The sequence below is a fragment of the Scyliorhinus canicula genome, chromosome 20, assembly GCF_902713615.1.
Source record: "Scyliorhinus canicula chromosome 20, sScyCan1.1, whole genome shotgun sequence".
Taxonomy (NCBI): Eukaryota; Metazoa; Chordata; class Chondrichthyes; order Carcharhiniformes; family Scyliorhinidae; genus Scyliorhinus; species Scyliorhinus canicula.
The window spans coordinates 1-72089 of record NC_052165.1 but is presented as its reverse complement, the minus strand read 5'-3'; the positions used below and the strand labels follow the sequence as shown (position 1 = coordinate 72089).

Genomic DNA, 72089 nt, shown 5'->3' with positions numbered 1-72089 from the left:
GACTTTTTCATTTTATGTTCTCTGTTTTTTCCCGGTGACTCATCCTCCCTCCATCTCCCTCCTTCCACCCATCGTTCTCCTGCTTTGAAATTACTACCTGCTGCAAAGCACAGACCAGCTGTATTTTGCCTCATTCTTCAACAACGTTACTTTCAACCCTTTCATGACCATTTTAAGAATTCATCCTCTGCCTTATGCTGCAGCATAATGTTTGCTGCTGCAGAATTCATTGTTGTTCCACCTTCTTCAATGGTCAATGTATATCCCCTCAGATTTGTTTATTTCCACTGTCACTAAATACTTCAGCCTCCCATCCATTTACTGGTTCCACATCAGCCTGTATTTAAAAACAATGTTTATCTGAATCACTTTCTGATCTAAGCACATTGTGTTGGAACCAACAATTCTACGGACACGCGCTTGTAGTATTAGAATAGCGGTTTTAATGTACTTACAACAGAGCCAGCCTGTTAGCCGTTGAACTTTCGGTGAACTGGCTGGTTGACCCTGTGGCACGGATCTTTATACAGCAGCTCCAGGGGGAGGAGTACTGGGTGGAGCCAAGGGAGGAGCCCAGTACAAACTCTCGTGTACTCCCAGAGCTACTACCCCTGGTGGTCAACTGCACTTACAATATTGATACATATATACAGATTATAATACCGTGTGAATCTTATTCACCACACATTGCAAAAATGCAACTTCTTTCCTGTCACCAGTTCATGTAACCCAACTTCAAATTTTTACTCTCAGAATAATACTCCCAATATTTAGCACCACATTTTACATTCTAATTTTGTTAATTAATATTACCTATTGCTCTGAACTATTATTGCCACAATTTCACACAATTCACAGACTGACCATTGTGAGTCTATCTGCAGACTGAAATGCCCAGGGATCGTCATTGGCCACTTAACCCAACCGCAATTTTCACATCTCGCCCATCCAGCTCCCCGTGGGGAGTCAATGGTGTCAGGACCGGAAGATCCTGCCGGCAGACTGGAAGATCCCATCCCTGAATCAGAAGGCTGTTCATTCAAAGAACATTACAAAATTCAGCATAAACTAAGTTGACCTTTTAGTACAGAGTTGAGAGAACATTTCAGAAGAAATGTATTGACGTGGATAGAGAACCGGTTGGCAGACAGGAAGTGAGAATAAACGGGTCCTTTTCAGAGTGGCAGGCAGTGACTAGTGGGGTATAGCACGGTTCAGTGCTGGGACCCCAGCTGTTCACAATATACATTAATAATTTGGACGAGGGAATTGCATGCGATATCCCTAAATTTGCAGGTGACACTAAGCTGGGTAGCAGTGTGTGCTGTGAGGAGGATGCAGAGAGGCTGCAGGGTAACTTGGACAGGCTGGCTGAGTGGGCAAACACTTGGCAAATGCAATATAGTGTGGGTAAATGTGCAGCTGGTTCCTTTACTTCCTGGTGGGTCGTATCTAAAATAACGACAAATCAGACTACCGGAGTGAGATAAATCACTTGGTTGCATGGTGCATCGAAAACAATCTCTCTCTAATTGTTAGAAAGACCAAGGAACTGACCATTGACTTCAGGAAGCATGGCATGACCCCCCCCCCCCCCCCCCACCCCCCCACCCCCCCACCCCCGCCCCGCCCATCTGCATCAATGGCTCCGAAGTGCAGATGGTCAATAGCTTTAAGTTCCTGGGGGGTCACCATCACCAACAGTCTGTCCTGGTCCACTCACTTTGATGCAACAGTCAAGAAAGCCCAACAACGTCTCTACTTCCTACGGAAGCTAAAGAAATTTGGCATGTCTGCATCGACTCTCATAAATGTCTTATAAATGTCTACAGATGGCAGAGAAGCCATCGTCAAAAATCAAAAAGGGCGACAGTACAAGGTACAGTGACTGAGGGGAGCTCAGTGAATAGGCCCAGTAATACAAAGGAATAAAACGGGAAGTAAAAAAATAAATGGTAAGCGACGCGGCAGGTTGTTCCATGAAGATATGGGTTCAACGACAAGGAAAATTAGGAGAAAAGTTAAGAGGAAATATAACTTAGGAGAGGTTACTGATCAAGGTGTTAAGATTCAAAACAGAGGTATAAAAGCCAACATAAGTGTACTTTACCTGAATGCTCGTAGTATTCGGAATAAAGTAAGTGAGTTGATGGCGCAAATCATCGTGAATGACTATGATTTAGTGGCCATTACTGAAAAAGGTTAAAGGATGGTCACGATTAAGAGTTAAATATCTGAGGGTATCAAACTATTCGGAAGGACAGAGTGGATGGTAAGGGAGGTGGTGTAGCTCTGTTATTTAAGGATGACATCCGGGCAATAGTAAGGGATGACATCGGTGCTATGGAGGATAAGGTTGAATCCATTTAGGTGGAAATCAGGAATAGTAAGGCGAAAAAAACATTGATAGGAGTAGTCTATAGGTCACCAAATAGTAACATTACGGTGGGGCAGGCAATAAACAAAGAAATAACTGATGCATGTAGAAATGGTACAGCAGTTATGATGGGGGATTTTAATCTACATGTCGATTGGTTTAACCAGGTCGGTCAAGGATTGATTAATGATTTCATAGTTAGGGAGCCTCTCGGAAGGAGTGATCACAATGGTGGAATTTAAAATACAGATGGAGGGTGAGAAAGTAAAATCAAACTAGTGTTTTGTGTTTAAACAAAGGAGATTACAATGGGATGAGAGAAGAACTAGCTAAGGTAGACTGGGAACAAAAATTTTATGGTGAAAAAGTTGAGGAACAGTGGAGAACCTTCCAAGCGATTTTTCACAGTGCTCAGCAAAGGTTTATACCAACAAAAAGGAAGGACGGTAGAAAGAAGGAAAATCGACTATGGATATCTAAGGAAATAAGGGAGAGTATCAAATTGAAGGAAAAAGCATACAAAATGGCAAAAGGGGCAGCACGGTAGCATGGTGGTTAGCATAAATGCTTCACAGCTCCAGGGTCCCAGGTTCGATTCCCGGCTGGGTCACTGTCTGTGCGGAGTCTGCACGTCCTCCCCGTGTGTGCGTGGGTTTCCTCCGGGTGCTCCGGTTTCCTCCCACAGTCCAAAGATGTGCGGGTTAGGTGGATTGACCACTCTATCAACCTGCGTTGCCACCTTCAGGGTACAATGGACCTGAACTCCAGATCTCTCTGTACATTAATTTTCCCCAGGATCCTTCCATTGACCATATAGTCTGCTCTTGAATTTGATCTTCCAAAATGCATCACCTCGCATTTGCCTGGATTGAACTCCATCTGCCATTTCTCTGCCCAACTCTCCAATCTATCTATATTTTGTTGCATTCTCTGACAGTCCTCCTCGCTATCTGCAACTCCACCAATCTTAGTATCATCTGCAAACTTGCTAATCAGACCACTTATACCTTCCTCCAGGTCATTTATGTAGATCACAAACAACAGTGGTCTGAGCACGGATCCCTGTGGAACACCACTAGTCACCCTTCTCCATTTAGAGACACTCCCTTCCACCACTACTCTCTGTCTCCTGCTGCCCAGCCAGTTCTTTATCCATCTAGCTAGTACACCCTGAACCCCATACGACTTCACTTTTGCCATCAACTTGCCATGGGAAACCTTATCAAATGCCTTACTAAAGTCCATGTATATGACATCTACAGCCCTTCCGTCATCAATTAACTTTGTCACTTCCTCAAAGAATTCTATTAGGTTTGTAAGGCATGATCTTCCTTGCACAAAACCATGCTGCCTATCACTGATAAGTCTATTTTCTTCCAAAGGTAGACATGTCTCCTGGCCCTGATGGAATGCATCCCAGAGTGCTAAAGAGATGGCTAGGGAAATTGCAAATGCACTGGTGATAATTTACCAAAATTCACTAGACCCTGGGGTGGTCCCGGCGGATTGGAAATTAGCAAACGTGACACCACAGTTTTAAAAAGGAGGTAGGCAGAAAGCGGGTAATTATAGGCCTGTGAGCTTAACTTCAGTAGTAGGGAAGATGCTGGAATCTATCATCAAGGAAGAAATAGTGAGGCATCTGGATGGAAATTGTCCCATTGGGCAGACGTAGCATGGGTTCATAAAGGGCAGGTCATGCCTAACTAATTTAGTGGAATTCTTTGAGGTCATTACCAGTGCGGTAGATAACGGGGAGCCAATGGATGTGGTATATCTGGATTTCCAGAAAGCCTTTGACAAGGTGCCACACAAAAGGTTGCTGCATAAGATAAAGATGCATGGCATTAAGGGTAAAGTAGTAGCATGGATAGAGGATTGATTAATTAATAGAAAGCAAAGAGTGGGGATTAATGGGTGTTTCTCTGGTTGGCAATCAGTAGCTAGTGGTGTCCCTCAGGGATCAGTGTTGGGCCCACAATTGTTCACAATTTACATAGATGATTTGGAGTTGGGGACCAAGGGCAATGTGTCCAAGTTTGCAGATGACACTAAGATGAGTGGTAAAGCGAAAAGTGCAGAGGATACTGGAAGTCTGCAGAGGGATTTGGATAGGTTAAGTGAATGGGCTAGGATCTGGCAGATGGAATACAATGTTGACAAATGTGAGGTTATCCATTTTGGAGGGAATAACAGCAAATGGGATTATTATTTAAACGATAAAATATTAAAGCATGCCGCTGTGCAGAGAGACTTGGGTGTGCTAGTACGAGTCGCAGAAAGTTGGCTTACAGGTGCAACAGGTGATTAAGAAGGCAAATGGAATTTTGTCCTTCATTGCTAGAGGGATGGAGTTTAAGACTAGGGAAGTTATGCTGAATTGTGTGAGGTGTTAGTGAGGCCACACCTGGAGTATTATGTTCAGGTCTTCTTACTTGAGAAAGGACGTACTGGTGCTGGAGGGTGTGCAGAGGAGATTCACTAGGTTAATCCCAGAGTTGAAGGGGTTGGATTATGAGGAGAGGTTGAGTAGACTGGGACTGTACTCGTTGGAATTTAGAACGATAAGGGGGGATCTTATAGAAACATTTAAAATTATGAAGGGAATAGATAGGATAGATGCGGGCAGGTTGTTTCCACTGGCAGGTGAAAGCAGAACTAGGGGACATAGCCTCAAAATAAGGGGAAGTAGATTTAGGACTGAGTTTAGGAGTAACGTCTTCACCCAAAGGGTTGTGAATCTATGGAATTCTTTGCCCAGTGAAGCAGTTGAGGCTCCTTCATTACATGTTTTTAAGGTAAAGATAGATTTGTTTTGAAGAACAAAGGGATTAAAGGTTATGGTGTTCAAGCCGAAAAGTGGAGCTGAGTCCACAAAAGATCAGCCATGATCTAATTGAATGGCGGAGCAGGCTCGTGGGGCCAGATGGCCTACTCCTGCTCCTAGTTCTTATGTTCTTAAGGACCCTCAACAGCGTGCAGTCCATCTCCCGCGCCACTACTCTTGCCCCCTCCCCTCCCTCCCAGAACAAGGATCAAGTCCCCCTCGTTCTCATATTTCACCCACCAGCATCCCTATGCAAAGCATAATCCTCCGCCTTTTGTGCCAACTCCAGCGTGATGCCACCACCAAACACATCTTCCCTTCACTCCCTCTGTCAGCATTCCACTGAGACCGTTCCCCCCAAGATAACCTAGTCCACTCCTCCACTATACCCAACACCTCTCCCATCATCCATGGCACCTTTAATTAGGAAAATTTTACTTTAAAAAATACAACTAAATTTAGAGTGCCCAGTTATTTTTTTAAAATTATGGGTCAATTTAGCGTGGCCAATCCACCTACCCTGCACATCTTTGGCTTGTGGAGGGTGAGACCCACGCAGACACGGGGAGAATGTGCAAACTCCACACAGAGTGTGACCAGGGGCCGGGATCGAACCTGGGACCTCGGCGGCGTGACGCAGCAGTGCTAACCACTGCGCCACCATACCGCTCCATCTGGCAATGACACAATGAGCCAATGATTTACTTCCATGCCATAAGTTTCCTACCTTTCTATGTACCCGAATATCTCCTCTTTGAACATTTCCCATTGTGCATTTATTGTTTTGCCTGCCAATCTTTGAACCCAATCCACCTGGGCCCACCTGGGCTAGATCCCTTGTTAACTCACTGAAATCATCTGTTACTTACATATCTGATTTTCATTTGATAGCAGATCGATAAGAAAGTGGAGGGAGGCAAGGATAGATCTCTGGTGGGGGTTGTAGTTTCAAGAAATGCAGGAGTGGAAGAAAAGCCTATTGATACAATGTCTGCATTTTGATAGCCAGGAATGGAATCAAGCAAGCACAGTACCATCCAGCTACACAATGGAGGAGAGGTGTTGGAGGAGAATGGCATGGTCAGCCATATCAAACATTGCAAAAAGATGGACAATTTGCAATAGTCACAACCAGAGAGAACGTCATTCCTGACATTGGCTAAGGCAATTTCATTATTGTGAAAAAGGTAGAACTGGAATTAATGGATTAATGCTTAATAACATTAATTCATGTTTTCTATATTCATCACTGCAAATTTGTACTTCTCATATTTGTAGCTCTTACTGTCACTAAGACACACTACCTGTTTTTATTTCCTACCGTCACAAATTCACACTACCCACATTTGGCTTCCTCAGACAGATGGTTTGAAAGCTCACATTAATACCCTTATTTTCCGAATTCTGGTGGCAGCCACATTAACTACTTCAGATTAGTTTAATTTTGAACCAAACTGATAAAATTTATGATCTCAAGTACTCTCCACCAAGCCAATACATTACCAAATAGCATTTATTCACCTTCCTCAGTTTCTAAACCTGGTAACCTATCTTGCAAGTTGTATTGCCATGACAACACCACACCTCTCAGCATCTACAGACGACAGATTTGTAAAGCCAACGACTTTAACACTAAATTATTCAAAGCCATGATGCTTCAACAATATGCAGTGTGACTGACTCACCATTCAAATGCAAGTCTCACTATTGCCATCAAGTAGCTTGAGACTCATAAAGGGCAAAGCAATGGTCATAAACTGTTTGCCGATTGTGTCCCTGCAACATCCATACTCAGCCTTGTTAATCTCGTGCTCTACTCACCGCACTGCAAACTCAGTGAGGTTTTCACTTGGTTATACATTCATGTAATGTTATTTTTTTATACAGACAACTAATAAAATCTCAATCACTCTACTGTTTAATATTGTACATCTCCGAGCTAATTTGGAATTTCTGTCTCTTTTCACTGCACTATGAGTTTGCAGATTCTTAGTGACAGAATTTCACAATCACGTACTGATATCAATAACTCCACTAGTTTCTAAACTAAAATAGTTTAACCCTCAAAGTCCTTCAGTTAGAATCCATGGAATCCCTACAGTGCAAGAGACCATTCGGCCTATCGAGTCTGCACTGACCCTCTGAAAGTGCACCCTACCTAGGCCTACTCCCCCACCATATCCATGTAACCCTATAACTCCACCTAACATACAGTGCAGAAGGTGGTCATTCGGCCCATCAAATCTGCATCAAACTGAAGCCCTCACTTCCACCCCATCCCCGTAACCCAATAACCGCTCCTAACTTTTTTGGTTACTGAGGGCAATTTTATCATGGCCAATCCACCTAACCTACATGTCTATGGACTGTGGGAGGAAACCGCAGCACCCGGAGGAAACCCATGCAGACACAGGGAGAACGTGCAGACTCTGCGCAGACAGTGACCCGAGGCGGGAATCAAACTTTTCAAACTTTTTTGCCTGGGGTCCATTTTTACCAACCGACCATCCTTCGGGAGCCACACCGGCTGACCTTCCGACCAACGCTGACCAACCTTCATGACCCATGCCAGCCGACCGTCATGACACACGTGGCCCAAACTTCGCAACCCACCATTCTCACTTCTCTTTAATGTGACAGGTGAGTCTGCTTGGTCCTCATGATGCCATGTGCTTTGATAATCAATGTTACATTTCTGACAATGATTTCAGCTGATGAGTTAAGATCTCACTACATCCTGTTATGGGCCAGGGTTTAGAGAACCCCAAAGTGTATCATGGAGTTCACCAGACCCTCAACTTTTAATAGATTGTGGTTTTGGGGAGCACACGGGCCTACTTTACACGTGCGGTGCAACAGAGAGTTACAGTATTTTAAAATTAAAACAATGGGGGCAATTCTCCAAGCCCTGCACAGGGACGAAGAATCGGCGCCACGACGCCCCGACGCCGGAGCACGATTCTCTGAGGTGCGGAGAATCGGCGCAATTTGAGCCGGCACGTTTGGCGCGGCGTTGGTCGTGGGCCGCTGGAATCGGCGGGACCGCCAATTCACCGGCCTGGATGGGCCGAGCAGCCGCGCCGATACGACAAAGTCCCGCCGGCGCCGTTCACCCTTGGTCGCTGCCGGCGGAAACTCTGCGGGAACGGTCGGGGGGGGGGCGGCCTGTAGGAGGAGGGCGGCTCCTTCACGGGGGGGGGGTTATGGGGTCTAGCCTGCGATCGGGGTCCACCGATCAGCAGGATGGCCTCTCCCCCCCTCCCCCCGGGCCTTCTTGCTGGTGCGCCAGCCCCTGAACACCGACTCCATGTTGAGTTTTGGCTGGCGCGCTAAAGAAGTTCCCCGCGCTTGCACAGGTTGGCACAGCCCAATTGCGCATGCGCGGGTTGGTGCGTGAACCGCTCCAGGACCGTGCTGGCCCCATATGGGGGCCAGAATCGGTCGTACCAGGGCCCGGTTCGCACCGTCGTGAAACACGATGGCGTTCACGATGGCGCGAATACTTGGGCTCCATATCGGAGAATTGCCTCCAGTGTTTATTTATGAAACCAGTTAACACTTTATAAACCCACAATAAACATTTTAACAACTATCAACAACAATAATCCCCACAGATATAATATTCTATAAGTAACCCTTAATCTTTCCTTGCAACATCCATAAGACAAATGCTCTCTTTAACACAGAGATCAGATTTAAATTCTCTACTGAGAGCAGTCAGCACTTTGTAATCCTCAAATGATCTGGAGACAGTCTTTAGATTGCAGAGAGAGATCCTTATCCAACTGCTTGCTTTAACTGCAGCTATACAACTCTCAAAACAAAACTAAAGCAACCTGCAACAGATAGTCCAAAGCGAAAGTAAAAGCAGACACAGTCCAGCTCCACCCACTCTCTGACATCACTACAGCCATTCAATAAACAGCCATTTCTTAAAGGTACATTCACTACAGCTATTTAATAAACACCCAGTTCTTAAAGGTACTCTCACATGACAATCTATTGAAAACAATCAAGAGGTTTATCCTTGAACTCACCATGTTTAGTCTTCAAATATCTTTGAAGTTTTGAGAGTTTTAAACTTTCAATCCTGAACTTTGAACCCTGATTTGCAGTGGCACAATTAATAACCCACACCTCAAGTAATTATCTTTATGCTGCTTTGTTCCTGTTTTCATTCTTCTTCATACGTTTTTCACCAGAGGCCCTGGTGTTCAGACCAGCAGTGCTGACAACTACAAAATGGAGGAATCTCTCTCGCGCCCAGAACACGTGACGTCAGTGTACGGGCACATGACCTGCTCTCTGCCGCCGCTCCAGGTAGGAAGACTCCAGCGATTGAAAAAAATCATCGGCTCCTGGGTCAGCGTGCTGACATCTGGAGGAGGCGGTCTGCATCTCTGTTGAATAGGCACACAGCCAGAGAACGGCCAGGGAGGGCAGGGAAGGAAGGACAGGGGCAAAGAATAAAAGAGGTGAGCCAGAGGGGAGGAAAACGAGGAAACACAAACTGGAAGGAGAGCATGGGAAGTGACAACGACCATAACAAACAGAGCAGGGCAACAGAGAGTGAGAAAGTACAGGAGGAGAGAAACATAGACGGCCGAGGCAGAGGCAAACCAAACTGCAGAGGCAAGAAACCCCACCCAGTTTTGTTTTGTTTTGCTTGTGCTGTATGTATTTTCTTTATTTAAAAAAAAACAGAAGGGGGGGCCCCCGCAACAAGACATGTATAATGTAATTATCTCTCCGATGTATATAAACTTCCCCGGTTTTTACTCTCCCACTCCTTGGTTTTTTATAATTTACTTGTTTTTTATTTATGTCGTGTTTTTGTTATCTCTTTTTGGTTTCTCTTTGTGTACAAATGTAAATATAACATATGCAAAAAAAACAATAAAAAACACCAGGACAGGTCCATCCACCATCTTCAAAGCACAAGTCAGACGTGGCCTTGCCTGGATGAGTGCAGCTCCAACACGGTGCAGCATAGTAGCACAAGTGGATAGCGCTGTGGCTTCACAGCACCAGGGTCCCACGTTCGATTCCCCCCTGGGTCACTGTCTGTGCGGAGCCTGCAGGTTCTCTCCATGTGGTCCCTTTGTTCAAGAAGGGGAGTAGAGATAACCCCGGTAACTATAGGCCGGTGAGCCTAACGTCTGTGGTGGGTAAGGTCTTGGAGAGGAATAATATGATTAGGGATAGTCAGCATGGTTTTGTGAAGGGTAGGTCATGCCTCACAAGCCTGATCGAGTTCTTTGAGAAGGTGATTGAACAGGTAGACGAGGGTAGAGCAGTTGATGTGGTGTATATGGATTTCAGTAAAGCGTTTGATAAGGTTCCCCACGGTCGGCTATTGCAGAAAATACGGAGGCTGGGGATTGAGGGTGATTTAGAGATGTGGATCAGAAATTGGCTAGTTGAAAGAAGACAGAGAGTGGTAGTTGATGGGAAATGTTCAGAATGGAGTTCAGTTACGAGTGGCGTACCACAAGGATCTGTTCTGGGGCCGTTGCTGTTTGTCATTTTTATAAATGACCTAGAGGGCGCAGAAGGATGGGTGAGTAATTTTGCAGACGACACTAAAGTCGGTGGAGTTGTAGACAGTGCGGAAGGATGTTGCAGGTTACAGAGGGACATAGATAAGCTGCAGAGCTGGGCTGAGAGGTGGCAAATGGAGTTTAATGTGGAGAAGTGTGAGGTGATTCACTTTGGAAAGAATAACAGGAATACGGAATATTTGGCTAATGGTAAAATTCTTGGTAGTGTGGATGAGCAGAGGGATCTCGGTGTCCATGTACATAGATCCCTGAAAGTTGCCACCCAGGTTGATAGGGTTGTGAAGAAGGCCTATGGTGTGTTGGCCTTTATTGGTAGAGGGATTGAGTTCCAGAGCCATGAGGTCATGTTGCAGTTGTACAAAACTCTAGTACGGCCGCATTTGGAGTATTGCGTACAGTTCTGGTCGCCTCATTATAGGAAGGACGTGGAAGCTTTGGAACGGGTGCAGAGGAGATTTACCAGGATGTTGCCTGGTATGGAGGGAAAATCTTATGAGGAAAGGCTGATGGACTTGAGGTTGTTTTCGTTAGAGAGAAGAAGGTTAAGAGGTGACTTAATAGAGGCATACAAAATGATCAGAGGGTTAGATAGGGTGGACAGCGAGAGCCTTCTCCCGCGGATGGGGGTGGCTAGCACGAGGGGACATAGCCTTAAATTGAGGGGTAATAGATATAGGACAGAGGTCAGAGGTGGGTTTTTTACGCAAAGAGTGGTGAGGCCGTGGAATGCCCTACCTGCAACATTAGTGAACTCGCCAACATTGAGGGCATTTAAAAGTTTATTGGATAAGCATATGGATGATAAGGGCATAGTGTAGATTAGATGGCCTTTAGTTTTTCTTTAGTTTTTTTTTTCCATGTCGGTGCAACATCGAGGGCCGAAGGGCCTGTACTGCGCTGTATCGTTCTATGTTCTATGTTCTATGTATACCTGAACAGGCGCCGGAATGTGGCGACTAGGGGTTTTTCCACAGTAACTTCATTGCAGTGTTAATGTAAGCCAACTTGCTACAATAATAATGATTATTATTAAAACATAAGCAATTGTTTATTTAACATTCTTGAAACTCATGCTCGTCAAACAATTGGCTATCAAGACTTAACCCTTAAGTCTTAACCCTTAACCCGAGCTAGTCAGAGTAGGAATGTCAGGATAGATAGGATGAATGCGTGGCTCGAGAGATGGTGCAAGGGGGAGGGATTCAAATTCCTGGGGCATTGGGACCGGTTCTGGGGGAGGTGGGACCAGTACAAACCGGACGGTCTGCACTTGGGCAGGACTGGAACCGATGTCCTAGGGGGGGTGTTTTCTAGAGCTGTTGGGGAGGGTTTAAACTAATGTGGCAGGGGGATGGGAACCAATGCTGGAAGTTGGAAGGTAGTAAAACAGGGACAGAAACAAAAGGAAATAAGGGGAAAAGTGCAAGGCAGAGAAGACATAGTCAGAAATCCATAAGGGCGACAGTACAAGGTACAGTGACTGAGGGGAGCACAGTGAATAGGCCCAGTAATAACAAAAGGAATAAAACTGGAGATGTTAAGATTCAAAACAGAGGTAAAAAAACCAACATAAGTGGACTTTACCTGAATGCTCGTAGTATTCGGAATAAAGTAAATGAGTTGGTGGCACAAATCATCGTGAAGGACTATGATTTAGTGGCCATTACTGAAACATGGTTAAAGGATGGTCACGACTGGGAGTTAAATATCCGAGGGTATCAAACTATTCGGAAGGACAGAGTGGATGGTAAGGGAGGTGGTGTTGCTCTGTTATTTAAGGATGACATCCGGGCAATAGTAAGGGATGACATCGGTGCTATGGAGGATAAGGTTGAATCCATTTGGGTGGAAATCAGGAATAGTAAGGCGCAAAAGTCACTGATAGGAGTAGTCTATCGGCCACCAAATAGTAACGAGATGGTGGGGCAGGCAATAAACAAAGAAATAACTGATGCATGTAGAAATGGTACAGCAGTTATCATGGGGGATTTCAATCTACATGTCGATTGGTTTAACCAGGTCAGTCAAGGCAACCGTGAGGAGGAGTTTATAGAATGTATCCGCGATAGTTTCCTAGAACAGTATGTAATGGAACCTACGAGGGAACAAGCGGTCCTAGATCTTGTCCTGTGTAATGAGACAGGATTGATTCATGATCTCATAGTTAGGGATCCTCTCGGAAGCAGCGATCACAATATGGTGGAATTTAAAATACAGATGGAGGGTGAGAAAGTAAAATCAAATACTAGTGTTTTGTGTTTAAACAAAGGAGATTACAAGGGGATGAGAGAAGAACTAGCTAAGGTAGACTGGGAGCTAAGACTTTATGGTGGAACAGTTGAGGAACAGTGGAGAACCTTCCAAGCGATTTTTCACAGTGCTCAGTAAAGGTTTATACCAACAAAAAGGAAGGACGGGAGAAAGAGGGAAAATCAACCGTGGATATCTAAGGAAATAAGGGAGAGTATCAAATTGAAGGAAAAAGCATATAAAGTGGCAAAGATTGCTGGGAGATTAGAGGACTGGGAAATCTTTAGGGGGCAACAGAAAGCTACTAAAAAAGCTATAAAGAAGAGTAAGATAGAGTATGAGAGTAAACTTGCTCAGAATATAAAAACAGACAGTAAAAGTTTTTACAAATATATAAGACAAAAAAGAGTGGCTATGGTAAATATTGGTCCTTTAGAGGATGAGAAGGGAGTTTTAATAATGGGAAATGAGGAAATGGCTGAAGAACTGAACAGGTTTTTTGGGTCGGTCTTCACAGTGGAAGACACAAATAACATGCCAGTGACTGATAGAAATGAGGCTATGACAGGTGAGGACCTTGAGACGATTGTTATCACTAAGGAGGTAGTGATGGGCAACCTAATGGGACTAAAGGTAGACAAGTCTCCTGGCCCTGATGGAATGCATCCCAGAGTGCTAAAAGAGATGGCTAGGGAAATTGCAGATGCACTAGTGATAATTTAATTGTAACATAATTTTTGAGCTTTTATATTCGATACCCCTTCCTATGAAGGCAAGCATGCCATATGATTTCTTTACCACCATTTCCAACTGTGCTGCCACTTTTAAGGATCTGTGGACCTTCATGCCCAGATCTCTGTCTCTATGCTCCGGGTTAAATTCCATCTGCAGTTTCTCTGCCCAATTTTGCGGCATATCTATATCCTATATCCGTATAATCTGACAATCTTCATCACTATCTGCAACTCCTGCAATCTTAGTATCATCCGCAAACTTGCTAATCAGATCCGCTACGTTTTCTTCCAAGTCATTTATATATATTACAAAGAGCAGAGGTCCCAGTACTGATCCCTGCGGAACTCCATTAGTTACAGACCTCCCTATGGAAGAACACCCTTCCATTGCTACCCTCTGTCTTCTATGGCCAAGCCAGTTCTGAATCCGTCCAGCTAGTTCACCCCTGACCCCATGTGATTTAATCTTTTAACACCAGCCTGCCATGAGGGACCTTATCAAATGCTTTACTAAAGTCCATGTAGACAACATTCGCAGCCCTTCCCTCATCAATCATTTTTGTCACCTCAAAAAATTCAATCAAATTAGTGAGACATGACCTCCCTCGTACAAAACCATGCTGACTGTCACTAATAAGACCATTCACTTCCAAATGTGCAGATCCTATCTCTGAGAATCTTTTCCAACAATTTCACTATCCCTGACGTCAAGCTCACTGGCCTATAATTAACTGGATTATCCTTGCAACACTTCTTAAATAACGGTAGTGTTGGATATCCTCCAATCCTTTGGGATCCCATCTTTGGCCAATGAGGCCATCTGACCCTGGGGATTTGTCTACCTTAATTATTAACTGTTTTGACTTTGCACAGTCAGTTGTTGGAGATGCTTTATACAGTGCCTTAATTTGTAATGGTAGCCAAGTTATATGTCGGACACAAAATGATGATGAGGAGAAATTAACGTGCTAAATCAGAGTGCCCCCTCCCCCAGTGCTACTCTAACCCTAACTCTTCCCCCACCCAATGTGTGCCCTCTCCCTGGGGTGCCCATTCCGGTGCCCAGCTCCCTTCCTCTCTCTGTGACTCTGGCCCCTCCCGCGCCGCTATTTTTTTTAATGGTTGCAGCTTTTTGTTTAACAAGTTTGGTGGGGGGGTTTATTCATTTTATTCATTTATTTTATTCATTTAATTTTTATTATTTTCATTTATTTTATTCATTTTATTTTTATTTTTTTCTTACAAGTCCGGGGGTGGGGGGGTTTTATTTGATAACATGTTACAGGAAAATAATGCAGAACTTTGGACAGTTGGAGACGCCATACTTTCCGACACCGGAAGGCTTCACCTTCATCCAACAGGTTCCATTGGAGGAGCGTGTACGAGGGCCAAAGGGACCCAAAACCATTTCCTCCATTTTTATCATCAGCAAACAAGGTAAGAGAAAATGGTGGGTCGCGCAGGTCGGCCGGCGTGGATCGAGAAGGTCGGCCGGCGTGGGTTGCGAAGGTCAGTCGGGTTGGGTCCCGAAGGTTGGTCAGTTGGTAAAAATGGGTGCCCGGAAAAAAAGTTTGAAGAACACTGGACTAGAGGACTGGGAAATCTTTAGGGGGCAAACACAAAGCTACGAAAAAAATCTACAAAGAAGAGTAAGATAGATTGAGAGAGTAAACTTGCTCAAAATATAAAAACAGTAAAGGTTTCTACAAATATACAAAACAAACAAGAGTGGCTAAGGTAAATATTGGTTCTTTAGAGGATGGGATGAAGGTTTAATAATGGGAGATGAGGAAATGGCTGAGGATGGATGAGGGGCTGGTTTAGCTCACTCGGCTCAATCGCTGGCTTTTAAAGCAGGCCAACAGCACGGTTCGATTCCTGTACCAGCCTCCCCGGACAGGTGCCGGAATGTGGCAACTAGGGGCTTTTCACAGTAACTTCATTGAAGCCTGCTCATGACAATAAGCGATTTTCATTTCAGGAACTGAACAGGTGTTTAGGGTCGGTCTTCACAGTGGAAGACACAAATAACATGCCAGTGACTGATGGAAATTATGCTATGACAGGTGAGGACCTTGAGACGATAGTTATCACTAAGGAGGTAGTGATGGGCAACCTAATGGGACTAAAGGTAGACTAATTTCCTGGCCCTGATGGAATGCATCCCAGAGTGCTAAAAGAGATGGCTAGGGAAATTGCAGATACATTAGTGATAATTTACCGAAATTCACTAGACTCTGGGGTGGTCCCGGTGGATTGGAAATTAGCAAACGTGACGCCACTGTTTAAAAAAGGAGATAGGCAGAAAGCAGGAAATTATAGGCCAGTGAGTTTAACTTCGGTAATAGGGAAGATGCTGGAATCTATCATCAAGGAAGAAATTGAGAGGCATCTGGATAGAAATTGTCCCATTGGGCAGACGCAGCATGGGTTCGTAAAAGGCAGGTCGTGCCTAACTAATTTAGTGAAATTTTTTGAGGACATTACCAGTGCAGTAGATAACGGGGAGCCGATGGATGTGGTATATCTGGATTTCCAGAAAGCCTTTGACAAGGTGCCACACAAAAGGTTGCTGCATAAGATAAAGATGCATGGCATTAAGGGTAAAGTAGTAGCATGGATAGAGGATTGGTTAATTAATAGAAAGCAAAGAGTTGGGATAAATGGGTGTTTCTCTGGTTGGCAATCAGTAGCTAGTGGTGTCCCTCAGGGATCCGTGTTGGGCCCACAATTGTTCACAATTTACATTGATGATTTGGAGTTGGGGACCAAGGGCAATGTGTCCAAGTTTGCAGATGACACTAAGATGAGTGGTAAAGCGAAAAGTGCAGAGGATACTGGAAGTCTGCAGAGGGATTTGGATAGGTTAAGTGAATGGGCTCGGGTCTGGCAGATGGAATACAATGTTGACAAATGTGAGGTTATCCATTTTGGTAGGAAGAACAGCAAACGGGATTATTATTTAAACGATAAAATATTAAAGCATGCCGCTGTTCAGAGAGACTTGGGTGTGCTAGTGCATGAGTCACAGAAGGTTGGTTTACAAGTGCAACAGGTGATTAAGAAGGCAAATGGAATTTTGTCTTTCATTGCTAGAGGGATGGAGTTTAAGACTAGGGAGGTTATGTTGCAATTGTATAAGGTGTTAGTGCGGCCACACCTGGAGTATTGTGTTCAGTTTTGGTCTCCTTACTTGAGAAAGGACGTACTGGCGCTGGAGGGTGTGCAGAGGAGATTCACTAGGTTAATCCCAGAGCTGAAGGGGTTGGATTATGAGGAGAGGTTGAGTAGACTGGGACTGTACTCGTTGGAATTTAGAAGGATGAGGGGGGATCTTATAGAAACATTTAAAATTATGAAGGGAATAGATAGGATAGATGTGGGCAGGTTGTTTCCACTGGCGGGTGACAGCAGAACTAGGGGGCATAGCCTCCAAATAAGGGGAAGTAGATTTAGGACTGAGTTTAGGAGGAACTTCTTCACCCAAAGGATTGTGAATCTATGGAATTCCTTGCCCAGTGAAGCAGTTGAGGCTCCTTCATTACATGTTTTTAAGGTAAAGATAGATAGTTTTTTGAAGAATAAAGGGATTAAGGGTTATGGTGTTCGGGCCGGAAAGTGGAGCTGAGTCCACAAAAGATCAGCCATGATCTAATTGAATGGCGGAGCAGGCTCGAGGGGCCAGATGGCCTACTCCTGCTCCTAGTTCTTATGTTCTTATGGAAGGGTGCAAATTTAGACTGCAAATGAAGGTTCTGAATTGGGGTGGGCCAGTTTTAATAAAATAAGACAATATCTACCCAAAGTTAACTGGGAGCAGCTACTAGTAGGAAAATCTACATCAGGGCAGTGGGATTCATTCAAAAAGGAAATTGAGAGTACAGGACTAACATGTTCCCATGATAGTGAAGGGAGGGAGCAATAAATCCAGAGAACCCTGGATGTCAAGGGATGTCCAGGGTTGGATAAGGAAAAAAAGGGAGTCTTATGGCAGATACCGAGGGATCAGAACAGCGGAAGCTCTAGAGGAATATAGAAAGTGCAGGTGGTTACTTAAGAAAGAAATTAGGAGAGTGAAGACGGAGCCTGAAAAAGCACTGACGGGTAAAATAAAGAAAAATCTAAAGGTGTTTTATAAGTATATTAAGGTTGTTTTTGAATTCTGTCCAAACTTTGGAATCATCACTAACTAATCTTTGCAGAATTAGACGACTTTTAAGAATTATAATCTTTATTATTGTCACAAGTAGGCTTACATTAACACTGAAATGAAGTTTCTGTGAAAATCCCCTAGTCGCCACATTCTGGTGCCTGTTCAGGTACACAGAGGGAGAATTCAGAATGTCCAATTCACCGAACAGCACGTCCACCTTTCTCTATCCTTGTAACTCCATAACCTAACCTGCACATCCCTGGACACCAAGGAGCAATTTATCATGGTCAATTCACCTAACCTGCACACTTTGGACTGTGGGAGGAAACCGGAGCACCCAGTGAAAACCCACGCAGACATGGGGAGAATGTGCAGACTCCGCACAGACAGTGACCCAATGGGGAATCAAACCTGGGATCCTGGAGCTGTGCTTTTTGCTTTTCTTTCAATTTGATACCATCTTTAGTTAGCCACAGGTTGTACATTCATTCCCGAGGATCTTTCTTTCTTACTGGAATGTATCTATGTCCACTGTGCTCACCAGAGTAAGCTCCAAGCCATTGAGGTCGGAATCTAATTTACTTGCCTCCGATCTATAGGCAATGTGTGTGCAACTCTGCAGCTTGCCAACAGAGTAAAGCAGGGAGTCAACTGCTTACAGGCTGCTGCATGATGGCTGACAGATGGATGCAGGGTAGGAGGTGCTCCTAGGCGATGAGCCACCAGTGGTCTCGAGCTTTATTTTGGGAGCCCACAAATCCTGCGCTGTTTGCAATGATCCAATGTTCTCTTTATGGATTCTGGTTTGGTCACTCACAATTGGGTAAAAAGGGAGAGATCTACACCCCAAATACAGTTCGTCTGTAATTTGGGAATGATCTGCAGTCCTCTGAAATTGCCTCAATGTGCAAACCTGACAGGCCAGCTTTCCATGTTCTAACTTCCTTAAACATAAGCTTATCATAAGGTCTGTTGCCCATATCCTAATTGACACCAAGTCCAATTCATCCATTACCCTGTGCTCACTGACCCACACTAATTCTCAGATAAACAATGCTTTGATTTTAGAATTCTATTCCAAGTCTCTCCGTGGCCCTGCCCCTCGCTATCTCTGTAGCCCTCGCATTGGGAGGGTCCTTCGCTCTGGGGATCCCTCGCACTGTGGCGGGGGAGGGAGGGGGGGTCCTTTGCACTGGGTTAAGTTGTGTGCACTCACCTCCGACTTCTCCTCAAAGTTCAGGTCGCCAAGTACATGCCTTGTGAAGGTAGCTGTAAACCACGCCGATGTAGGATTTAAATCTTTTTTAAAAATAAATTTAGATTAGCCAATTAATTTTTCCAATTAAGGGGCAATTTAGCGTGGCCAATCCACCTACTCTGCACATTTTTGGGTCGTGGGGGTGAAACCCACGCAGACACGGGGAGAATGTGCAAACTCCACACGGACAGTGACCCAGAGCCGGGATCGAACCTGGGACCTCAGCGCCGTGAGGCAGTTGTGCTAACCACTAGGCCACCGTGCTGCCCAGTAGGATTTAAATCTGAGGTGGGGAGAGCCACAATAATGAAATACTAATTTATTAGAATTAAGTTCATAGGGCAGCACAGTGGCACAGTGGTTAGTGCTGCTGCCTCACGGCACATAGGTCCCGGGTTCGATCCCAGCTCTGGGTCACTGTCCGTGTGGAGTTTTCACATTCTCTCCGTGTTTGCATGGGTTTCGCCCTCACAACCCAAAGATGTGCAGGGTAGGTGGGTTGGCCATTCTAAATTGCCCCTTAATTGGTAAAAATGAATTGGATAACCTAAACTTCAAAAAAAAGAATTATGTTCATTACTTTAAAAAAAAATAAATTTAGAGTACCCAATTATTTATTTATCCAATTAAGGGGCAATTCAGCGCGGCCAATCCACCAACCCTGCACATCATTGGGTTGAGGGGGGTGAGACGTATGTAGACATGGGGAGAATGCGCAACTCCACACGGACAGTGATCCAGGGCCGGGATTCAAACCCGGGTCCTCAGCGCCGCAGTCCCAGTGCTAACCACTGCGCCACATGCCACCCCAAGTTGCTTACTTTTGATGGTGGGAAACACGGTCGCCCCTGGACAGGGGTATAATCCCATCCTGATTTACATCATCAGGAAACGTGACTTGGGCCTTCCCACAAGATTCTGTGATCACGCCACAAACACACCGGTCACCACAAACGGGAACATCCCGGCAAGAGTTTCAAATCCATTGTTGTAATATACACAGAATCTAAATGACTGACATCAAACCCACAGACAGCAGCACAGCCAGTGATAGTGTTTGGATGAAATCTCACTAGGGTCAAAGACGATTGCCCAATTGCACTCGAAAACTCATTTCCAACAAGTCCAAAAGCGCCGTTCAGATTGAGATTTTGCTACTCATCTTAAATTTATACTGTCTCACTTCACACACTCACCCCCACTACCACAACTATCAGAGAGGAGCAAACCACACCTCTTTGCACCAAATTAATTGCGTTTTACCAACTCAAATCAGCTCACATGTTGCGGCAAATGGGCATCTATAAATAGCTACTGGTACTGAATGGTTAAAATTAAAGCTCAATAAGAAAATGAAAATTCTCGTGGTTATGACCCAAGCAAGCCAAAATCTACATTTATCTGACCTCCCACATTCTTCACTGACTTGTCATAGAACAGTACAGCACCGAACAGGCCCTTCAGCCCTCAATGTTGTGCCGAGCAATGTCCGAAACCAAGATCAAGCTATCCCACTCCCTGTCATTCTGGTGTGCTCCATGTGCCTATCCAATAACCGCTTGAAAGTTCCTAAAGTGTCCGACTCCACTATCACAGCAGGCAGTCCATTCCACACCCTAACCACTCTCTGAGTAAAGACCCTACCTCGGATATCCCTCCTATATCTCCCACCCTGAATCTTATAGTTATGCCCCCCATAACAGCTACATCCACCCGAGGAAATAGTCTTTCTCGGGATTACCTTACCACATGCACAAATATCCACTTTTCTCAGCAAAGAATCATCTATAATTTCTCTGAATTGCAAATAGCGTATTTGTGTTCTCTATTTTCTAACTACTTTATCTTCTGGAAGCTTTTCCTGTTCTACATGTTGCAGAATGTCTGGCATTTACTCATTCAGATAATCTCTTGGGTAGTTCCACAGGATTTCCCACCTCCCTTACTTCTTTTGCTCATTTTCTGCTGATATCCCATTGGCTTGACTTCGTCACAATATCATGAAAGTGCCCTTCCAAAAATTGTCCTGTTTTCCAACACCAATCCAGTAATTTGCTTTTATCCAAACCCTAAAGGGGTTAGGATTGAGTGTCTTTGGGTTGAATACTAACTAATCATATCACCTCCCTTCATGATTGACAGATTTTATATCTCATCAATCATCTCCTTGTGAACACTGCACAGCAAACAACTCAAAATTTCCACTAGTCATATTTTCCTTGTTTTTATTTTTAAAAATATTTTCCTTGTTTTTAATATGTTTTATTTCTCTCACTTCCCCTTTTAGTTTCACTCTTTCTCAGGTATGGCCTTTTTAATTGAGCTGTTCACTCGCATGGTCTTTTTCAAAACAGATTTCTTCAGCTGGTATTGCCTTTTTAAAGATTTATTTTAGTGGTTATTTTTATCGCAGGTTTTTAAACACAATGTTTGAAGGTTCCTCATTTACATTTTAATGGCAAACATATTTCAAACGGAGGGCCTTGGCATTTGTAGGCATATCAGATTAAAAGACCCATTAATGGTCACCAGGTCTCCCAGTATCAAATTCACCTGCAACAGCTGCTAACTTAATTCTATTCAGTCAAACTCACATTTCCAATGAAATGTTAATGTACTCTCAGCATATTGTGCAAATAGGCTGGGGTCACGACGTTTACTTTTTTCAACAAAACAATAGATGGATTAGGGAACATGTCAACCTGCTCCTAAAATACACGCACTCCGTAATGAGCAGGGCACGTGGGTGATAATGCCTCAAATACTGGGTCTTGCAAGTTAACCGTTTTTTCATTAAATCAGAAAGACTGGACTCCATCCAAAATTACTTTCCAGAGTGAACAATGTGGATCGGGAGAATCCCGAACACTACTGTTGGAATTCAACCTTCCTTTAATACTTTTAAAACCTTCTTTATAGTAAATGACAGCTTCTATAAGCAGAGCTTTGTCTCGTATGAACATAAACTTGTACTTGTGAGATTTAATAGGAGATTGTATCACAAGTCTAACATATATCTTATTTGCACAGTTTTAAGTGCTAGAGACGAGGAGCTTCCTACAACACACTGGCTAATTTAAAAGGCAGTGAATACCACTCAGACTCTGATGTTCAGGCTCAACAATGACGTATGGGATGGGAACCGATGCTGGAAGTTGGAAGGTAGTAAAACAGGGACAGAAGCAAAAGGAAGGGGGAAAGTGTAAGGCAGAGAAGCCATAGTCAAAAATCAAAAAGGGCGACAGTACAAGGTACAGTGACTGAGGGGAGCTCAGTGAATAGGCCCAGTAATACTAAAAGGAATAAAACTGGAGATGTTACGATTCAAAACAGAGGTAAAAAAAACAACATAAGTGTACTTTACCTGAATGCTCGTAGTATTCGGAATAAAGTAAATGAGTTGATGGCGCAAATCATCATGAATGACTATGATTTATTGGATTGGATTTGTTTATTGTCACGTGTACCGAGGTACAGTGAAAAGTATTTTTCTGCAAGCAGCTCAACAGATCATTCAGTACATGGGAAGAAAAGGGAATTAAACAGGATTCAAGAAAATACATGAGAATACATAATAGGGCAACACAATATATACAATGTACTACATAAGCATTGGCATCGGATGAAGCAGACATGGGTGTAGCGTTAATGAGGTCAGTCCATAAGAGGGTCATTTAGGAGTCTGGTGACAGTGGCGAAGAAGCTGTTTTTGAGTCTGTTCGTCCGTGTTCTCAGACTTCTGAATCTCCTGCCCGATGGAAGAAGTTGGAAAAGTGAGTAAGCCGGGTGGGAGGGATCCTTGATTATGCTGCCTGCTTTCCCCCGGCAGCGGCCATTACTGAAACATGGTTAAAGAATGGTCACGACTGGGAGTTAAATATCCAAGGGTATCAAACTATTCGGAAGGACAGAGTGGATGGTAAGGGAGGTGGTGTAGCTCTGTTATTTAAGGATGACATCCGGGCAATAGTAAGGGATGACATCGGTGCTATGGAGGATAAGGTTGAATCCATTTGGGTGGAAATCAGGAATAGTAAGGTGAAAAAGTCACTGATAGGAGGAGTCTTTAGGCCACCAAATAGTAATGTTATGGTGGGGCAGGCAATAAACAAAGAAATAACTGATGCATGTAGAAATGGTACAGTAGTTATCATGGGGGATTTTAATCTACATGTCGATTGGTTTAACCAGGTCGGTCAAGGCAGCCTTGAGAAGGAGTTTATAGAATGTATCCGCGATAGTTTCCCAGAGCAGTATGTAATGGAACCTATGAGGGAACAAGCCATCCTAGATCTTGTCCTGTGTAATGAGACAGGACTGATTCATGATCTCATAGTTAGGGATCCACTCGGAAGGAGCGATCACAATATGGTGGAATTTAAAATACAGATGGAAGGTGAGAAGGTAAAATCAAATACTAGTGTTTTGTGCTTAAACAAAGGAGATTACAATGGGATGAGAGAAGAACTAGCTAAGATAGACTGGGAGCAAAGACCTAATGGTGGAGCAGTTGAGGAACAGTGGAGAACCTTCCAAGCAATTTTTCACAGTGCTCAGCAAAGGTTTATACCAACAAAAAGGAAGGACAGTAGAAAGACGGAAAATAGTAAAAGTTTCTGCAAATATATAAAGCAAAAAAGAGTGGCTAAGGTAAATATTGGTCCTTTAGAGGATGAGAAGGGAGTTTTAATAATGGGAGATGAGGAAATGGCTGAGGAACTGAACAGGTTTTTTGGGTCGGTCTTCACAGTGGAAGACACAAATATCATGCCAGTGACTGATAGAAATGAAGCTATGACAGGTGAGGACCTTGAAAGGATTGTTATCACTAAGGAGGGAGTGATGGGCAAGCTAATGGGGCTAAAGGTGGACAAGTCTCCTGGCCCTGATGGAATGCATCCCAGAGTGCTAAAAGAGATGGCTAGGGAAATTGCAAATGCACTAGTGATAATTTACCAAAATTCACTAGACTCTGGGGTGGTCCCGGTAGATTGGAAATTAGCAAACGTGACACCACTGTTTAAAAAAGGAGATAGGCAGAGAGCGGGTAATTATAGGCCAGTGAGCTTAACTTCGGTAGTAGGGAAGATGCTGGAATCTGTCATCAAGGAAGAAATAGCGAGGCATCGGGATAGAAATTGTCCCATTGGGCAGACGCAGCATGGTTCATAAAGGGCAGGTCATGCCTAAATAATTTAGTGGAATTTTTTGAGAACATTACCAGTGCAGTAGATAACGGGGAGCCAATGGATTTGGTATATCTGGATTTCCAGAAAGCCTTTGACAAGGTGCCACACAAAAGGTTGCTGCATAAGACGAAGATGCATGGCATTAAGGGTAAAGTAGTAGCATGGATAAGCAGATGGATGATAAGGGCATAGTGTAGGTTAGATGGCCTTTAGTTTTTTTTTCCATGTCGGTGCAACATCGAGGGCCGAAGGGCCTGTACTGCGCTGTATCGTTCTATGTTCTATGTTCTATGGATAGAGGATTGGTTAATTAATAGAAAGCAAAGAGTGGGGATGAATGGGTGTTTCTCTGGTTGGCAATCAGTAGCTAGTGGTGTCCCTCAGGGATCCATGTTGGGCCCACAATTGTTCACAATTTACATAGATGATTTGAAGTTGGCAAAGTGTCCAAGTTTGCAGATGACACTAAGATGAGTGGTAAAGCAAAAAGTGCAGAGGATACTGGAAGTCTGAAGAGGGATTTGAATAGGTTAAGTGAATGGGCTAGGGTCTGGCAGATGGAATACAATGTTGACAAATGTGAGGTTATCCATTTTGGTAGGTATAACAGCAAACGGGATTATTATTTAAATGATAAAATATTAAAGCATGCTGCTTGTGCAGAGAGACCTGGGTGTGCTAGTGCATGAGTCGCAAAAAGTTGGTTTACAGGTACAACAGGTGATTAAGAAGGCAAATTGAATTTTGTCCTTCATTGCTAGAGGGATGGAGTTTCAGACTAGGGAGGTTATGCTGAAATTGTATAAGGTGTTAGTGAGGCCACACCTGGAGTATTGTGTTCAGTTTTGGTCTCCTTACTTGAGAAAGGACGTACTGGCACTGGAGGGTGTGCAGAGGAGACTCACTAGGTTAATCCCAGAGCTGAAGGGGTTGGATTATGAGGGGAGGTTGAGTAGACTGGGACTGTACTCGTTGGAATTTAGAAGGATGAGTGGGGATCTGATAGAAACATTTAAAATTATGAAGGGAATAGATAGGATAAATGCGGGCAGGTTGTTTCCACTGGCGGGTGAAAGCAGAACTAGGGGGAATTGCCTCAAAATAAGTGGAAGTAGATTTAGGACTGAGTTTAGAAGGAATTTCTTCACCCAAAGGGTTGTGAATCTATGGAATTCCTTGCCCAGTGAAGCAGTAGAGGCTCCTTCATTAAATGTTTTTAAGATAAAGATAGATAGTTTTTTGAAGAATAAAGGGATTAAGGGTTATGGTGTTTGGGCCGGAAAGTGGACCTGAGTCAACAAAAGATCAGCCATGATCTCATTAAATGGTGGAGCAGGCTCGAGGGGCCAGATGGCCTACTCCTGCTCCTAGTTCGTATGTTCTTATGTTCACTCCCAATATTGCAGAGAAAACAGGAACAAGGCAAGCAGCAGTTACTTGTCCCCTGGAGCTGATACTAATAAACTTAATCTAGGTGGAGACTATCCTATCGTAAGACCATAAGACATAGGAGCAGAATTAGGCCATTCGGTCCATCGAGTCTGCTCAACTATTCAATCATGGCTGATATTTTCTCATCCCCATTCTCCTGCCTTCTCCCCATAACCCCTGGTCCCCTTATTAATCAAGAACACCAGATTTGTGCTTGAGGTGCTGTTACCTACAGGGCTACAGACTTAGAGCTGGAAGGTGGAAACTCATCAGAACCTTTCAGTCAATCGCCTGTCATCAAATCTATTGGAAACTATAAACTCAACAGATAACAGAACTCAATGTGTTCCTTTGGGACAAATGAACAACTAAAATCACAATTGTGGATATTGTTTGTAGTTTAATTTTTTTCTACTGTCCTCAGAGAATAAGAAGTCTAATTTATTAATTGTCCTTCAATTAATACATTGCAATTACATTTTTAAAAACATGTTTTTGTTGCTGTTTTCCTATTTTAAAGAGGCATTTTCATGGAAAATTATTGAGCAAATCTGCTTTCGATATTTGAGACACTGGGTTAACGGGTAGAACATAGATAAGCTGCAGAGCTGGGCTGAGAGGTGGCAAATGGAGTTTAATGTGGAGACGTGTGAGGTGATTCACTTTGGAAAGAATAACAGGAATGCAGAATATTTGGCTAATGGTAAAATTCTTGGTAGTGTGGATGAGCAGAGGGATCTCGGTGTCCATGTACATAGATCCCTGAAAGTTGCCACCCAGGTTGATAGGGTTGTGAAGAAGGCCTATGGTGTGTTGGCCTTTATTGGTAGAGGGATTGAGTTCCGGAGCCATGAGGTCATGTTGCAGTTGTACAAAACTCTAGTACGGCCGCATTTGGAGTATTGCGTACAGTTCTGGTCGCCTCATTATAGGAAGGACGTGGAAGCTTAGGAACGGGTGCAGAGGAGATTTACCGGGATGTTGCCTGGTATGGAGGGAAAATCTTATGAGGAAAGGCTGATGGACTTGAGGTTGTTTTCGTTAGAGAGAAGAAGGTTAAGAGGTGACTTAATAGAGGCATACAAAATGATCAGAGGGTTAGATAGGGTGGACAGCGAGAGCCTTCTCCCGCGGATGGAGGTGGCTAGCACGAGGGGACATAGCCTTAAATTGAGGGGTAAGATATAGGACAGAGGTCAGAGGTGGGTTTTTTACGCAAAGAGTGGTGAGGCCGTGGAATGCCCTACCTGCAACAGTAGTGAACTCGCCAACATTGAGGGCATTTAAAAGTTTATTGGATAAGCATATGGATGATAAGGGCATAGTGTAGGTTAGATGGCCTTTAGTTTTTTTTCCATGTCGGTGCAACATCGAGGGCCGAAGGGCCTGTACTGCGCTGTATCGTTCTATGTTCTATGTTCTAACATAGAACAGTACAGCACAGAACAGGCCCTTCGGCCCTCGATGTTGTGCCGAGCAATGATCACCCTACTCAAACCCACGTATCCACCCTATACCCATAACCCAACAACCCCCCCTTAACCTTACTTTTTAGGACACTACGGGCAATTTATCATGGCCAATCCACCTAACCTGCACATCTTTGGACTGTGGGAGGAAACCGGAGCACCCGGAGGAAACCCACGCACACAGGGGGAGGACGTGCAGACTCCGCACAGACAGTGACCCAGCCGGGAATCGAACCTGGGACCCTGGAGCTGTGAAGCATTTATGCTAACCACCATGCTACCGTGCTGCCCCAAACTGGTGTTGAAATTCAGCTTCCAACTTACTAATGTGAATTTTGAAATGCCTCATTCCTTATTTTATGAAGGGTTTAAGGTTTCCATCCACATGAGGGCTTCAGCTGATGTGTGAGCAGGTCTGTATGGTGGTCTGCTGGTTTGGCCATCACCCTTGTGTATGAAATGTTTCTAGGCAAGTTGTGTTAGCATCAGACACTCAAGTCATAATCCACTCGCCAGATGAAGTGTAAACAAAAATGCTCATCATATACACAGAGCATCACAGGAATATTGCAATATTGGTTTCTGTCACTGGTCACAATTTGGGTCTTTCACTGATGAGGTGGACCATATTATCAGGTAACAGGTCTCTCTGACACAGACAATGGCCAGGCTTTTCTGCACCCCTTTAATAATAATAATCTTTGTCATAAGTAGGCTTACGCTAACACTGCAATGAAGTTACTGTGAAAAGCCCCTAGTCTCTCCATTCTGGCGCCTGTTCAGGTACATGGAGGGAGAATTCAGAATTCACCTAACAGCATGTCTTCCTGGACTTGTGGGAGGAAACCGGAGCAACCGGAGGAAAGCCACGCAGACATGGGGTGAATGCGCAGACTCCGCAGTAACCAAAGCCAGGAATCAAACCCAGGTCCCTGGCATGGTGAAACCACAGTGCTAACCACTGTGCAACCGTGCCACCCCTCCCCCCACAGTGGGATTTCCAGTGGCAGAAGTTGCTCACCATTAACCGGCGAGAGAATCTTGCAGTCCCGCTGATGTCAATTGCTATTTGCATTGCTCGCCCGGCTGCGCAGGGCGGGGGTGGAATCCCGGCCAATACCCTCAGAATAAGACAATGCAGGAGACTGTTCAGCCCTTGTTCCTGGGTCCCATGGTCAATATTACATTCATTCTAGAAAGTTGGTTCGGTGCCAGTCAGTGTGAAGCAAGATACACCCATTCACTCTGTCTACACTGCACGCAGCCTTGGAAAGCAAGCAGCAAAATCAAAGGCCCTTCCCATCCAGGTTCTCTCATCCATCGGGAAGGAGATAAAAAAATCTGAGAACACGAACAGATTCAAAAACAGCTTCTTTCCCCACTGTTACCAGACTCCTGAATGACCCTCAGATGGACTGAACTGGTCTCTTCACACATCTTCACTACTGCGCAGTATTAGACTCCTGTATCTTCACCCAATGTCTATCTGTGTATTTGTGTATGCCCTATGCTTTTTCATGTATGGAACTATGCCTGGAATGTACACAGAACTATATTTTTCCCTGCACCTGGATACATGTGACAATAAACCCAAATTTAAATCTAGCCTTGTGTCTCTCTCCATGCCTCTAGCGTGAGTGTCTTTATACACTGGAATAGCAGAGGGTTAAAGAAAAAACTACCAGTATCTGCATTTAAATGTTGCTTTATCACCTTCACACACTGAATTATTTTCTAAAGTGTTATATTTATAGGCAAATTGAAAGTGGACAACAGCAGTAATCCTGAGCAGATCAGGTGAACTGCAATTAAATAATGATCTTCTGCACTGTTACACTAAATAACATTAAAAGGTTGCAGCTTGGAATACAAAACATGTTGCCTGTAAAATGAACCTAATAAAATATTGATTAGCAGCTACATTATGCATTAGAGATGAACAACCCTCCAATTTTATGTCAATCCCTCCTTTCATGTTTCACAAATCACATTGTCTATTCATTCCAGATCTACAGGAGTGTTTTAATATCTGATAAGGGTAGTGGGAAATTAATTTATTAATATTCCATAATCCCCAATGGTTAACCATAGCCAAGCAGTCAAGATTCCCAATTTATGTCTCTCTGTACAGGATTGGACATTTGGCATGGGTGAAATGATGACTGATTGTGCACATGACTCATTCTGTGGGTCCACTTACACCAAGGCTGAAATGTTCCCGTAGGAAGCAGGAATCAGGATATATCCTCTGTCCTTCCTGTGCAGGCAGGCGGGATCTTCATGTCTTGGAGGGCAGGATGGTTTCCTGATGAGCCTGCTGCCTCCAGCAGAGGCAGATGTGGAGTCAAGCCAATGACGAAGCGACCAGTTTAAAAGATTGAAACATTGGCCCAGTTCTTCAAAGGAATGAATGGTTGATCCACATGAAGTGAAACAGATCAATGTAAAGGGCCTCACCTATCTCCCTCACCATTGTGTTGTTCCTCGTGTCTTAATAAAGCTCGTAGTCTCAAGTGTGGAGAAGATGCTTTATTGTGAGTTCGTTCAGTTTCCAGAGCTCGACCTAGAACTACCTTCCAGTGCTAACTACCAGCTTTGCTTGCTGTGTGTCCTGCTTACCAGCCCGCCTGCTGTGAAGAGTGTGTCCTCACTTCCTGTCCTGATCTATTTATATGGCTCTCCCGTGCTCCCTCTAGTGGTCGCTCAGTTGTGTTGCATCTGGTTAACTTGTGATCACCACATCCCCCTTTTTCTCTTAACATATTTTCTGAACATCGTTAAAGAAAATTGTACATCCTGTCCCAGTGTATTTATAGCTCTCCCGCTCGTGTTTGCTCTGTTGTTTTTGTATCTGGTCAATCTACGATCACCACATCCCCCTCTTTCTCATTACATAGTTTCTGTACATCATTAAGGAAAATTATACAAAACAGTAACTTATGATATGCGTATCTATACAAGTGATGATGCTATTGCCTTAGTTAACAAAGCCAATGTATTTATATGTCCAAACTTAATAAACACATTTATGAGTCCAAACTTGATGAATTTGTTCAGAGCTTTTTTTTTTTCTTTTTGTTGTTGATGACGTGGTGATATTGATATTGCAAGTCCGCTGTGAATGTTGTTGGTGTTCCTTGTTATCTTAAGTACCCAATGCGTCATCCCGAGGTGTTTGCATGGTCACATCACTGATGTTGACTGGCATGGACTTTTTTCTGTGCTTGTGGTGTTGATTTATTGTCTCATCCGCCTTGGATGCTGGTGTGCTTGCTTGTTCTGGAGCAGACGTGAGTTTGTGCGATTCGTTGTCATCCCATGACATGTTTGTAGTCTTGTTATCGTTTTGCAGTGTGCTGTGGCATCGTCCATCATGTGCCAAGTAGTGCCATTGTGTACAAGTCGTTGTTTCATTGCTGTTGTTTCTGTCGTTCCTGTTTTTTGTTGTTTCCGTTGCCGTACTTGTCGCTGTTTTTGTCGTTTCCGTCTTTGTTGTTGTCGCTATCTTTGCTCCTGACTTTGTTGTGTTTGTTGCCATTCTTGTTGTTTCTGTCTCTGTCGTTGTCGCTATCTTTGTTCCTGACTTTGTTGTGTTTGTTGCCATTCTTGTTGTTTCTGCCTCTGTCGTTGTCGCTATCTTTGTGCCTGACGTTGTTGTTTGTCTTGTTGCGCTTCATGTTGCTTTTTTTCTTGCTGTTGTCGTTCTCGTTTCTGCTGTGCTTCTTGCTATTGTTGTTTGTCTTGTCGCGCTTCATGTTGCTTTTCTTCTTGCTGTGTTTCTTTTGACTTTTGTTTTTCTTGTTATACTCTATGAGTGTCCCGAGTGGATAATTTGAGTCATTGAGCATTCCGTCTCGCGAGTGGTGCGAATGATCTGATGTTGCATCGGTGCAGGTGACATCAATCAGTTGTGGAGAATTGGATTCCGCATCTTTGCTTTCTTGGTGCTCGTCTTCCGGAGTCAAAGTCTTCTCGATTACATTTGACGCGGTGTCTGTGGACTCTCGGCGCTCCTCTTCTGGAGTCCAAATCTGCATGATTTCAGTTGACGTGGTTTCTCTAGACTCTTGGTGCTCCGCTTCTGGAGTTAAAATCTTCATGATTTCTGTTGATGTTATCTCACTGGACTCCAGGTGCTCCTCTTCTGGAGTCAAAATCTGCATGGTTTCTTTTTGTTGGATGTCTCTGGACTCCAGGTGCTCCTCTTCTGGAGTCAGAATCTGCATGGTTTCTTTCGGCATTGTCTCTGTGGACTCCAGGTGCTCCTCTTCTGGAGTCAAAATCTGCATGTTTTCTTTCGGCATCGTCTCTCTGGACTGTTGGGTGGCCCGACTCTGTGCTTCTGTACAGACAAGCTGAGAACTGTCAGTGTCACTGTGATCCTGTACGTCGAATGTGATCACCTTGTCACTGTCTTCGCATGCAGTGGGCAGAGGTGCATTGTCTTCTTCTTGTTCCTGTGAGCGTGTTGGACTTTCATAGTCCGCTCTTTCTTCTTGTTCCTGTGAGCGTGTTGGACTTTCATAGTCTGCTCTTTCTTCTTTTTCCTGTGAGCGTGTTGGACTTTCATAGTCTGCTTTTTCTTCTTGTTCTTGTGAGCGTGTTGGACTTTCATAGTCCGCTCTTTCTTCTTGTTCCTGTGAGCTTGGTAGACTTTCATAGTCTGCTTGCGGTTGCTCAGGTACAGCGGGTTTACCTTCATGGTCTTGTTCATGCTTGGTGTCCGCCCGGGAGTGTTTGCTTGCATCCCTGTTGGCGTCTTTCATCACTCGAACTGTGGAGCCTGTCATCGCTCGCTCCGTGGAGTCTTCCTGTGCTCTCTGTGTGGCGTCGTCTTCGTCTTGGGTATTGCTGTCATCCAATGTATCGACGAGCTGCCATGGCACCATGGTGTTGGATTCATCCACCATGAGTAGAGTCGTGTTGAGCTTTGCAACGGTGTCGCTGATGCTGTGATCAGCATGTCCAAATAACTCCTCCATGTCTGAGTAGTATTCTTTGAAACCCATTTCATCTTCGTTGGCTTCTTCTACCACGAGTTGATTCGTGTTGAACTTTGCGACCATGTCGCTGATGCTGTGATAAGCATATCCGACTGACTCAGCTGTGTCTGAGTAGTATTCTTCGAAAACCAAATCATCCTGGTTGGATTCTTCTACCACGAGTTGATTCGTGTTGAACTTTGCGACCGTGTCGCTGATGCTGTGATAAGCATATCCGACTGACTCAGCCATGTCTGAGTAGTATTCTTTGAAAACCAAATCATCTTGGTTGGATTCATCTACCACGAGTTGGTTCGTGTTGTGCTTTGCGACCGTGTCGCTGATGCTGTGATAAGCATATCCGACTGACTCAGTCAGGTCTGAGAGGTAATCGTCGAAAAACAAATCATCTTTTGTTGTTTCGGAATTGTTTTTGTTCGCTTCACTGTGTGTGGTGAAGGCAGCCTTTTCCCAGGTTTTGTGCAAGTTGTTTTTCACTGTTGGTTTAAGTTCAGGCGTTTTTCTGTGTTCTGAGGCAAGAAAATTTGGTTTTACCACTTTAAGCGTCTTGTTTTCAATTTTCGGGCATTTCCCTTTTAAGTGGGCGTGGTCAGGATTCTCAGACGTCATGACGTCACGCGTAGGAACAACTTGCACATGCGCAAATCGGCTTTCTTTCCTTGTGCGGTTCGGTGTCCATTGCGCATGCGCGGCTTGCGCATGCGCATGACGGTCCGCGACGAAGACTTTTTTTGACTGCGCATGCGCGGCTTGCGCATGCGCATAACGATCGGCGCCGCGATCTTTTGTAAACTGCGCATGCGCGACTTCCGGTTCCGGCGCATGCGCAGATGCGATTTGTAGTTCTTTGCTTACCAGAGACTGCAAAATGTGCTCCGACGCCATTTTATCGCGGATTTCAGCGTTTTTTCTTTCTAAAAGTTGTAAGTTACCTTTTCTTTCCGATCTGTACTGGATTTCAGCGTTTTGGCTTTGTGAAAAATTCATGTTATTTCTTCTTTTTGATCTGTACTGTGCATTCGCGATTTCCTGATCTTTTTGTGATTTTTTAAGTCTTGCATCACTCAGTCTCTGTGCAGTTTGGACTGTGAGCATGCCTTGCTGTGCAAATTTCTCACAGTACTCTTCAAATTTGTTTAGTAACGTTTGTAAGCTGTTCCTGTCTTCACCTTTTGAGTGTTTAAATCCATTATACACTTTCCTATTGACAGGCCCTTCGATGAGAATTGCTATTTTAATTTTGTCTGAGGCTTCTGCTACATCATTAGCTATGAGATAAAAATCGAACATTTGTTTAAACCTTTTCCAGACATTTCTTACATTACCAGTCGTGTCCAGCTGAGGTGGGTATCCATGCCACATCCTCGAATTAGCGATGTCTTCCCCAGTCAAATGTCCAGTAGGAGATTTCCATGCCATTTTGTGCTTTCTGTATCTGCAGCTGAGTTGTCCTGTCGTAAGCGTCCTGAAATCACTGCTGGTACCATGTGTTGTTCCTCGTGTCTTAATAAAGCTCGTAGTCTCAAGTGTGGAGAAGATGCTTTATTGTGAGTTCGTTCAGTTTCCAGAGCTCGACCTAGAACTACCTTCCAGTGCTAACTACCAGCTTTGCTTGCTGTGTGTCCTGCTTACCAGCCCGCCTGCTGTGAAGAGTGTGTCCTCACTTCCTGTCCTGATCTATTTATATGGCTCTCCCGTGCTCCCTCTAGTGGTCGCTCAGTTGTGTTGCATCTGGTTAACTTGTGATCACCACAACCATCAGGCCCCTTTTATCTCTTAAGAGTCAATAAAGCTTCCTAATAGACAAGTTAAACATTGACCCAAACCCTAATCCAACATTGTCTACCTCATACGCTGCACGAAAGAATGTCCCGAAGCATGGTACATTGGCGAGACCATGCAGACCCTGCGACAACGGATGAACGGACATCGTGTGACAATCGCTTAGCAGGAATGTTCCCTTCCAGTCGGGGAACACTTCAGCAGTCAAAAGGCATTCAGCCTCTAATCTCTGGGTAAGTGTTCTCCAAGGCGGCCTTCAGGACACGCAACAATGCAAAATCGCCGAGCAGAAACTTATAGCCAAGTTCCGCACACGAGTACGTCCGCAACCGGGACCTTGGATCATGTCGCATTACATCCATCCCCCACCGTCTGGCCTGGGCTTGCAAAATCATACCAACTGTCCTGGCTTGTGACACTTCACACCTCTTTAACCTGGGGTTACCCCTATCTCTGGATCTGTAAAGACTTAATTACCTGCAAATGGTCGCATTCAAAGCATTGTCTGGCATCTTTGACTTTGTCTTTATATATGTTTATATATATTTTGAGCAAGTTTACTCTCTCAATCTATCTTACTCTTTGTAGATTTTTTTCGTAGCTTTGTGTTTGCCCCCTAAAGATTTCCCAGTCCTCTAGTCCAGTGTTCTTCAAACTTTTTTTCCGGGCACCCATTTTTACCAACTGGCCAACCTTCGGGACCCAACCCGACTGACCTTCGCAACCCACGCCGGCCGACCTTCTCGATCCACGCCGGCCGACCTGCGCGACCCACCATTTTCTCTTACCTTGTTTGCTGATGATAAAAATGGATGAAATGGCTTTGGGTCCCTTTGGCCCTCGTACACGCTCATCCAATGGAACCTGTTGGATGAAGGTGAAGCCTTCCGGTGTCGGAAAGTATGGCGTCTCCAACTGTCCAAAGTTCTGCATTATTTTCCTGTAACATGTTATCAAATAAAACCCCCCCACCCCCGGACTTGTAAGAAAAAAAAATAAATAAAATGAATAAAATAAATGAAAGAAATAAAAATTAAATGAATAAAATGAATAAACCCCCCCACCAAACTTGTAAAACAAAAAGCTGCAACCATTAAAAAAAATAGCGGCGCGGGAGGGGCCAGAGTCACAGAGAGAGGAAGGGAGCTGGGCACCAGAATGGGCACCCCAGGGAGGGGGCACACATTGGGTGGGGGAAGAGTTAGGGTTAGGGTAGCACTGGGGGAGGGGGCACTCTGATTTAGCACGTTAATTTCTCCTCATCATCATTTTGTGTCCGACATATAACTTGGCTACCATTACAAATTAAGGCACTGTATAAAGCATCTCCAACAACTGACTGTGCAAAGTCAAAACAGTTAATAATTAAGGTAGACAAATCCCCAGGGTCAGATGGCATCTATCCCAAATTACTGTGAAGACAAGAGATGAAATCGCTGGGCCTTTGACAGAAATTTTTGTGTCCTCATTGGCCAAAGATGGGATCCCAAAGGATTGGAGGATATCCAACACTACCGTTATTTAAGAAGTGTTGCAAGGATAATCCAGTTAATTATAGGCCAGTGAGCTTGACGTCAGGGATAGTGAAATTGTTGGAAAAGATTCTCAGAGATAGGATCTGCACATTTGGAAGTGAATGGTCTTATTAGTGACAGTCAGCATGGTTTTGTACGAGGGAGGTCATGTCTCACTAATTTGATTGAATTTTTTGAGGTGACAAAAATGATTGATGAGGGAAGGGCTGCGAATGTTGTCTACATGGACTTTAGTAAAGCATTTGATAAAGTCCCTCATGGCAGGCTGGTGTTAAAAGATTAAATCACATGGGGTCAGGGGTGAACTAGCTGGACGGATTCAGAACTGGCTTGGCCATAGAAGACAGAGGGTAGCAATGGAAGGGTGTTCTTCCATAGGGAGGTCTGTAACTAATGGTGTTCCGCAGGGATCAGTACTGGGACCTCTGCTCTTTGTAATATATATAAATGACTTGGAAGAAAACGTAGCGGATCTGATTAGCAAGTTTGCGGATGATACTAAGATTGCAGGAGTTGCAGATAGTGATGAAGATTGTCAGATTATACGGATATAGGATATAGATATGCCGCAAAATTGGGCAGAGAAACTGCAGATGGAATTTAACCCGGAGCATAGAGACAGAGATCTGGGCATGAAGGTCCACAGATCCTTAAAAGTGGCAGCACAGTTGGAAATGGTGGTAAAGAAATCATATGGCATGCTTGCCTTCATAGGAAGGGGTATCGAATATAAAAGCTCAAAAATTATGTTACAATTATATAGAACGTTAATTTGGCCACATTTGGAATACTGTGTCCATTTCTGGTCACCACACTACCAGAACCACTTGGAGGCTTTGGAGAGAATACAGAAAAGGTTTACCAGGATGTTGCCTGGTATGGAGGGTATTAGCCATGAGGAGAGATTGAATAAGCTGAGATTGTTGTCCCTAGAGAGACGGAGGCTGAAGGGCGATTTGATAGAAGTTTATAAAATTATTAGGGGTATAGATAGGGTGGACAGTTGGAGGCCTTTTCCCAGGGCGGAAATGACAATTACAAGGGGCACAAGTCCAAGTTGAGGAGGGAAAGGTTCAGTGGAGATGTGTGGGGGAAGTGTTTTTACACACAGGGTGGTGGTGGCCTGGAATGCATTGCCAAATGAAGTGGTGGAGGCAGATACGTTTGCGGCTTTTTAAGACTTATCTGGATAGGCACATGAACAGACGAGGTATAGAAGGATACAGGCGGTTGGTCTAGATAGGACACGTGATCGGCACAGGCTTGGAGGGCTGAAGGACCTGTGCTGAATTGTTCTTTGGGCTTTAAACAGTTAATTTGTAACATTTGTACTCCCAGTATATTCATACTATGAAAGAGGGAAATTGCTGTATTTTATCTCACAGTAAAATAGCGAAGAGGAATGGAAGTGGTCATTCCTTACCACCTTTATTAGTGGAAGCGGAGAGCTAAAATGTCACATCAAGGTTGACTGATCTAGAAATTAATTAGGACACGTGTGTGATATTACACCTTCTATTTTTTTTTCCTTAGCCAAAATTACAGGTGGATACAAGAGTTGGAAGATGTGCAACCACCTGCCCCACTTTGGTGCGGTTAATTAGACATTTAGCAGTTCTGATTTGAGAGATTTTACCCTGCATCGGTTTGGGAAGACTTGTCCCAAAGGCTTGAATTAAAACCAGAGGGCTGAACTCCATGGGTGGACTGGAAATTGATGACTGTCACATACAGAATCGTGGAAGTCTACAAACACCTTTCATTTATTATCAAACTGTAATACATTCTATTAAGGGCATTTAACACCTATTGTAACTTTAAAATATTGCAATATTAAATATTGTAATTTGAATGGGAGGTAAGAATGTTGAACTCACTCCTACACTTAGTAGAGTCACAGATGCATTTAAGAGAACACCAGGGGTATGCTGATGGGGTGAGATGAAATCGGGTAGAAAGCGTAATCACCAGCATAGAATAACTGGGCTGAAAACAATGTAATTCTGTGTATTGTAATGTAATATGTAGCCTCAATATCTTGCTGCTTTTGTAAAATTTAAACTATTAATTTTGGATCTGCATACAGTTGGCACAGTGGGGAACATGACTGACAATGACATTCCATATGAGATCCAGAGATTGAGACTGAAATGAGGGAATATCCATTCATCCTGAGCACTACCTCATGCCACATACAGGAATTCAGATTTGGGGTGGATATGTTAAGTTTGTTTGCAGAAACCATGCACTTGCCACAAGACAGAAATAATAAAAAACACAATTTAGACACCAAAGTTAATTCTTTCCAAAGAAATCCAAATAGCGTTGCAATCACAACTCACTTTGTGGACAAGGCAAATTCTAAAAATTATCTTGGCATAGAAAGCAATTTATATCTGAAAATTTCCTTCATGTAAGAAATGTAATCGTGTGTCTCCACCATTTTAATAGTTTTAGAAACATTACAGTGACCAATCTGCACATTAAAGCCACAGTTCCTGAGATGAGAGTTTCCATCCAAGCATTTCCTTGTTTGTAATTTAGACTATCTGGCAACGTAATATCTGGTCAGTCCTCATGATCAGGCTGACAATACAATTCCGAGCAGATTTCAATTTTGTATAATATCTCAGAACAGTCCACAACTTCACAGTTCATCCCAGCACATTTTTAAAGTCATTAAGGATTGCACAGAAAGGAATTTCTATCAATTCAAGTTGTAGAAATTGGTTTCACCCTGATGGCATTGCAGCAGATCTGGTAAAAAGCTGAGATGAACTGAGAGCAAAATAGTTCCTTCACCAGTCTTTCTGCACAAAGGTATTTAAAATACTTCATTCTTCCTCAGTCACATCCTTTATTTTCACATCTATATTTTTGTAGAATCTCCAAGCCTTCAGGTTGCAGTTTTTCAACATGGTCCCAAGCTGTTTCCCCGGACCTACCTCATAAGTGTTTGGAAAGTCAGTCCCCTGTTGGCGTTCATACATAGCATGCATTGTTTGTTCCCATTTTACAGGCGATACCAGCTGTTTCACTAGGAGTCGCTGAATGTGCTTACTGTTCATGTATTTTTTGGCATCCACATTGGAGTAGACAGATATTAATGGTTTCTCAATGTTGATTCTCTTCAAGATTTCGTGGAGTGGCTGACTTGCTGATTCCATAAGGCTCGTGTGGAAAGCACCGCTGACTGGGAGCAGTTTTGCCCGCAGAAAATGAAACTTTCGGGAATTCTGCTGCAAATATTTAAGAGCCTGTGTCGAAAAGAAAGTATGTTTTGAGTCTCATCACTGCAGGGTACTTTCAGAATTTTTTGTTATAACAGCCAAAATGTTTATGATTTCAAAGATTAATATTTCTGGAAGTTGGTAAGTCATCTGGTCTGGTTGGTGTATCCCAAGTTGCTGAAAGTAGCAACAATAGAAATAGCAGAGCCAATGGCTACAATCCTTCAGTCCTCTGAATGCAGCCAAAGGACTGGAACATTGCTATTGTTAAATCACTATTCAAGAAAAGAGAAAAGGAAAATCCACAGCCAAACATTGGCGGTAGAAAGTTATAAGAAATCATCATGAACAAGATTAAATTTCATTTGGAGAGACATGGCTTATCAAGTATAGCTTGGATTTGTTAGACAATTGTGACTGACTAACCTGATTGAATTATTTTGTGAAATAATAAGAGAGGGTTGATCAGGATCGTGTGGTTATGTGAACTTTTCAAAGGTATTCAACAATGTGTCACACAATTGCTAAGAAGATGGAAGTCTGTGGATTCTGGGGAAAGTGGTGGATATAAATTAGTTCCAGGAGCACAGGGTAAAGCTGCCTGGTTGTTTTTCAGACGTAGAAATGGTTTGCAGTTGTTTCCCAGGGTTAGTTTTGGCACCATTACTCTTTTCAATTTTTACAAAGAATAGGTGGAATTTTAAGTCCCCATTGCAGGAGGGGTGGAGCTGAAAAATTGCAATAAGCTTTTCAAAATTTTGTTAACTTCAGCGGTAGCAGAAAATCCCATCTGCGGGAGCGGCTGTAAAATTCTGTTGATAGACTTGGATGTACGGAACAAGACTTTAAAGGCTGTAAATGATACAAAACATAGCAGCATGGTAAAGCTTGACAAGAGACTTCAAATGATGAAATGGGGAGAAGCATGAGATTTCAATAAATGACTCCATTTTGAATGAGATGAGAAGAGTAACCTTGGAGTCCATATACACAAATCCTTAAAGGTGGCAGAACAAGTTTATAAAAAGCTTGGATTTATAAGACACAACACCATAAGAAATAGGAGCAGAATTAGGCCACTCAGTCCATCGAGTCTGCTCTGCCATTCAATCATGGCTTACAATTTCTCATCCCCATTCTCCTGCCTTCTCCCCATAACACCTGATCCCCTCATTAATCAAGAACCTATCTATCTCTGTCTTAAAGACACTCAGTGATTTGGCCTCCACAGCCTTCTGCGGCAAAGACTTCCACAGATTCACCACCCTCTGGCTGAAGAAATTCCTCATCTCTGTTTTAAAGGATCGTTCCTTTAGTCTGAGATGGTGTCCTCTGGTTCTAGTTTTTCCGACAAGTGGAAGCATCCTCTCCACGTCCATTCTATCCAGACCTCGCAGTATCCTGTAAGTTTCAATAAGATCCCCCCTCATCCTTCTAAACTCAAACGAGTACAGACCCAGAGTCCTCAACCGTTCCTCATACGAAAAGTTCTTCATTCCAGGGATCATTCTTGTGAACCTCCTCTGGACCCTTCCCAAGGCCAGCACATCCTTCCTTAGATACGGGGCCCAAAACTGCTCTCAATACTCCAAATGGGGTCTGACCAGAGCTTTATACAGCCTCAGAAGTACATCCCTGGTCTTGTATCTGAGCACTTCTGACGTGAATGCTAAATTGCATTTGCCTTTATAACTGCCGACTGAATCTGCACATTAACCTTAAGAGAATCGTGAACAAGGGCTCCCAAGTCCCTTTGATTTCCTAAGCATTTCCCTATTTAGAAAATAGTCTCTGCCTCCATTCCTCCTTCCAAAGTGCATAACCTCACATTTTTCCACATTGTATTTCATTTGCCACTTTATTGCCCACTCTCCTAGCTTGTCCAAATCCTCCTGCAGCCCCCTTGCTTCCTCAATACTACCTTTCCCTCTACAGATCTTTATATCATCTGCAAACTCAGCAACAGTGCCTTCAGTTCCTTCTTCCAGATCATTAATGTATATTGTGAAAAGTTGTGGTCCCAGCACAGACCCCGAGTCACACCACTAGTCACCGGCTGCCATCCTGAAAAAGACCCCTTTATCCCCACTTTCTGCCTTCTGCCAATCAGCCAATCCTCTATCCATGCCATGATCTTACCCTTAATACCATGGGCGTTCAACTTATAAAAACTTATAAACAGAGGAATAGAACACAAAAGAAAAAAATTATCCTAGCAGTTTCTAAACCAGTCAGCTGAGCTGGAGTATTGTGGACAATTCAAGGCACCACATTGCAGATGTGAAGGTCTTAGACGGTGCGACAGAGGTTTACCAAGGTTGAGGAACTTCAGTTATGAGGAGAGGTCGGACAAGCTAGGAATGTTCTCCTAGAATAGAAAAAGCTAGGAGGTTACCGAACATAGATTTCCACGAGAGATTTTGATGGGGTACATAGAGAATAAATGATCTCCGTTGAATGGACCAGAGGTCATAGATTCAAAATAATTGGAAAAAAGATCTCTAGGAGAGATGAGGAGATATGTTTTCACTGAGAGAATTGTCAAGATCTGGAATGCTGTCCCCGAAAAGATGGAGGAAACTGATTGCAAGAGTAATTTTTAAAGGGAGTTAGACAAGTGACTGAAGATGAGGAGGCAATTACAAGGTTATGGAAGCAGCGATGTGGGACTCAGCATGACTATTCTTTCAAAGAGACAGCACAGGTACCGACAGAATGGCCTCCTCCTGTGCAGTATGTTTCTCGGATACCAAACACCCCCACCTACACCGGTATTGACACATTTTTAGGCAGAGCATTTAAATCCAATGAGGTCATCCACAAATCGCCTCAAACTATTCAATTGACGTATGAAGTTGTGGCACTAAAATCATGGAGGAAGAGTAGAAACCACAGCTCCAGGGACCCGGGTTCAATTCTGACCTCGGGTCAGTGTGTGTGGAGTTTGCACTTTCTCCCAGTGTCTACGTGGGTTTCCTCCGGGTGCTCCGGTTTCCTCCCACAGTCCAAAGACGTGCAGGTTAGGTGAATTGGCCATGCTAAATTGCCCTTGGTATCCAAAAAAAAAGGTTGGATGGGGTTACTGGGTTATGGGGATAGGGTTACTCGGTTACGGGAATAGGGTGGAGGTGTGGGCTTAAGTAGGCTGTTCTTTCCAAGGCCCGGTGCTGACTCGATGGGCCGAGTGGGCTAATTCTGCTCCTATATATCTTATGGTCTTAAACTGAACAGTTCAGATCAAGAGCAGTAGCATCAGAAAAGGAACCATTAATTTTGACTCTGAAGCTATATGATCATCCTGATAAAATACAGTATGAATTATTCTACAATTGGAAACAGACACCTAAAATGGCAGTTAGAGGTCACCGAGTGGGCCTGATTTTATGCTCCCCTGCCAGCGAGTTTAGGAACATAGGAACAAGGAGAAATCGGCAATTCAGCCCTTTGAGCCTGCTCCACCATTCAATCAGATCATAGCTGATTTCTTCCTGCACCAAAACCACCTCCTTACCTGTTCCCCATATCCCTTTAACCCGTTTTTAAAATCAGAAAAATATCTATCTCCTTCTTGAAAACATTTAATGACTCAGATTCCACCGCACTATGTGGCAGCGAGTTCCACAAATTCACTACCCTCTGCGAGAAGTAGTTCCTCCTCATCTCAGTTCTAAATCTACCGCCTCTCAGCCTATATCTGTGACCCCTCATTCTAGATTGCCCCAGAAGGGGGAACATTTGGTCTACGTTTATTTATCAATCCTATTTAGTATTTTATATACCTCGATCGGATCCCCTCTTATCCTTCAAAACTCCAGCGACTATAATCCAAACTGTTTAATCTTTCCTCATACGTCAACCCTTTCATCCCAGGAATCAATCTGGTGACCCCCCACTGAACTGCCTCCAATGCCACCACATCCTTCTTCAAATAAGGAGACCAAAACTGGACACAATACTCCAGATGTGGTTTCACCAACACCCTATACAATTGCAGCAACACTTCTCTACTTTTATACTCCAATCCTTTTGCAATAAAAACATTCTACTTATCTTTTTAATGACATGCTGTACCTGCATACTGACTATCTGCGATTCGTGAACAAAGACACCCAGATCTCTCTGCCCAGATGCATCTTAAATCTGATTTCCATTCAGATAATTTGCTTTTCTATTTTTCGGCCAAAATGGATAACCTCACACTTACCCACATCAAACTCCATCTGCCAAATGTTGGCCGAATCTCCTAGTCTATCTATATCTGTCTGTAAAATCTTCATCTTCTCTTCACTGCCTGCTTTCCCACCTATTTTAGTATAATATGCAAATGTTGCTATGTTACAATCTGTGGCTGCTTTCAGATCATTTATATAGATTGTGAACAGTTGAGGTCAGAGGACTGACACCTACGGCACCCCCACTAGTTAGAATTCGCCAGCCATCAAAGGACCCAATTATCCCGATCCTCTGCTTTTTGTCAGTCACCCAATCCTCAATCCAATCAGTACTCTACCCCCAACCCCTGCGATCTCACCTTTTGGATCAGTCTATTATGCAGCAACTTGTCAAACACCTTCTGGAAGTCGAGATATACCACTTCCACAGGTTCCCCATTACCCACCTTGCTGGTTACATCCTCGAAGAACTCAAGCAAATTTGTCAAGCATGACTCACCCTTCTTAAAACCATACTGACAACGGTGGATTGAGCTTTGTCTTTCCAAAAGTTCAGCCATCTCCTCTTTAATGATTGATTCCAGCAACTTCCTCACTAGAGGTCAAGCTAACCGGTCTATAGTTTCCTACTGTTTGCCTCTTTCCCTTTTTGAATAGGGGCATCACATTAGCATGTTTCCAATCCACCGGGATCTTTCCAGAATCCAAGGAATTCTGAAATGTCATAACCAATGCATCCACTATCTCTGCTGCCACCTCCTTTAATAGTAAGAAGTCTTACAACACCAGGTTAAAGTACAACAGGTTTGTTTCAAACACGAGCTTTCGGAGCGCAGCTCCTTCTTCAGGTGAATGGAGAGGTATGATCCAGAAACATTTATATAGACAAAGTCAGCGATGCCGGACAATGCTTGGAATGCGAGAATTTGCAGGTAATCAAATCATTACAGATCCAGAGAGAGGGATAATCACAGGTTAAAGAGGAGTGAATTGTCTCAAGCCAGAACAGTTGGTGGAATTTTGCAAGTCCAGGCCAGATGGTGGGGAGTGGATGTAATGCGACATGAATCCAAGATCCCGGTTGAGGCCGCACTCATGCGTGCGGAACTTAGCTGTAAGTTTCTGCTCGGCAATTCTGTGTTGTCGCGTGCCCTGAACTTTTTCTCCCTTTTACAATTCCTTTTCCTGTCAGAAATATACTTTAATTGAGAGGTATTCAATATCTCCCTGAACATCTGCATTGTTCCTCAACTGTCCTACCCTTATTATTTGTGGCCAGTCAACTTGGGCCAACTGTCCTCTGCGTGGTATAATTACCTCTGCCCAAAGTTAAAACTCTAATATGGCATTCTGTCCTCTTGCTCAATCTGAATTTGAAATTCGAGCATGCTGTGATCACTCCTTCAAAGAGGATCCTTAACGACAAAATTATTCATCAAACCTGAGTTTGAAGGCAGACTGACTCTTTAAATAGAGTGGCTGGCCTTCCCACCGCTCACCTAACCACCCCTGACCCGTCTGAAACTTAAAACAATCTAATACAGTCATTTTCAAACTCAGGGTTGCAACCCACTGGTGGTTGTGGAGCAACCGTTGCGGCGTTCCCGATTGTGGGAAGTGCTCAATCGCCGCGAGTGGGTTTTAAAAATGCCTGCTGCACTTGGCTTTCAAGAATGCAGGCCATCCCATACATGCACGCCCCCACAGGCCCAGGGCCAGTGCGGCAGACAGCCTCCTCCTGACGTCAGCATGCTGTCCCAGGACCAGACTTTTCTAAATCGATGGAGTCTTCCCACCAGAAGCGGAAGCAGAGAGCAGGTCATGCACCACGTGGGTGACTAATGTCGGTCGGTTTGAAAAACACTGAGTTAATAGAACTCTCACTCAAATACCCTTCTCGTACTGATAAAACCAGACTGGGCGAATTTAGCAGTCGCATTAGCAGCAGACGCAAATCCCTCATGATCCGTAAATCCCGAGAAAGTCAAAAACGGAATTTGCGGCAGCGAGATTTCTGATGGTGAGCTTCTGGGGCCCTCCCCGATGTGCATTCAGGTTTCTGACCAAGAGGGGCTTGAACCTGATTTGTTTGAATTTGAATCATTACCATGTACTTAACGTGATTAACTTTGCATCCTTACCTGGGTTCGAACCCCGGCCCTGGGTCAATGTCCATGTGGAGTGTGCACATTCTCCCTGTGTTTGCGTGGGTTTCTCCCCCATGGCCAGAGGCTGCACCAGCCATGCAGGGGGAACGAAGGCGCCGAAGGAAATCAAGGGTCCACAGGATTAATGTGTCCTTCATGGAGCTATTGGACATGTGTCGGAGAAGACTCTGCCTCACCAGGGAAACTATGCAGCATCAGTGTCACTGTGCTGTGGACTTAACCCATATGGTGGTGAAGGACACTAGCTCCCTACGGCTGTGAAGGTCACGACTGCCCTAAAACTCTTCACCATGGGGTTCTTGCAGAGCTCCACAGGTGGCCTGTGAGATATAGCACAGAAATTTGCCCGTAACTGAATCTGTGGGGTCACAGATGTACTTTATGCTGGGGCTCTGGACTTCATATATTTTGACCTGAACCAGGCCCGGCAAAACGAGATGGCCACAGACTATGGAAATATAACTGGCCTGCCACTGTGCAGGGGGCAATCAACTGGCCTGCCACTGTGCAGGGGGCAATCAACTGGCCTGCCACTGTGCAGGGGGCAATCAACTGGCCTGCCACTGTGCAGGGGGCAATCAACTGGCCTGCCACTGTGCAGGGGGCAATCAACTGGCCTGCCACTGTGCAGGGGGCAATCAACTGGCCTGCCACAGTGCAGGGGGCAATCAACTGGCCTGCCACTGTGCAGGGGGCAATCAACTGGCCTGCCACTGTGCAGGGGGCAATCAACTGGCCTGCCACTGTGCAGGGGACAATCAACTGGCCTGCCACTGTGCAGGGGGCAATCAACTGGCCTGCCACTGTGCAGGGGGCAATCAACTGGCCTGCCACTGTGCAGGGGGCAATCAACTGTCCTGCCACTGTGCAGGGGGCAATCAACTGGCCTGCCACTGTGCAGGGGGCAATCAACTGTCCTGCCACCAGTGCAGGGGGCAATCAACTGGCCTGCCACCAGTGCAGGGGGCAATTGACTGCACCCACATCGCTCTCTGCATCCCGTGGTGGAGTCCCCTTCATAAACCGGAAAGGGTTCCACTCCCTCAGTGTGCAGCTGGTATGTGAATAGCTTATACGATTCATGCACCTATGTGCATGTTTTCCAGGAAGCGTGCATGATAGGTGCATCCTCAGCCAATCACAAATCCCTGACATTTTCAAGGGCCACCTCAGGCTGTAGGGATGGCTTATAAGGGTCAAGAGATATTCCCGGAGGTCTTGGCTGATGGCACCAATGTGGTGGCCAGAGTCTGCAGCAGAAGCCAGTTCAATGATGCTCACAGTGCCACCTGATCTATATTCAAGCAGTGCATCAGCCTGTTAAAGATGCAGTTCCGCTGCCTCAACAGGTCCTGTATGGCCTGCCAATGGTGTCCCCAGCCGGTCTCCCGCATTGTGCTGGTCTGCTGTGCCCTATACAACCTGGCTCTGCAGCAGGGTGACAACCTTCCTGAAGATGACCTAGAGGAGCAACAGGTGTCCTCAGACGAGGAGGAGGTCCATGCGAGTATCGAGGAAGAACCGGTTGAGGGTCCAGAGGATGGAGTTCAGACAGGGAAGAGGGTGCACATGGGCAGTGGGGGGCTAGATTTTCCCTCATCGCCTCCTGCTTTATGGAGGTGGACTAGCTTCTTTTCTGATAATGTGAGCCCACTCCCAGGACATTGTGACCCCTCTGCAACCAACCCATGAAGGTGGCTCAGATCTTAATCATCAGGGTGCTGGGGATAGGGAGTCCTCGAGTGCCTGCTGCCCGACAATGTAGGGGGGCAATGATAACTCGCAGCGAGGGATGGTCGGCGATGTTCCTCAGCTGCTGTTCATGCCTGACTCCTGACTGTCTGCTGCCAGCACGCTGACTCCCCAGCTCATGTCTGAGTGGCGTTCTATGCTACATTACTTTGTCCCTTAGCTCTGGAGGTGTGTGTGTGTGTGTGGGTGGGGGGGGGGGGGGGGGGGGGGGGGGGGGGGAGATTAGAGGCTAGGGTCTAGGGTTCACTGAATCATGCCAGAGGCCCACCACTGTGAATGAAACATTCATACAGAGGGCCCAGCCGCCTGGAGGACATTGAAGACCACTGAGAACTGTATTCCGATGGGGAGAAGCACTATGCTACTCGGAGGGGGTATAGAATGTGAGGCATTAAGATAAAGAACAATAACATTTAATTGAGTGACATGCCCAGATTTAACAAGTCACAGTGCCCCCCCCCCCAACTACCTGTGCCTAATTTCACCTATGCCCAAGTTGTGTCCCGACAATTCCCTAGCCTTCTGCACCCTCCCACTCCATGAGGCAGAGGCGCAGCTGGAGTGAGCTCCATAAGTCTCAACATCATCTGCCGCTGCCAGACTTGCTGCCCCCCAGTGTCTGCACCATGGTGTTGAATCCCTCACCAATGATCCTTAGGGACTGAGCCATGCTTTGGAGTTCGGCAGTCATGGATCTGACCTCTTTCTCTAGACTTTCCATGCAGACATCGCCCTTGTACTGTAGGCCTGGCTGCCATGCATCACCAACATGATCTCCTGTGACAGAAGGCTTTCGGACTCCTCCATTTGGCCTTCCAATCGCAGGAGTGTCGCTGACACTCCCATCTGGTATCCCAGATCTGCCATTGCATCCCCGGCAGCTGAGGGGCGAACATGTCCAGAGGCACAACATTTCGCTGGAGCACTGCTGAGTTCTGGGATGCAGCAGATCTCCGACTGTCTGATTCCTGTGATGTTCCTGCTTCCACCTGATGTGATCAGAAGTAGTGCAATAGATAGTGATCCAGAATCCTGCCTGCCACGTTTGCCTACCGAGGTGTGTTTCTCTGCATTATTGGATGGTGTGGATGATAGCTGTGTTGCTTCAGTGTCCTGCTCCAAGATCTCCTCCGAAGTCGTGACAAGGGTGGGCGGTGGAACACTAGAAGGTGAACGGGCCTGTCTCTTTGGGTGATGTTCCTGCAAGGCATGGAAGATGGTTTTAGTACATAACCTGGTCAAGGATTTAGACTACACAGAACTCATTTAGGTTTGGTCATCTGGATGAAGGTACAGTGGCTCCTCACTTGTTTCTTGCTCTCAGCACAGGGCCGATCCTGCTCCTCCCCTGCAAGCTCTTTTCTCATAAGCAATCAGGATCCTCAGCTCAGGAATCCCACCTCCCGTCTTCTCTCGCTCGTGATGGTCATGGACAAGTTTATCCTGCAGGAAGACAAATGGGGATGATGAGTTGGCCACCTGTCGGGTCAGATGTTGATGATACTTGGCAGGTGTGGACACTATCCGTAAGCAGGGAAGGGTTTTGATGAGGAGCAACGGGAGGGTTTGAGGATGCTTGTGTGATGTCGGGTGTTGCGCCTTGTGGGTTGGCAGCTTGTGGGATTCCAAGGTGATGGCAAGGTGGAGTGCAGAGACGAGACAGAAAACACTTAACCAGGCAGAACAAAGTCGGTCAGTTATCTTTTTTCTTCATTGCACATTGTCCTCTTGGGTCAGGTTCCTGGCAGAAACCAGTGATGTGACCGCCTCCCAGGTGGGATTAGTCACTTTGCTGGAGGGCCTCCTGCCAGCCCGAGGGTATATTGTTGGCCGCCTCCTCTCCACGATATCCAGCATATGGATGAGGGCCCCCTCTGTGAATCAAGGAGCTGCTTTCCTCACTGTCACCCTCTTGACTCGAATGAGAGCAAGTGCTCTGGAGCTGTTTAAATGCAGCGAACTGCTCAGATTGCCAGGACGGACAAATCAAATGCTACGTGCCTCAGGCGCGGTGTTTTTCGCATGGGGAAAGAAATTTGATCAAAGTGCCTTAGAACTGCGGCCTGGATGGTGTCGGTAAGGCTGGTGGGTATCGCACTAACTCTTTTGGAAAATCCACCCACTCGTTCACAGAAGCCATTCAAAAAAATTTAAATCCTCTCTGCATTTGATGAACTCTCCCAAGGTTTATTTAAAATATGGCAGATGTCCTACTTGGACATAAAAAGAGGAACGTGCATTTCTCCAGTGCCTGTCACGACATCTGGACATGCCAGAGCAGTAAACAAGGTGTGTTCCGAGTGCAACTATTGTTGCTGCTCTGTCAAGCTCGGTGTAAACAGGGCCCCATGCTCACAATGGATAAGTTGTGCATTGATTTTGCAGCCTGTTTGACAATACAAATTGTGACATGATTTGTCACCCCCACCCCACCCGAGACTGCCCCCACCCCACCAAACACACATACCCTAGTATTCTCTGGATGCACCGTAATTAGAGTAAGAGGCCTAGAAACTGGATAGAATAGAATCCCCCAGAGCAGGGCGGATTGATCCTCCGGAATGCTTGTCTTACTGTTGGCTTATAATGTCGGCTCCCAGTTTAACAACTCCATTTTAAATTTACCAAGTTTTCAAATATCCCCTTTACCCCATCCAGCTCAGACTCCTCTTCATGTCTCTGCAACCTCTTTCAGCCCCTTTAAATAACCTTTTAACACTGTCAAGCTATCTATGCAGCCTCTGCTGAGATAGGATTTCTGTATCTTTGAAAGTCAGGCAAGTATTCTTAATGACCCCAGTTGTCAAAAAACCTTTCCAAATGGAAACAACAAAGTCTAGCAAAAATGCAAAAGCGGCATTGCTCAGGCGTGGCCCAGTCCCAGAGGGAGGTGGCCCAGTCCCAGAGGGAGGTGGCCCAGTCCCAGAGGGAGGTGGCCCAGTCCCAGAGGGAGGTGGCCCAGTCCCAGAGGGAGGTGGCCCAGTCCCAGAGGGAGGTGGCCCAGTCCCAGAGGGAGGTGGCCCAGTCCCAGAGGGAGGTGGCCCAGTCCCAGAGGGAGGTGGCCCAGTCCCAGAGGGAGGTGGCCCAGTCCCAGAGGGAGGTGGCCCAGTCCCAGAGGGAGGTGGCCCAGTCCCAGAGGGAGGTGGCCCAGTCCCAGAGGGAGGTGGCCCAGTCCCAGAGGGAGGTGGCCCAGTCCCAGAGGGAGGTGGCCCAGTCCCAGAGGGAGGTGGCCCAGTCCCAGAGGGAGGTGGCCCAGTCCCAGAGGGAGGTGGCCCAGTCCCAGAGGGAGGTGGCCCAGTCCCAGAGGGAGGTGGCCCAGTCCCAGAGGGAGGTGGCCCAGTCCCAGAGGGAGGTGGCCCAGTCCCAGAGGGAGGTGGCCCAGTCCCAGAGGGAGGTGGCCCAGTCCCAGAGGGAGGTGGCCCAGTCCCAGAGGGAGGTGGCCCAGTCCCAGAGGGAGGTGGCCCAGTCCCAGAGGGAGGTGGCCCAGTCCCAGAGGGAGGTGGCCCAGTCCCAGAGGGAGGTGGCCCAGTCCCAGAGGGAGGTGGCCCAGTCCCAGAGGGAGGTGGCCCAGTCCCAGAGGGAGGTGGCCCAGTCCCAGAGGGAGGTGGCCCAGTCCCAGAGGGAGGTGGCCCAGTCCCAGAGGGAGGTGGCCCAGTCCCAGAGGGAGGTGGCCCAGTCCCAGAGGGAGGTGGCCCAGTCCCAGAGGGAGGTGGCCCAGTCCCAGAGGGAGGTGGCCCAGTCCCAGAGGGAGGTGGCCCAGTCCCAGAGGGAGGTGGCCCAGTCCCAGAGGGAGGTGGCCCAGTCCCAGAGGGAGGTGGCCCAGTCCCAGAGGGAGGTGGCCCAGTCCCAGAGGGAGGTGGCCCAGTCCCAGAGGGAGGTGGCCCAGTCCCAGAGGGAGGTGGCCCAGTCCCAGAGGGAGGTGGCCCAGTCCCAGAGGGAGGTGGCCCAGTCCCAGAGGGAGGTGGCCCAGTCCCAGAGGGAGGTGGCCCAGTCCCAGAGGGAGGTGGCCCAGTCCCAGAGGGAGGTGGCCCAGTCCCAGAGGGAGGTGGCCCAGTCCCAGAGGGAGGTGGCCCAGTCCCAGAGGGAGGTGGCCCAGTCCCAGAGGGAGGTGGCCCAGTCCCAGAGGGAGGTGGCCCAGTCCCAGAGGGAGGTGGCCCAGTCCCAGAGGGAGGTGGCCCAGTCCCAGAGGGAGGTGGCCCAGTCCCAGAGGGAGGTGGCCCAGTCCCAGAGGGAGGTGGCCCAGTCCCAGAGGGAGGTGGCCCAGTCCCAGAGGGAGGTGGCCCAGTCCCAGAGGGAGGTGGCCCAGTCCCAGAGGGAGGTGGCCCAGTCCCAGAGGGAGGTGGCCCAGTCCCAGAGGGAGGTGGCCCAGTCCCAGAGGGAGGTGGCCCAGTCCCAGAGGGAGGTGGCCCAGTCCCAGAGGGAGGTGGCCCAGTCCCAGAGGGAGGTGGCCCAGTCCCAGAGGGAGGTGGCCCAGTCCCAGAGGGAGGTGGCCCAGTCCCAGAGGGAGGTGGCCCAGTCCCAGAGGGAGGTGGCCCAGTCCCAGAGGGAGGTGGCCCAGTCCCAGAGGGAGGTGGCCCAGTCCCAGAGGGAGGTGGCCCAGTCCCAGAGGGAGGTGGCCCAGTCGCAGAGGGAGGTGGCCCAGTCCCAGAGGGAGGTGGCCCAGTCCCAGAGGGAGGTGGCCCAGTCCCAGAGGGAGGTGGCCCAGTCCCAGAGGGAGGTGGCCCAGTCCCAGAGGGAGGTGGCCCAGTCCCAGAAGGACTAAGCTAAACCAGATGGCATGTCAATCACTGCAGTACAATCATTTTTTTTTAAAAGTTTAATGGGCTGGAGACATTTAAATCACTTACAGCAGAGTTCCAAAGCTATGCTTTCTGCAATTTTGAATGCATAATGGAAAAGTGTTCGAACATATCTCAGCACCTACACAATGCTGATTAATGTAATGGTCCACATATTTTTGCAGGGAATAGCTCTCTAATTGATCATTGCAGTAAAACCACATATAACTTACAATACAATATCAAACTAGTAAAACAACAAAGTTATTTTATTTCAAAGCCATTCAATGGTAAAATCAGGTGACTTTTGTTTTGTTCTCCACTTCGAACCAGAGTTCCCTGTGGTTCAGGACTCTTCTGAGTAGCCCTGAATAGTGTGTTTTCATGGATAGGGGCTGACTCCACAAAAACCACGAGGGGGTTTAATGTGCCCACCCATGCAATGAAGCCAGCAAGGGTGGGCGTGCTGCATGCAGGCCAACCGCCCATATCCTTATCCCACCCAGCAAGAATTTACCAGAAACAGGAATGGGGGTGAAAATCCCAGAATTGAGTCCCACTTGCCATTTTTAAAGGGCTGCTAATACAGGCCGACTCCATGAAAATCCCGACCTCCCTTTGAACAAGACTAATACATTCGACAAGAACATAATCTTTCTTAACCCTTTTTGATTTTGCCACGGTATTTTTAAATTTATCTTTTTATGGTCATCAGATGGCAACATTTCATCACTACAAAGAATGATACCTTCATTAACACCATTTTTGAGGGTATAAATAGTTTTGTTTCCATGCCGACTGGTCCCGCATTTATTTTAATTTGTGGATGTGGAATCATTGGCAAAGCCAGCATACATTGCCCATCCCAACTAAGAAGGTGATGGTGATCTACCTGCATGAACTGCTTCAGTCCATAAGACCACAAGACACAGGAGCAGAATTAGGCCACTCGGCCCATCGAGTCTGCTCCACCATTCAATCATGGCTGATATCTTCTCATCCCCATAACCCCTGATCCCCTTATTGATCAAAAACCTATCTATCTCTGTCTTAAAGACATTCAGTGAATTGGCCTCCACAGCCTTCTGCGGCAAAGAGCTCCACAGATTCACCACCTTCTGGCTGAAGAAATTCCTCCTCATCTGTTTTAAAGGAGCGTCCCTTTAGTCTGAGATTCTGTCCTCTGCTAGTTTTTCCTCCAAGTGGAAACATCCTCTTCACGTCCACACTATAAAGGCCTCGCAGTATCCTGTAAGTTTCAATAAGATCCCCCCTCATGCTTCCAACGAGTATAGACCGTCCCTCATACGACAAGCTCTTAATTCCAGGGAGTGGACACTCGCCCAGTACAGGAACACCCACAATGCTTTTTCCTGTGGTAGTTTATACAACTTAAGTGCCTTGCTTGGTCATTTCAGAGGGCAATTGCGAATGAATAACATTGCTGTGAACCTGGGATCATGTGTAGGTCAGACCAGGTAAGATTGGCAGATTTACTTCCCTGAAGGAAAGACATTTATGAACCAGATAGTTTTGATAACAATTATTATGAATTAATTGAATTTTAAATTTGCCCAGCTGCCATGATGCGGTTTGAACTCATGTCCAGGCCTGCAATCTCTCTGACTGGGAATTCAAGCCTCTATCCTTGCACTTCTGCTCTTGGCCAGATTAGTAAAACTGGTCCACTCAGTAACGAATAGAGTATCCTGCTCCTGCATCATGTAAGATATAAATGTTTGGCCTTAAACCTACACCGGCATTGGAGGTGAAAGGGCCATTTGGGGCACACATTCATTACTGAATCAGTTTAATTTCTATGAGGTTGCCCGAGAAGAAAGAACATCCCATATTTCTACAGCTCACCTGCAAGTGTCCGGCAATCACACGCCCATTGGGAAAGAGGTAGTTAGCCACTTGACACACAGGATCCACTAGGCCCAACGATTTGCAATGTTCTTGAGCTTCCAGACAGGCATACTTGAATCTGGATTCTGCCTGCCCCAATACAGATAACATGCCACTGGGAGTGGAATCCGATGCCTCCTGCATAGCCTCTGCTCGAACTTTCACTGCATAGAGAGCTGTTGTGGAAACGATCAAGGGTGGACACTTTCATCTTTGTAATCTTTTACTTTTTCAAAGAAGCTACTTGGATGATTTCACAAATACATTTAATCAATCTTGAACACAGAAGAATATTTGTAAGGGAGAATACAAAAGCATCAAAATCATAGAAGAGAATTGGTACTTTCAGGGTTATTAATAAAAGGATCAACATAAAAATCTGAAAATGAAAGTCAGGACTCCAAATGTAATAAATATTGTAAAGCTAAAAAAGGGAGGTTAGAAAGGTTAAAAGGAAGTGCCAGATCGAATTAAACATAGTGTCAAAAACAGAACTGTAATGTAACACCACTGTTTAAGGGAGGGAGGCAGAAGATGGGAAATTATAGACTGGTTAGCCCGACTTCGGTAATTGGTAAGATTTTAGAGCCCATTATTAATGATGAGATCGCGAAGCACTTGGAAGTGCATGGTAAAATAGGACTGAGTCAGCATGGCTTCGTCAAGGGGAGGTCATGTCTACAAATCTGTTAGAGTTCTTTGAGGAAGTAACAAAGAAGTTAGACAAAGGAGAACCAGCGGACGTGATTTATTTCGATTTCCAACAGGCCTTTGACAAGGTGCCGCATAAGAGGCGGTTAAATAAGTTAAGAGCCCATGGTGTTAAGGGTAAGATCTTGGAGAGGATTGGTTGACTGGCAGAAGGCAGAGAGTGGGGATAAAGGGGTCTTTTTCAGGATGGCAGCCGGTGACTAGTGGTGTGCCTCAGGGGTCTGTGCTGGGACCACAACTTTTCACAATATACATTAATGATCTGAAAGAAGGAACTGAAGCACTTTTGCTAAGTTTGCAGATGATACAAAGATCTGTAGAGGGGCAGGTAGTATTGAGGAATCAAGGTGGCTGCAGAAGGATTTGGACAAGCTAGGAGAGTGGGCAATGAAATGGCAATTGAAATACAGTGTGGGAAAATGTGAGGTTATGCACTTCGGAAGGAGGAATTTAGGCATAGACTATTTTCTAAATGGGGAAATGCTTAAGAAACCAGAAGCACAAAGGGACTTGGGAGCCCTTGTTCATGATTCTCTTAAGGTTTACGTGCAAGTTCAGTCGGCAGTTAGGAAGGCAAATGCAATGTTAGCATTCATGTTGAGAGGGGCTAAACTGCAAGACCAGGGATGTACTTCTGAGGCTGTATAAGGCTCTGGTCAGACTCCATTTGGAGTATTGGGAACAGTTTTTGGGCTCTGTACTAAAGGAAGGATGTGCTGGCCTTGGAAAGGGTCCAGAGGAAGTTCACAAGAATGATCCCTGGAATGAAGAGCTTGTCGTATGAGAAACGGTTGAGGACTATGGGTCTGTACTCGTTGGACTTTAGAAGGATGAGGGGGGATTCTTATTGGAACTTACAGGATACTGCGAGGCCTGGATAGAGTGGACGTGGAGGAAAAACTAGAAGCAGAGGACCCACTCTCAGACTAAAGGGACGATCCTTTAAAACAGAGATGAGGAGGAATTTCTTCAGCCAGAAGGTGGTGAATCTGTGGAACTCTTTGCTGCAGAAGGTCGTGGAGGCCAAATCACCGAATGTCTTTTAAGACAGAGATAGATAGGTTCTTGATTAATAAGGGGTTCCATATGGGGAGAAGGCAGCAGAATGAGGATGAGAAAAATGTCAGCCATGATTGAATGGCGGAGCAGACTCGATGGGCCGAGTGGTCTAATTCGGCTCCTTTGTCTTATGGTCTTATAATTGATGTGCACTCTAACAGCCTATAATCATGGAAAGGTTTGTGTCTTTTCTTATCCTTGGAGTCTGTATCAAATTAAGCAATTCAGCAGCAAGCTGTCATGAATTTAAAAATAAAGATGGTTATTCTCACAAACTTAACCCAAATTAACACATCACCACACACTCGGTCTCATGCATGGACACACACAAAGGCTGGATACAGATAAGGATAACGCCCATCTACAGACTACTTGATTCAGTCCCCGATTTAGAATTTCCTGTCTCCTAAACAGCAGGCTTGCACTTTCTTGATGATTTGAAGTTGAAGTGGAGGTCTTTTAAAACAAAGTGTTCACAGCAGGTTGTAGTCTAATATCCAAGAGGTTGGTTTTCAGGTTTTATTTTTAATAATCTTTAATGTCACAAGTAGGCTTACATTAACACTACAATGAAGTTACTGTGAAAAGCCCCTAGTCGCCACATTGCGGCGCCTGTTCGGGTACACTGAGGGGAAATTCAGAATGTCCAATTCACCTAACAAGCACATCCATCAGGACTTGTGGGAGGAAACTGAAGCACCCGGAGGAAGCCCACGCAAACACAGGGAGAACATGCAGACTCCACACAGTGACCCAAGCCGGGAATCGAACCTGGGAAACTGGAGCTGTGAAGCAACAATACTACCCCCACTGTGCCAACACGCCGCCCTATATAAACTTGGAAACAAGGACAAGTCAACTACTTTGTCTTTTTGATGACTTGCTGCGAATTTCAGAGTATGTTTCTGAGACTGGGTAACACCCGATGGTTCTGATGTATGTCCAAGATCGCAAGAAACTGCAGAGTGTGGTGAACTCAGCCCAATGCATCACATAAGCTTGCCACCCCCACATTGATTCTGTATACACCTCCCGCTGCCTCAGGAAGACAGATAGCATTATCAGAGACCCCTCCCACCCAGGCATTGCATTCTTCCTGACCGTTCCATCAGGCAGAAGGTACAGAAGTCTGAAGATCCGCACATCCAGACATTGGAATAGCTTCTTCCCCACAGCTACAAGACTACTTAACGACTCCCCCTCGGACTGATCTGTTCCCTGTAAGAACACTATTCACGACGCCCTATGCTGCTCTTGCTCATGTATTTGCTTTGTTCCGCACTGTAACCAATCAGTTTGTTGGTGTACCATTTGTCAATGTACTCTGTCGATTATTCTTGGGTCTACTATGTACGTACTGTGTACGTTCCCTCGGCCACAGAAAAATACTTTTCACTGTACTTCGGTACATGTGGAAATATATTAAATCAAATAAATTCAATGGTTATCATAGAATTATCATAGAATTTACAGTGCAGAAGGAGGCCATTCGGCCCATCGAGTCTGCACCGGCTCTTGGAAAGAGCACCCTACCCAAGGTCAACATCTCCACCCTATCCCCACAACCCAGTAACCCCACCCAATACTAAGGGCAATTTTGGACACTAAGGGCAATTTATCATGGCCAATCCACCTAACCTGCACAGCTTTGGACTGTGGGAGGAAGCCGGAGCACCCGGAGGAAACCCACGCACACACGGGGAGGATGTGTCCGCACAGACAGTGACCCAAGCAGGATTCGAACCTGGGACCCTGGAGCTGTGAAGCAATTGTGCTATCCACAATTCTACCGTGCAGCCCCTATATTATGCTCTATATAGGTTTTCAAAACTTTGATCAGGCACTTGGGCATAGATCAAGCTCACAGAATCTTCCGTTTCCCCATCCCCCCTTAATTTTGGTTAGTCTTATTAAAGTGTTCTTTTTCCTGTTCGTTTCAAGGTCTGTTGAAGGGTTCACACTTGAAACGTTAACCTGTCTTTTCTCTGTTGATGGGCCTGATGTATTTCCACATATCCATTTTCATAATGTTTGCTGTTTTTGATCATATTTATAAAACACACAGAGAAGTATCTGGTGGCAGACCTTTGCTTCAGAAATGCGCCACTAGGAGAGATTACATTCCATCTTTCTTAGCCTCACCTTCAGCAAAGTCTATTGCTCCTGCAAAGACCAGGGCAGCAAACTCTCCCACACTGAATCCTGCAGCTCCAACACACTTCTCAATGGCCTACAGACAAAACAAGACATTGGACTTACTCAGCAACATTAAGAACATCACAATAGATGGTTTAGTGTGAGCTGGGGAACTACACAGTCCCAATTCTAAAATGAAATGCTAATTGTTTAATATTGCAAAGTTAGGGTGGCAATTACTGTCATTGGCAAGCATTAACAAGTATTTTCCTTAAATAGGAGCACAAATAATAAAATATAAATTACCATTTGGAGTATTGCTTTAAAAGGAGGCATGTTGAAGCTTTTCACCTGGCAGAGCACTTTGCAAGAAAACCATTTCAGGGGAAAAAAACAACTTGTACTACATGAGAAGATTATGCTGACTGGTTGGCAAGTGGTTGCCATAGAGAATGCACCAGTTGATGGTGACTGTTAGGAATAGACTATTTCCTGATAGATCTGATAGGTATAAGAATGCTATTTAATCTAACTATTAAGCCCCACTTTTAGTACCTATTTTAAATTAAGGATTTCAGCACTCATAACCTCAGGACATGATAAAACACAGCTTCAACAGAGAGACAGAAAGCCTGACATGCATAATCTAATTGGAGATTAAAACAAAATTTTTACTAAGCAAAGATGAAAAAGCTATTGTTCTGACAAACATATTTTCAAAGACAGTTTGACATTAGGAAATGAGCTGCATCAGTAATCTGATCAAGGACGAAGCAGGCACCATAGCAACATGAAGGCACCATTGTTCATAATGTGGATAAAGCAAAGTCAGCAGAAAACCAGTAGAAACTAGTCTTGATAATAGCACAGAATCGCATTCCATAACATACACAAATATTCAAAACATGAAACATTCAGAACTTTTGTTGCACATTAAAGAATGACAGCTAACCGTCGAATCAAAATCTAACCCAAACCAATTAGGACGACATAGAGGTGTAGGTAGATGGCTCAAGACAGATAAGATTTCCTATAAATGTGATGGTCCGTACGGCCATCTGTATTCCAGGATCATCCTATACTTTGACGTAACTATTCAATATCTCTACTTTCATATTTTCACTTTTCCACTCTAACTCTTGAAGTAAATGCAAGCTGTTTTGCCGTAAGCAAGAAACCATTTCTGTATTATTCTGAAAGTTAAATTGTGTACAAGTTACTTCTCTTTAAGTCTTTTTGCTGGCCGGACTTAATAACAAAGAACAAACAAAGAACAAAGAAAATTACAACACAGGAACAGGCCCTTCGGCCCTCCCAGCCTGTGCCGATCCAGATCCTTTATCTGAGAATAGATTTAAGTTTCTCCTAATTGTAATTAAATAGAGGCAATAAAGATTCTTGTTTGCATCCGAGAAGTTTAACTCAAATTTCTACTGAGTTTTACTGTCGCAAGACCTCACTAATTTTGCATGGTAGATCTCATCAGTGACTGACAGATAATTGCCAAGCATTGTTTGAAATTTATACCAAGCAGCTTGACCCTGATTGGTCAAGGCAATGCCCTGGGAAATGAACCAGAATGGCTGTCACTTTTCCTCTTCTACTAGTCTCAACACGTCTCTTTTATCAGGGGCTGGTTTCGCTCAGTGGACTAGACAGCTGGTTTGTGATGCAGAACAAGGCCAGCTGCGCGGGTTCAATTCCCGTACCAGTTTACCCAAACAGGCGCCGGAATGTGGCGACTAGGAGCTTTCACACAGTAACTTCATACTTGTGACAATAAAAGATTATTATTATTAAAAGGAAATAAACTTAAACTAGATTATTTGGATGCACTCTAGTCCCCGTAGTGTCCACCAGACGTGGAAGGCCTCAAGTGCACCAAAATGAAAATTATCCCAAAACAACCCCCTCTCCCAGTTAGAAATCAACCAAACTGATATCCACTTGTTGAAGCAGCACTGGGTCACACCGTTCTGTACTGGTTAGCAATCTCAGTGAAGGGTGCAATAGAAATAGTACTACTCGTTTTAGTAATTCACACTAAAGAGGAACCAATGAGCTTAGGTTCATGCTCCTGGTTGATCTCTGGTGACCCTTGTTGAAAGATATTCCAATGGCATTGCGTGTGGACTGGTTAATTCTGATTCCATTACAATCGAATAGTCTGGGTGGTATTCACAATTTATACCTATACATGAAGAACATCCACTTAAGGCAAATACTTGAGGAAGCATGTGGCTGCCTGGGCAACAAATCAGAGAGCCAAAGAACAAATAAAAGTACAGCACAGGAACAGGCCCTTCAGCCCTCCAAGCCCGTGCCGACCATGCTGCCCGACTAAACTACAATCTTCTACACTTCCTGGGTCCGTATCCCTCTATTCCCATCCTATTCATGTATTTGTCAAGATGCCCCTTAAATGTCACTATCGTCCCTGCTTTCACCACCTCCTCCGGCAGCGAGTTCCAGGCACCCACTACCCTCTGTGTAAAAAACTTGCCTCGTACATCTACTCTAAACCTTGCCCCTCGCACCTTAAACCTATGCCCCCTAGTAATTGACCCCTCTACCGTGGGGGAAAGCCTCTGACTATCCACTCTGTCTATGCCCCTCACAATTTTGTAGACTTTTATCAGGTCGCCCCTCAACCTCCGTCGTTCCAGTGAGAACAAACCGAGTTTATTCAACCGCTCCTCATAGCTAATGCCCTCCATACCAGGCAACATCCTGGTAAATCTCTTCTGCACCCTCTCTAAAGCCTCCACATCCTTCTGGTAGTGTGGCGACCAGAATTGAACACTATACTCCAAGTGTGGCCTAACTAAGGTTCTATACAGCTGCAACATGACTTGCCAATTCTTATACTCAATGCCCCGGCCAATGAAGGCAAGCATGCCGTATGCCTTCTTGACTACCTTCTCCACCTGTGTTGCCCCCTTTCAGTGATCTGTGGACATGTACACCTAGATCTCTCTGCCTTTCAATACTCGAGGGTTCTGCCATTCACTGTATATTTCCCTACCTGCATTAGACCTTCCAAAATGCATTACCTCACATTTGTCCGGATTAAACTCCATCTGCCATCTCTCCACCCAAGTCTCCAAACGATCTAAATCCTGCTGTATCCTCTGACAGTCCTCATCGCTATCCGCAATTCCACCAACCTTTGTGTCATCTGCAAACTTACTAATCAGACTAGTTTAATTTTCCTCCAAATCATATATATATATATATACTATGAACAGCAAAGGTCCCAGCACTGATCCCTGCGGAACACTACTAGTCACAGCCCTCCAATCAGAAAAGCACCCTTCCATTGCTACTCTCTGCCTTCGATGACCTAGCCAGTTCTGTATCCACCATGCCGGCTCACCCCTGATCCCGTGTGACTTCACCTTTCATACCAGTCTGCCATCAGGGACCTTGTCAAAGGCCTTACTGAAGTTCATATAGACAACATCCACTGTCCTACCTGCATCAACCATCCATTTACCAGAATGTTGCCTGGTATGGAGGGAAGATCTTATGAGGGAAGGATGAGGGACTTGAGGCTGTTTTCATTAGAGAGAAGAATGTTAAGAGGTGACTTAATTGAGGCATACAAGATGATCAGAGGATTAGATAGGGTGGACAGTGAGAGCCTTTTTCCTCGGATGGTGATGTCTAGCACGAGGGGAAATAGCTTTAAATTGAGGGGAGATAAATACAGGACAGATGTCAGAGGTAGGTTCTTTTCTCAGAGAGTAGTACGGGCGTGGAATGCCCTGCCTGCAATAGTAGTGGACTCGCCAACACTAAAGGCATTCAAATGGTCATTGGATAGACATATGGGTAAGGGAATAGTGTAGATGGGCTTTAGAGTGGTTTCACAGGTCGGCGCAACATCGAGGGGCGAAGGGCCTGTACTGCGCTGTAATGTTCTATGTTCTATATTTGTGACCTCCTAGTGAGTCACGACCTGCCCTTCACAAAACCGTGCTGCCTCCCGCTAATACGTCCATTTGCTTCTAAATGGGAGTAGATCCTGTCTCGAAGAATTCTCTCCAGTAATTTCCCTACCACTGACGTAAGGCTCACCGGCCTGTAGTTCCTGGATTATCCTTGCTATCCTTCTTAAACAAAGGAACATTGGCTATTCTCCATAGACTATTTTCTAAATGGGGAAATGCTTAGGAAATCAGAAGCACAAAGGGACTTGGGAGTCCTTGTTCAGGATTCTCTTACGGTTAACGGGCAGGTTCAGTCGGCAGTTAGGAAGGCAAATGCAATGTTAGCATTCATGTCGAGAGGGCTAGAATACAAAAGCAGGGATGTACTTCTGAGGCTGTATAATGCTCTGGTCAGACCCCGCTTGGAGTATTGTGAGCAGTTCTGGGTCCCGTATCTAAGAAAGGATGTGGTGGCCTTGGAAAGGGTCCAGAGGAGGTTCACAAGAAAGATCATTGGAATGAAGAGCTAGTCAGACTAAAGGGACGATCCTTTAAAACAGAGACGAGGGTGGGATTTCTTCAGCCAGAGGGTGGTGAATCTGTGGAACGTTTTGCCGCAGAAGGCTGTGGAGGGCAAATCACTGAGTGTCTTTAAGACAGAGATAGATACGTTCTTGATTAATAAGGGGATCAGGGGTTAAGGTGGATAAGTTTCCAGGGCCAAAGTCTCCTGGGCCAAATGGGTTTTACCCCAGAATATGGAGGGAAGCAAGGGAGGAAATTTCTGGGGCCTGGACTGACATTTTTGTTTGCTCATTGGCTGCAGCTGAGATCCCAGAGGACTGGAGAATAGTGAATGTGATACCGCTGTTTAAGAAAGGTAGCAGGGTTAATCCAGGAAACTATAGCCGGTGAGCCTCACGTCGGTAGTAGGTAAATTATTAGAGAGAATTCTGAGGGACAATATTTATACCCATTTGGAAGCAAAGAGACAGATAAGTGGGTAGATAAGTAGATTTAGGACTGAGTTTAGGAGGAACTTCTTCACCCAAAGGGTTGTGAATCTATGGAATTCCTTGCCCAGTGAAGCAGTTGAGGCTCCTTCATTAAATGTTTTTAAGGTAAAGATAGATAGTTTTTTGAAGAATAAAGGGATTAAGGGTTATGGTGTTCGGGCCGGAAAGTGGAGCTGAGTCCACAAAAGATCAGCCATGATCTAATTGAATGGCGGAGCAGGCTCGAGGGGCCAGATGGCCTACTCCTGCTCCTAGTTCTTATGTTCTTATAAGCGATAGACAGCATGGTTTTGTGGAGGGGAGGTCATGCCTCACTAACTTGATCGAGTTTTTTGAGGAGGTGACCAGGATGATTGATATGGGGAGGGTGGTGGATGTTGCTAACATGGAGTTCAGTAAAGCCTTTGACAAGGTGCCTCATGGCAGACTGGTACAAAGGGTGAAGTCACACGGGATCAGAGGTGAGGTGGTAAGATGGATGCAGAACTGGCTCGGTCACAGAAGGTAGCAGTAGAAGGGTGTTTTTCTCAATGGAAGGTTACGACTAGTAATGTTACACAGGGATCTATGCTGGGGCCTCTGTTGTTTGTCGTGCACATAAACGATTTGGAGGAAAAAGTAGCTGGTCTGGTTTGTGGATGACACCAAGGTTGGTGGAGTGGCAGATGGTGTTGAGGACTGTCAGAGGATACAGCAGGACATAGATAGTTTGGAGACTTGGGCAGAGAAATGGCAAATGGAGTTTAATCTGGACAAATGTGACGTAATGCATTTTGGTAGGTCTAACATGGAAGGAAAATATACCATAAATGGCAACCTCTTGGGAATATAGAAAATCAGAGAGATCTGGGCATGCAGGCACACATATCTTTGAAGGTGCAACACAAGTGAACAAGGTAGTCAAGAAAGCATACGGATTGCTTGCCTTCATTGGACGAGTATCGAGTATTGAGGAACAGTGGAGAACCTTCCAAGCTATTTTTCACAGTGCTCAGCAAGGTTTATACCCACAAAAAGGAAGGACGGTAGAAAGAGGGAAAATCGACCGTAGATATCTAAGGAAATAAGGGAGAGTATCAAATTGAAGGAAAGAGCATACAAAGTGGCAAAGATTGGTGGGAGACTAGAGGACTGGGAAATATTTAAGGGGCAACAGAAAGCTACTAAAAAAGCTATAAAGAGTAAGATAGAGTATAAGAGTAAACTTGCTCAGAATATAAAAACAGACAGCAAAAGTTTTTACAAATATATAAAGCAAAAAAGAGTGGCTAAGGTAAATATTGGTCCTTTAGAGGATGAGAACGGAGTTTGAATAATGGGAGATGAGGAAATGGCTGAGGAACTGAACAGGTTTTTTGGTTCGGTCTTCACAGTGGAAGACACAAATAACATACCAGCGACTGATAGAAATGAGGCTATGACAGGTGAGGACTTTGAGAGGATTGTTATCACTAAGGAGGTAGTGATGGGCAAGCTAATGGGGCTAAAGGTAGACAAGTCTCCTCGCCCTGATGGAATGCATCCCAGAGTGCTAAAAGAGATGGCTAGGGAAATTGCAGATGCACTAGTGATGATTTACCAAAATTCACTAGACATTGGAAATTAGCAAATGTGACACCACTGTTTAAAAAAGGAGGTAGGCAGAGAGCAGGAAATTATAGGCCAGTGAGCTTAACGTCGGTAGTAGGGAAGATGCTGGAATCTATCATCAAGGAAGAAATAGCGAGGCATCTGGATAGAAATTGTCCCATTGGGCAGGCGCAGCATGGGTTCATAAAGTGCCTAACTAATTTAGTGGAATTTTTTGAGGACATTACCAGTGCAGTAGATAACGGGGAGCCAATGGATGTGGTATATCTGGATTTCCAGAAAGCTTTTGACAAGGTGCCACACAAAAGGCTGCTGCATAAGATAAAGATGCATGGCATTAAGGGTAAAGTAGTAGCATGGATAGAGGATTGGTTAATTAATAGAAAGAGTGGGGATTAATGGGTGCTTCTCTGGTTGGCTAGTGGTGTCCCTCAGGGATCCGTGTTGGGCCCACAGTTGTTCACAATTTACATAGATGATTTAGAGTTGGAGACCAAGGGCAATGTGTCAAAGTTTGCAGATGACACTATGATGAGTGGTAAAGCGAAAAGTGCAGAGGATACTGGAAGTCTGCAGAGGGATTTGGATAGGTTAAGTGAATGGGCTAGGGTCTGGCAAATGGAATACAATGTTGACAAATGAGGGTATCCATTTTGGTAGCTATAACAGCAAACGGGATTATTATTTAAACAATAAAATATTAAAGCATGCTGCTGTGCAGAGAGACCTGGGTGTGCTAGTGCATGAGTCACAGAAAGTTGGTTTACAGGTGCAACAGGTGATTAAGAAGGCAAATGGAATTTTGTCCTTCATTGCTGGAGAGATGGAGTTTAAGACTAGGGAGATTATGCTGCAGTTGTATAAGGTGTTAGCGAGGCCACACCTGGAGTATTGTGTTCAGTTTTGGTCTCCTTACTTGAGAAAGGACGTACTGGCACTGGAGGGTGTGCAGAGGAGATTCACGAGGTTCATCCCAGAGCTGAAGGGGTTGGATTACGAGGAGAGGTTGAGTAGACTGGGTCTGTACTCGTTGGAATTTAGAAGGATGAGGGGGGATCTTATAGAAACATTTAAAATTATGAAGGGAAGGACAGCACGGTGGCCTAGTGGTTAGCACAACCGCCTCACGGCGCTGAGGTCCCAGGTTCGATCCCGACTCTGGGTCACTGTCCGTGTGGAGTTTGCACATTCTCCCCGTGTCTGCGTGGGTTTCGCCCCCACAACCCAAAAACGTGCAAGCTAGGTGGATTGGCCACGCTAAATTGCCCCTTAATTGGAAAAATGATTGGGTACACTCAATTTATAAAAAAAAATAAAAAAATTATGAAGGGAATAGATAGGATAGATGCGGGCAGGTTGTTTCCACTGGCGGGTGAAAGCAGAACTAGGGGGCATGGCCTCAAAATAAGGGAAAGTATATTTAGGACTTAGTTTAGGAGGAACTTCTTCACCCAAAGAGTTGTGAATCTATGGAATTCCTTGCCCAGTGAAGCAGTTGAGGCTCCTTCATTAAATGTTTTTAAGGTAAAGATAGATAGTTTTTTGAAGAATAAAGGGATTAAGGGTTATGGTGTTCGGGCCGGAAAGTGGAGCTGAGTCCACAAAAGATCAGCCATGATCTCATTGAATGGCGGAGTAGGCTCGAGGGGCCAGATGGCCGAATCCTGCTCCTAGTTCTTATGTTCTTATGTATAAAAACTGGCAGGTTAGGCTACAGTTGTACAGAAGCTTGGTAAGGCTGCGCTTGGAATATTGCGCACAATTATGGTCGCCATACTACTAGAAGGAAGGGGAGGCTTTGGAGAGGGTGCAGAGGAGGTTTACCAGGATGTTGCCTGGTCTGGAGGGGGTTAGCTACGTGGAGAGGCTGAACAGACTCAAATTGTTTTCATTAGAAAGACGGAGGTCGAGGGGTGACCTGATAAGAGGTCGATAAGGTTATGAGAGGCATGGCTAGAGTGGATGGGCAGGCACTCTTTCCCAGGATGGAGGGGTCAATCCCCAGGGGGCATTGGTTTAAGGTCCGTGGGGCAAAGTTTGGAGGAGATGTGCGAGGCAGGTGTTTTGTGCAGAGGGTGGTGAGTGCATTGAACGCATTGCCAGGGGCGGTTGTGGAAGCTGATACATTAACGGCTTTCAAAAGGCATCTTGACAAACACATGGATAGGATGGGTATAGAGGGATACAGCACAAGGAAGTGCTGAGGGTTTTGGTATCATGACCAGTACAGGCTTGGAAGGCCAAAGGGCCTGTTCCTGTGCTGTATTGTTCTTTGTTATGGTGAGAAGGCAGGAGAACGGGGATGAGAAAATATCAGTCATGATTGAATGGGGGAGCAGACTCGATGCGCCAAGTGGCCTAATTCTGCTCCTATGTCTTATGGTCTTATGATAGACCAACTACTGAGTGGTATTTTTGAAGATCCTACTGTTAACCACACACATATTCACATCACCATAGAGAAATATTTCCCAATTGGGGAGGAAGGAAGGCGGCCACAATCTTGTTTTTTCTGCACGTGTGTTCCTGACCTGGATCCTATTGCTGTACAACTACAATAACTTTTATTTATATAACACCTTTATATACTAAAACATTCTGAACAATGGGCGAAATTCTCGATCTGTTGTTAGGACGGAATTGCATGCGGTTCGATTTCCCACCAGAGGCTCTGTTGGGTATGTAATAGGCCAGCAGTCTACTGGCACGATTCCGATCAATTGCCAGCCCAGCGGGCGTTCTAACCACAGGGGCCAGAGTTAGCGGCAAAGAGCCTTGCAGCTGCTTTTTAAAAAATATATATTTTGACTTACAAAAACCTCCTTTCCCAATCCCCCTTGCCTCTACCCTTCTCAACCTCCCATGCATCCTCACTCGCCCCTGCTGACAGCTTAGTTTTTCTCAAATAAATCGATGAATGGCTGCCACCTCCGAGCAAACCCCGACAACAATCTCCTCAGGGCAAACTTAATTTTCTCAAGTCTGAGAAATCCCACTATGTCACTGACCCACACCCCCGACTTTGGGGGTTCCGAGTTCATCCTTCCCAGTGAGAACCGTCTCCGGGCCAGGGAGGCAAAGGCCAGGAATTCGGCCTCTCTCACCCACTGGGCTCCCGGATCTTCAGCCACACCAAAAATTGGCACCCTTGGACTCGGAAGCACCCTTATCTTTATAGGCATATGGTGTGCTAGCCTTTATAAGCAGGGGGATTGAGTTTCGGAACCACAAGGTCATGCTGCAGCTGTACATAACTCTGGTGCGGCCGCACCTGGAGTACTGCGTGCAGTTCTGGTCACCACATTATAGGAAGGATGTGGAAGCTTTGGAAAGGGTTCAGAGGAGATTTACTAGGATGTTGCCTGGTATGGAGGGAAGGTCTTACGAGGAAAGGCTCAGGGAATTGAGGTTGTTTTCGTTAGAGAGGAGAAGGCTGAGAGGTGACTTAATAGAGACATATAAGATAGTCAGAGGGTTAGATAGGGTGGACAGTGAGAGTCTTTTTCCTCGGATGGTGATGACCAACACGAGGGGACATAGCTTTAAATTGAGGGGTGGTAGATATAGGACAGATGTCAGAGGCAGTTTCTTTACTCAGAGAGGAGGAGGAGTGTGGAACGCCCTGCCTGCAATAGTAGTAGACTCGCCAACTTTAAGGGCATTTAAGTGGTCACTGGATAGACATATGGATGAAAATGGAATAGTGTAGGTCAGATAGGCTTCAGATGGTTTCACAGGTCGGCGCAACATCCGAGGGCCGAAGGGCCCGTACTGCGCTGTAGTGTTCTATGTTCTATGTTTAGTATTTCTGACATGACGTCAGAAAACCGCTGCCAGAAATCCCTCCGCCTCGAACATGACCAAAACACACTGACATGGTGCAGGATAACCGCCCAGCGCCTACACCTATCCTCCACCCCTTCAAACACACTGACATGGTGAACAGGATAACCGCCCAGCGCCTACACCTATCCTCCACCCCTTCAAACACACTGACATGGTGCAGGATAACCGCCCAGCGCCTACACCTATCCTCCACCCCTTCAAACACACTGACATGGTGCAGGATAACCGCCCAGCGCCTACACCTATCCTCCACCCCTTCAAACACACTGACATGGTGAACAGGATAACCGCCCAGCGCCTACACCTATCCGCCACCCCTTCAAACACACTGACATGGTGAACAGGATAACCGCCCAGCGCCTACACCTATCCTCCACCCCTTCAAAAAACCTACTCAGCTGGGCCACAGTCATGTGTGCCCTGTGGACCATCTTGAATTGTATCAGGCTGAGCCTAGCACACGACGAGGGTGCATTGACTCACCTCAGGGCCTCCTCTCATAATCCGGTCTCCAACTCCCCATCCAGCTCTTCTCCCCACCTTTGCTTCACCTCCCCTATCGGGGTTCCCTTCCGCTCCATCGGCTCCTTATAGATCTCCGAAACCTTCTCCTCCCCCACTCCTGCTCTCAACATCACCTTATTCTGTAACCCCTGGGGCAGCAGATGCGGGAAGGCCGAAACTTGCCTCCCCACAAAGTCCCTCACCTGCAGATACTGGAACCCATTCCCGCCTGGCAATTCAAACTCCTCCTCCAACTCCTCCCAAGTTTGGGAAGCCCTCATCAATAAAGAGATCTCCAAATCTCTCGATCCCCGACCGCTGCCACCTTCAGACACCCCATCCAGGCCCCCCCCCCGGCGTAAACCCTCAAACCCCATGTGCTGCTGCAACTGTTCCCACACCCTCAGAGCCGCCACTACATCAAAGCTTGTGGAGTACCTGGCTGGCGAGAACGGCAGAGGTGCCGTTACCAGTGCCCCTAAACTCGTGCCCCTACAAGAGGCCGCCTCCAGCCGACCCCTCCCCAACTACCCATCGATATATTCGCCCCCCAGTAATAATTAATAAAATTCGGAAGGGCCAGGCCTCCCCTCCCCCGTTCCCCCACTTCAGCAGCACCTTATTCACCCATGGGGTTTTACCCACCGCACACAAACCCCCAAACCACCGCATTAACTTTTTTTAAAACGCCTTCGGGATAAAAATTGGAAGGCTCTGGAACCGTCATCTTCACCATCTGAACCCTCCCCGCTAGTGACAATGGGAGTGCATCCCACCTCCGAAAGCCCCCTCCTCATCTGTTCTATCAACCAACCCAGATTTAGCTTGTGCAACTGCTCCCACCCCCGCGCTACTTGGATATCCTAATATCGTAAGCTCCCCCCATCACTTTTTAAAAAACATTTTAGTGTACCCAATTAATTTTTTCCAATTATGGGGCAATTTAGTGCGCTCAATCCACCTACCTTGCACATCTTTGGGTTGTGGGGGCGAAACCCACGCAACCACAGGGAGAATGTGCAAACTCCACACAGACAGTGACCCAGAGCCAGGATCGAACCTGGGACCTCGGCACCATGAGACAGCGGTGCTAACCACTGCACCACCGTGCTGCCCTTCCCCCACCATCACTTTGAACGGCATCTCCCCCAATCTCATCTCCTGCCCCCTCACCTGGATCGCAAAGACCTCACTCTTGCCCATATTCAATTTATACCCCGAAACCCAGCCAAATTCCTCTAATATCCCCATAATCCCTCCAATCCCCCCAATGGGTCTGAAATACACAGACATAGATCATCCGCATCTAGCGAGACCCTATGTTCCACCCCACCCACGCCCCCGTACCCACCAGCCCTTGACACTCTCAGTGCCCTTGCCAACGGCTCTATAGCCAGAGCAAACATCAGTGGGGAGAGAGGACACGCTTGTCTCGTTCCCCGATGTAGTCCAAAATATCATGAACTGATCCAGCCCGTAAACCCCTGGCCAAACCGCCCCAGGCCCTCCCACAGATAGTCTCACTCAACCCAATCAAAGGCTTTCTCTGATCCATAGCGTCCACTACCTCTACATCTCGTCCCTCTGAGAGCATCATAATTATGTTCAGTACACCTCCTGAGGTTGGTCACCAGGTGCCTCCCCTTAAAGAACCATGTCTTGTCCTCCCCGATCACACAATGCTTTATTCAAGGCCAGGATCTTTGGCAATAGTTTGGCACCTACTTTTAAGGAATTCGGTCTGTATGACCCACATTGTTCGGGGCCCTTTTCTTGCTTCAAAATGAGGGAGATAGACGCCTGCGACAGTGTCGGGGGGAGAACGCCAGGCTTCCTTGCCTCGTTAAAAGCCCTGACCAGCAATGGCCCAAGTACCCGAAAACATCTTGTAGAATTCCCCTGGATAACCATCCGGCCCCAGAGCTTTGCCCGATTGCATTGCCTCCAACCCCTCCACCACCTCTCCCAGTCCAATTGCCCCCCCCCAACCCTCCTCCCCCCTAACCCTCCTCCCCTCCCCCCCCTCCCCCTCCCCCCCTCCTCCCCCCCTCCCTTGTGGTGGTATCATTCGATACCTGGCGACTCGAAGCATTCGGACATAGATAATATAGAAAGAAGACAAATTTCACTGATTGCCCTAATTGGAACAGAGCCACAGAAAAGAACAAGTAGAAAAGGAAATCCACAACAGTACACTTTTGTCAGACTCAAATCCTACATCAAACTTCTGTTCAACTTAAAATATTTTAGCAGTTTGCAAGATTACAGACAGACCTGGCTCCTCCCATGAGTAAACTACACAGACCTGGCTCCTCACATGAATTACATCTGTATCATATTAAGTTCCATACCTAGGGCTAACTATTACTCCCTCATAAATTATCTGCACTCGAAGGAATCTCCAGCAATCAAAACAAGATTGTAACCGAGTGTTTGGAATCAATGGTTAACTCACTTTTCATGATTCTTTCATTACAGCTTTAGCAAACACATTGTCTGGGTACTTAACCTAGATTTGTTTCCCAATATTATTGCAACAAATATAACACTATAACAATTTCAACATCCATCACATCAAATAACCACAGTATTTATATGACTGGTACAGTTCAGTTTCTGGTGCATAGATACCCGACTGCAAATATTACATTGAGATAGAAGTATGAAAACTGTGAAACAAGTGATCCATTTTTCTCTGAATTGTAAATGGAAAGAGAATGTCATTGGTTTCTTTGTAATAAGCAAGAGGTGGTCTAGGGCAAAACAGAAGAGGGATTTGAAGAACACAAACACAAGTTGTACTTACTTCAGGGTTTTCATGTTGGAGCCTTTCCACTGCAGCTAGGGACATGACAAAAACTGCCGGCTGACAGTGAACTGTTTTATTTAACTCTTCCTGGGGTCCATTCACACACAGGGACAGCAGGTCATAACCCAGAATCGTCTGTGCTGCGGTGAATATTTGCCTGGCATTGTGGTACTTCTGGAGCCCTTTGCCCATTCCCACAAAGTGGCTGCCCTGGCCGGGGAAGAGGAGTAGGGAGCTCTGCCCAGGCTGCCTCCTGCTAGGCTCTTTAACCTCAGCATCTTCACTCGGATCCCGCCCGTTGGCTGCTAACAGTTCCCTGATGTCTGGGGCAGTGCCGGAGGGGCGGTATGGAAAGCACAAGGCTGACAGTTGTCTGCAGCCAGTGGCCTTCAGCCAGTGTGGGAGCCTGCGGACCAGTCCAACCAGGCACATGGTGTGTGCGGGCGGGCAGGCAGGCTGGGGGGGAAAGGGAAAGTGACCTGGGGGGGGGGGGGGGGGGGGGGAGTGACCTGTGGGGGGGGGGGGAATGGGAGAGTGACCTGTGGGGGGGGGGGGGGGGGATGGGAGAGTGACCTGTGGGGGGGGGGGGGGATGGGAGAGTGACCTGTGGGGGGGGGATGGGGGATGGGAGAGTGACCTGTGGGGGGGGGGGGGGGGAGATGGGAGAGTGACCTGGGGGGGGGGATGGGAGAGTAACCTGGGGGGGGGGGATGGGAGAGTAACCTGGGGGGGGGGGGATGGGAGAGTAACCTGGGGGGGGGGGGATGGGAGAGTGACCTGTGGGTGGGGGGGGGGATGGGAGAGTGACCTGTGGGTGGGGGGGGGGATGGGAGAGTGACCTGTGGGGGGGGGGGGGTGATGGGAGAGTGACCTGTGGGGGGGGGGGGGTGATGGGAGAGTGACCTGTGG

General features: G+C 45.8%; 1 protein-coding gene across 3 annotated transcripts; it reads right to left on the bottom strand.

Moving 5' to 3' along the window:
* Positions 1-37977: 37977 nt before the first annotated feature.
* Positions 37978-71659, bottom strand: mcat (malonyl CoA:ACP acyltransferase (mitochondrial)). Of its 3 annotated transcripts, none has more exons than XR_005458343.1 (6): positions 71178-71659; positions 57490-57577; positions 53536-53753; positions 48199-48334; positions 47945-48091; positions 38641-38826 (listed from the first exon to the last, which is right to left on the bottom strand). XR_005458343.1 is itself a non-coding variant. In XM_038780708.1 (4 exons), the coding sequence occupies exons 1-4, from the start codon at positions 71610-71612 to the stop codon at positions 38404-38406; spliced, it is 1164 nt and encodes a 387-aa protein (XP_038636636.1). In that variant the 5' UTR covers positions 71613-71659; the 3' UTR covers positions 37978-38403. The 3 variants fall into 3 exon arrangements, 1 of the variants encoding a protein (XP_038636636.1); XR_005458344.1 differs by lacking the exon at positions 38641-38826 and adding an exon at positions 38833-39651; XM_038780708.1 differs by lacking the exons at positions 47945-48091; positions 48199-48334 and having other exon boundaries at positions 37978-38826.
* Positions 71660-72089: the final 430 nt, after the last annotated feature.

Coding starts and splice junctions, on each gene's coding strand:
- mcat (XM_038780708.1), bottom strand. CDS start 71,612: ATGTGCCTGGTTGGACTGGTCCGCAGGCTCCCACACTGGCTGAAGGCC. Junction 57,578..71,177: donor TCCAACATGAAAACCCTGAA/GTAAGTACAACT, acceptor TTTTGTCTGTAG/GCCATTGAGAAGTGTGTTGG. Junction 38,827..53,535: donor TGATTGCCGGACACTTGCAG/GTGAGCTGTAGA, acceptor TTTTCGACACAG/GCTCTTAAATATTTGCAGCA.